Here is a 70,127-nt window from a genome sequence, read left to right as displayed (position 1 = left end):
TTATTAGCCATAAACTGTTAACGGAAGAGATTGCGTTCAAATATATTTTGCGGTTCAGTTGGCTTTTTAGTGGTTAAACAAATACCGTATTTTCCGGACTGCAAGTCGCACCTTTTTTCATAGTTTGGCTGGTCCTGCGAATTATAGTCAGGTGCGACTTATTTATCAAAATGAATTTGACATGAACAAAGAGAAATGAATCAAGGGAAAACATTACCGTCTTCAGCCGAGAGAGGACGCTCTATGCTGCTCAGTGCTCCTGTAGTCTACCCCTGAAAACATAGAGCACCCTCTCGAGGCTGTAGACGGTAATGTTTTCTCTTGGTTCTTTGTTTCTAAATAAATGCGACTTATAGTCCAGTGCGACTTATGTTTTTTCCTCGTCATGACGTATTTTTGGACTGATGCGACTTATACTTAGGTGCGACTTATAGTACGAAAAATACGGTACTTTAAAGTACCAAAAACTAAAGTACTAAAGCAATATATGTGTCCAAATAATACTCATCCCTGACACATATTTAAACTAGCCCAGATTATACTGTCAAAAAAAAGAAGCCTGCTTTAAATAGCTGTTTCCACATCATGAATATCTGTATTGTACAGAGGTGGGTGTTTGATGTAAGGGATTCATGAAATCTGACACTAAAAGGTTTCCATAAGATGCGAAGCAGCTTCCTGTAACGAATCATCAGAATTCAGGCTCTAGAGGATTCCAGTGGTAGCCCATATGTTTGCAGCAGGCCTCATTGTCTGACTGCTATCTCTCTGTGGTGTCTCTTTACCAGCTGATACCCCTCCTCCTGCCTACATGCCTCCAGATGAACAGATGGGACAGGACGGGTCTCAGTCCATGGAGACTGGCAGCAGCAGCTTGGTACCTCAGAATATGCCCAGAGGGGGTAAGAAACTATTAACGTCCTATTCAGAAGTGATCCAGGTGTGATGACAAAGAACATAAAAACTCCATCAAATCTGAGTATTTTGTCATGTAGCTTGTTCATTACAGAAGTATGCATGTCTGTCTATGGCATGTTTCATTGAAGTAATATTGACCTATATTGACAATGGCCTTGCAGAAACAAACTTGACTACAGCCATAAAGCCACCCAGTTAAACAGGGAATGAAATATAAGAGGTTAAAATTCACAACAGTCCAAAATCCAATTGCGATTTTAATTTTTAAATATAGTAATTAACACAAATTTATCTGTGGAGTGATTTTTCACAGCATATTAAAGTGTTTTGAATTTTGTGATTTTAACTAACAAAATAAATTGAAAGCTTGATATAAAAGTAAAACAATGCAAAGCTCATTGCAACTGGTGCACGACAGGCATGCTACAAATTATTAACAGAAAACAGCACGGACTAAAATATCGATCTTAAGATTTAAGAATTGATATTGGTTCATCAAAATGAGAACCCATTTAAGTCAAGAAAACAAATTTTGTCAACCCAGGCCTAAAAATCAGTGTAGTAAAATGACAAACAACAGTTCACTCTTTGTACAAATCAGATGAAATGACTCGTTTTTCATCAGAAGTTTTCATTGCAGTGTTTCCCACAGAATTAGATTCTATTTGTGATGGTGTGGTGTTTGGTGACAGGGGAAGGGGGGGGGGATTAAGTTAAATATATCATAAATATATATATATATATATGTATCTCATAAATATGTCATATATTTTTAGTGACAAGTACACATTTCCATTGCCAACACTTGGTGTCAGATACCTTAAAGGGATAATTCACCCAAAAATGAAAATTCTGTCATCGTTTACTCACCCTCAAGTTGTTCCAAACTTGTATGAGTTTCTTTGTTCTGTTGAACACAAAGGAAGATATTTGGAAGAATGACAGAATCAAACAGATCTCGGTCCCCATTGACTTCCATAGTAGGAAAAAATATATACTATGGTAGTCAATGGGGACCGAGATCTGTTTGGTTAAAAACATTCTTCCAAATATCTTCCTTTGTGTTCAGCAGAACAAAGAAACTCATACAGGTTTGGAACAACTTGAGGGTGAGTAAACGATGATAGAATTTTCATTTTTGGGTGAACTATCCCTTTAAAGACATTGCTATTGCTATGCCATTGCTACACTTTCTATGCTATGACTGCTCCACAGACTTCTTGTTGCAAATTTTGCTCAACACACACACTCAAACACAGGCTCACACACTCAAACATTCAATAAGACTCACACACACACACTCACACACACAGACTCAGACACACACACCAAACTGGACCTGGAGGTGGACACACACAGACTCTGACATACACACACACACACACACAAACCTGGAGACTGAGGTGGACAAAAACCAACACACACCAACCTGAACCTGGAGATAATAATAATATAATGTATAGTCTGGTGGCTGTGATATATATACACCTACCAACGTCCGTTGCCATGATTTTTGGAATGACTGATCGTGAGAGGAAAAAAATGACGTTTTAGTCGCATAACATTTCACAATAGTTGTTTATCGATATTTAGAAGAAAAAAAACACCAAAGTTTTGCGCGAGTCTGTAATGGAAACGCGACAGCGCTTAACATAGACTAACTTCTCAGAGTTATGTTGAGCAACAGTGTTCATTACTAACCATTCAACTCTGGATTGATTCTGGAATCTTCGCTGGGGGAATAAGCATTAAGCACCGGCAACAATCCGTCCTCTTAACTAACGCATGCGCATGTTTTGATTCAGATCGTGTTCGAAGAGCTGGGGCTAGTCGTGCATGCCTCCGTTGTCAGTTTGTGAGAGGGAGGGAGCAAGCAGCGCGCAGCTTTACAATAAAATACAATTGTACCCATATTAAATAGTTAAAAAATCTGAATCAATCCGTGGCGGTCAGCGCTGATATTGTGGCGGGCCGCCACAAATTAATGAATGTATGGGAAACCCTGCATTGTAGCAACCTGGTACTTTGAAAACACAAGTTTGTTTTTGCGGCAGACCGAAATAAAACCTGTGCATGGCAATTGGGTCAAGCCAGACAGTCCAATTAGAGGTCACAACACTGAGAAAGCTTTTTTTAAGGCAAAGTCACAGTAACACCCTCTGTAGTTAAAAACAGTGTCATCATGACTGAGCCTGAGTTTCTAACACATTGCCTGTTGTGATCTTTAAATCCTTTTGGCCAGGTAGCCCCCTCTAATCTCTCCAGAATGTTTATCTAGCTGATGTGGTGAAGCATCTGAGCAAGTTGAAACAATAGATGGCTTCGGCTCAAGGTCTTGTTTTATTTTCCTCTTTCAGATGTGCAGCCAGTGGAGTATGAGGAGCCCAGTCACTGGTGCTCTATTGTCTACTATGAGTTGAATAATCGTGTGGGAGAGGCTTACCACGCTTCCTCCACCAGCGTGCTAGTTGATGGATTCACTGACCCATCCAACAACAAGAACCGCTTCTGCCTGGGCCTGCTCTCCAACGTCAATCGTAACTCCACTATTGAAAACACTCGTCGCCACATTGGCAAAGGTATGCATGTGGTTATTATGCACGAAGATCTTGTACACACAACTGTGCTTTGTCACTCAGTCCTGAAAACCTAGTGGGAGGTGACTTTAACCTTCTGCAAAGCAGTGATCTTATCATTAAAAGGTCAGTTCATCGAAAAATTATTATTATGTCATTAATAACTCACCCTCATGTCGTTCCAAACCCGTGAGACATCCATTTATATTCGGGAAACAGTTTAAGATATTTTAGATTTAGTCCGAGAGCTCTCAGTCCCTCCATTGAAACTGCGTGTACAGTCTACTGTCCATGTCCAGAAAGGTAAGAAAAACATCATCACAGTAGTCCATGTGACATCAGAGGGTCAGTTAGAATTTTTTGAAGCATCGAAAATACATTTTGGTCCAAAAATATAAAAAAAACTACGACTTTATTCAGCATTTTCTTCTCTTCCATGTCTGTTGTGAGAGAGAGTTCAAAACAAAGCAGTTTGTGATATCCGGTTCATGAACGAATCATTCGATGTAACCGGATTTTTTGGACAAGTTCACCAAATCGAACTGAATCGTTTTAAACGATTCGGGTCTTCAATATGCATTGACTTAAGCTGTTAACTTGTTTAATGTGGCTGACACTCCCTCTGAGTTCAAACAAACCAATATCCCGGAGTAATTCATTTACTCAAACAGTACACTGACTGAACTGCTGTGAAGAGAGAACTGAAGAGAGAACTGAAGATGAACGCAGAGCCGAGCCAGATTACGAACGAACGATTGACTCATTCTCGAGTCAAGAACTGTTTCTGTCGGAGGCGTCCGATTCGAGAACCGAGGAGCTGATGATACTGCGCATGTGTGATTCAGTGTGAAGCAGACTGACACACAGAGCGTCTGAACCAAAAGATTCTTTTGGTGATTGATTCTGAACTGATTCTTTGATAGTGTTATGAGCGAAACCGAAGCCTTGAATTAAGGGCAATCATCGCCAATGATGCCATTACGTAGAGCGCAAAAAACCAGTGAACCGTTTTCTTCAACCAGTTTATTGAATCGAACTGTCCGAAAGAACATCTAAGTATAAGTCGCATCAGTCCAAAAATACGCCATTACGAGGAAAAAAAAACATATAAGTCGCACTGGACTATAAGTCGCATTTATTTAGAACCAAGAACCAAGATAAAACATTACCGTCTACAGCCGCGAGAGGGTGCTCTGTGTTTTCAGTGGTACACAACAAAAGCACTGAGCAGCACAGAGCGCCCTCTCACGGCTGTAGACGGTAATGTTTTCTCTTGGTTCATTTCTCTTGATTCATGTCAAATTAATTTTGATAGATAAGTCGCACCTGACTATAAGTCGCAGGACCAGCAAAACTATGAAAAAAGTGCGACTTATAGTCCGGAAAATACGGTACTGGTGATCCGAAAACCGATGAGTCAATCTTTTGTTCATTATCTGGCTCGGCTCGGTGTTCATCTTCAGTTCTCTCTTCACAGCAGTTCAGTCAGTGTACTGTTTGAGTAAATGAATTACTCCTGGATATTGGTTTGTTTGAACTCAGAGGGAGTTTCAGCCACATTAAAAAAGTTAACAGCTTAAGTCATTTGTGGATTAATGCGTATTGGAGACGCGAACCGTTTAAAACGATTCAGTTCGATTTGGTGAATTGGTTCAAAAGATCCGGTTACAGCGAATGATCCGTCGCGAACCGGATATCACAAACTGCTTTGTTTTGAACTCTCTCCCAACAGACACAGGAGAGAAGATAATGCTGAATAAAATCGTAGTTTTTGATATTTTTGGACCAAAATGTATTTTCGATGCTTTAAAAATTTTTTAACTGACTCTGATGTCACATGGACTACTTTGATGATGTTTTTCTTACCTTTCTGGACATGGACAGTATACCGTACACACAGTTTCAATGGAGGGACTGAGAGCTCTCGAACTAAATCTAAAATATCTTAAACTGTGTCCAGAATATAAACAGATGTCTCACGGGTTTGGAACGACATGAGGGTGAGTTATTAATGACATAATTATGAGTTTTCGATGAACTAAACCTTTAACTAAAGGTTTTGACTTTTTTTTTTTTTATTTATTATTATTTTCTTATTTAAATATAGACTATTAGGTTAAACATTAGGTGGAAAAACTAATCAAACATTAGAAATGTTGCCTTGTCAAGTAACTGAGGTTGAAGTTCTAGAATTACTAACTGATCTTATCTTAACTTGAAAAAAAATTCAAACATTTAGAAATATTTTTTACAAAATGAATTAATAATAATACAAAAAAGTAAACTAAAATGCAAGTAAAAAATAACTAAATATCTAAAAACAAGTTATTCAGAATATTATTAAAAAGTATAATAGTGTATAAATAATACTAAAATAACATAGTGGCAAAGGTTTGTCAGCACGAAAACCAATAATGTCAACCTTAACCCTGTTTAAGGCCCGTTCACACCAAAAAAACAACTGTACTGATAACTATATGGCATATGCACACCATCTGAGAATAATTGTCTAATGGTGTAATATATGCTGTTATAATTTTTTTTTTATTTTGTTTGTGTTTTTGCCAATTTAAATGCTTGTGATCTTTAAATTCGGGTGGATTCGGATTGTTTTTAGCTTTCAGATGGATAAAAAATTTTTGAAAGTTATTTGAAAGATATTGTTCCTCTGGTTATAGGTGTGATGTAGACTTCCCTATTGTCATACAATTAGATTATTACATTTTATAATAAATATTATAGTTTTTGTCCTCTGTGTACATGGGCTTTTAAAAGCAAGGCACTTTTTCCCATCAGTTTTTAGATGATTCATGTTGGCATGATCTGGTTTATTAATAGAGACAATTATGTTAATATTACAATGATTAGCAATGAATCATCTCCACACCTAAAAAGTTAAATGTGACCCTGGACCACAAAACCAGTATTAAGTGTTCATTTTTCACAATTTAGATTTATATATCATCTGAAAGCTGAATAAATAAGCTTTCCATTGATGTATGGTTTATGATCAGACGATATTTGGCCGATGTACAACAATTTAAAATACAAATACTGAGAAAATCACCCTTAAAGTTGTCCAGATGAATTCTTATGAAGGCTTGTTACTAATTAAAAATTTAGTTTTGAGTGAGTGAGTGAAGTGAAGTGACATTCAGCCAAGTATGGTGACCCATACTCAGAATTTCTGCTCTGCATTTAACCCATCCGAAGTGCACACACACAGAGCAGTGAACACACACACACACACACTGTGAGCACACACCCGGAGCAGTGGGCAGCCATTTATGCTGCGGCGCCCGGGGAGCAGTTGGGGGTTCGATGCCTTGCCCAAGGGCACCTAAGTCGTGGTATTGAAGGTGGAGAGAGAACTGTACATGCACTCCCCCCACCCACAATTCCTGCCGGCCCGGGACTCGAACTCACAACCTTTCGATTGGGAGTCCGACTCTAACCATTAGGCCACGACTTCCCTAATTAAAAATTTAGTTTTGATATATTAACAGTAGGAAATGTACTAAATATCTTCATTGAACATGATCTTAACATCCTAATGATATTTGGCATAAAAGAAAAATCTATAATTTTTACCTATACAATGGTTTTTAAGCTATTGCTAAAAATAAATATAACCCAGAGACTTAAGACTGCTTTTATGCTCCAGGGTCAAAATTTTCTCAAAGTGAACATGTTTGTTTACAATGGTGGATCACTGTTGGACTGTATTATGATTCATTATTGAAATAAATCACAGGAAGACCATCTTTTTCTAATCTTGCACAGAATGTGCAGATTTTATAAAGCCAAATGTTAATTATTTAGCATTTTACTCTATAATAGAATATTTCGGAAAAACATTTACGACGATCTCTTCTTCCTCAGGTGTCCACCTGTATTACGTTGGAGGAGAAGTGTATGCAGAGTGTCTGAGTGACACCAGCATTTTTGTCCAGAGTCGAAACTGTAATTACCATCATGGCTTCCACCCCACAACCGTCTGTAAAATCCCCAGTGGCTGCAGCCTCAAGATCTTCAACAACCAAGAATTTGCTCAGCTGCTAGCTCAGTCGGTCAACCACGGATTCGAGGCCGTCTACGAGCTCACCAAGATGTGCACCATCCGCATGAGCTTTGTAAAGGTACGAGTATCACCACTGATGAGCAGTTCACAGATGGTTATTTACCAACCTCTTACAATAATTTACTTTTGTTTTTTAGGGTTGGGGTGCGGAGTATCACAGACAAGATGTGACGAGCACCCCTTGCTGGATAGAAGTGCATCTTCACGGTCCCCTCCAATGGCTGGATAAAGTCCTAACACAAATGGGTTCTCCTCTGAACCCCATCTCTTCTGTCTCATAATGATGGGCCCTGCTGGGCTGGGAGGATCTTTTAATTTTTTATTATTATTTTTTTTTATCTTCACTTTTGAAAGAAAAGGAGATCTTAAGGGGTGAACTGTTTACACTACCTGCAGAAGGGCGACCGGATCCTGCGGCAGTCAGAACCAGAAGAATGAACTTGGGCTACAAGCACATCTAGCCGAGGAAAATTCTAGGCAGTGACACAAAATGGACTAACTACTTCTTTAGCAATTGCCTTCCTGTTTGTATGTTTATTTGTTTTTTGCATACAATTGTTTTAAAATGATGCTTGTATGAATGACTTTCTCTAACAGTAGGTAATCTAGTAGATGAAACTGACATGCTTTCATGCATCTCTACTTCACTTTACACCAGTTGATAATGGCAATTTTCTAGTTCTATGAGAATCTTTTTAATTTCTATGCTGTCTAATCCCTGTTATTCACAAGGCATATTTTCCTTTATATGTTTACTGTTAACTGACTCATTACACACGTTTCCTTTTTATAACATCTGTTGCCTTAAGGCAAATCAAAGTTACTGCTTTTAAATAAAGTTCTTTTATCTGAAAAATCGTGCTCATTTGATTTATGATGACAAACGAAACGTGTGAGCCTTATGGACTGAGACTTTTAAATCCACAGCTGTTGGCTAGCACAATATGTCCTTGCATGTGTCTCGGTTTTCTCCAACATAGAAAACACAAAAGTGCATAGTGAAGTAGATTTCATTAGTGTTGCATGATAGTACTTGTTTTATACAAACAGATTCTGAAAAGTGGAATCAGTGCTCATGGAGACTAAACATGGACATTGACGTCTGTTATTTGGTTCCCTCTACTGGTCAAGACATGGAGTATTTTTTAGTGCAACTTCCTGTGAAAATCTGTAACATTCATGTATGTTTCTGTTCACATAAAAACGATATGCGTTCTAGGATCTAAAACAGAAGTTTAGACATCAAACGTGAATTTAGACCACATTAAAGCCATTCTGTTTAGAACAGAATAGACTTTGCTTGTCAGATTTGTGACCCTGCTGTATGTCTCTGTCTGTTCATGTGAGAACGATCAGACCAAAATACTTTCTAAATACAGAAGTGAGAAGTGTAGACATCATGTGAATTTGAGGAGTGATACCAGACAGTTTATCCATAATAATAACCATTAAAATGCAATAACGCCCGGATGGACTGGTCTTTTTATTAAGGTATTTACTTTTCAATCAAAAAAGTAAAACAAAATTTAAAAAAATAAATTACATAACCTGAGCATGAGTGCTCTTGATAATGCACGCTCTCACACTAATATCTGATGAACAGTGACCTGTAGTTAAACATTTCTTGTTTCAGGTTTCATTGTATGATCACTTTTTATTCACACATCGGAAATAGTTGGTTTTTCATTTTTATAAAGACGTACAAATACTATCAACCAAGATTCATTTATATCTGTCTATCTATCTATCTGGCTATCATCCATCCATCTGTTTCTATCTATCTGTCTGTCTATCTATCACCCATCTATCTATCTATCTATCTATCTATCTATCTATCTATGTCTACATCACGACCAGCTTTCAACTGTATTTTATGACACTTAGGTCCTGTCTTAACATAAGGGGTATGAATCTGTTACTTCTATTTGCCAAGTTTAGTATAATGTAAATATGGGGGAATAAGTCTTTGTTTTAAATGCAGAAATTCACTAATAAATAAAAAGTATATTAGAAAAAAAAGAAAGCTGTAAAATGTTAATTTGGAAATTAAACTAATTTGCAATAAATAGCATTGCACATTTCTTTTTATGTAAATATAAAAAATATAATTTATATAATGGAAATTGTATATATATATATAATTTAAAGTATACTTTATTTATTAACCTACATATTTACCTATAATAAATGTACCTTTATTTATTTATTTGGTTTGATTCTCTCAATGTAAAGCTGTATATATTTAAAAACTAATTAAAAAACATTTCTTTGAAAACGAAAGGACCTATTCATGGAAACGAACAAACTAGTCTAGTCGGATTGATGTATTTGTCTTTGATTGAAGGAAGTTTCTTAAGCTTTTATTTTGAAAGCGAAACTCTGACGGTTCTGCTTCACTAAATCAACACTCACCGGAAGTGAGGTGGCCCTTCTCGAGAGCAAGCGAAAAATAAACACGTATCCGTCGAGCGGCTTCGACTACGAGGGATTAGAAGCGACACGATTGGTTTAGATGGAAGAATAGACACAAGACGCAGTTATTAGAAGCAGAACTCAACACAGGCATCTCTCTAAAGCAGAAACAGCGGATTCCTGCGACTGAAGGTGAGACACACTGCGTGTCATATCAGTCCACTCCCGACTTCATACTTTATCAACATATGTTGGGTTATTAAAACATGCTGTGACGGATTTAATTAGTGTTTACTTTCTGTATGGAAACGTTAGATTAATTACAGCTGTCATACTTTCTTTCGTATCCTTCTGGTGCGGCTTTCAAACTGTAACGTTATCTGTAGCCAACCATTTAACAGACAAAATGTATATATAATACAGTGTAACAAAAGCTTTATTTAGCTCTTAGGAATGTGTATGATAGGCCTAGTTGTTAAATGCATATGCATAGTGTAATCTTGGCCCTTACTTTCACTTCAGTTTACTGGAAATGTCTTTCCCAAACATGTAAATAAACAGGATTCATTTTTTTTCCAGCATATGAATGGTGTTATAATACTGTCCTGTCAGCATTATATTTGGGTGTCATGAAATGTTTTTGCCCTCATCATTGATTCCCTCTTAGCCGTGATAAATTCACTGTAAACAACGGCTTCACAGGGCTTATTGCTTTTATAAAACGGTTATTCCATATACGTGGTAAGCTTTAACATAATACAACAGAGCCAATAAAGTGTAATGTTATCAATAAAAAAACTAAAACAATGTAGTTCCTTAGAAACAGTTGTGGTTCCGACACAGTGGTTGAAGTGCAACACGCAGAAGTTAACAATGATGTATGTTTGTAGTGTTATTTTTCAGTGATGTCAGAATGAAGGACTGTAACTCTCTGTTTTATAATTGTTCTCTCTCTCTTCTGTAGTTGAAGATGGTTCGAGCCGCTCTGGTGACAGCCATCAGTTTGGTGCTGACTGGTGCAGTGGTGGCTCATGCATACTTCCTCAAGCACCAGTTCTACCCCACTGTGGTGTACCTCACTAAAAGCAGCCCTAGCATGGCAGTAAGTTATTACATCAGTTTATTAAATCTCAGATCTTTATGGGAAGGCACTGTAAACTTTGTGATTTTTACTTGTCTACTATTTCTCTGGCAGGTTTTATACATTCAGGCTTTCGTTTTGGTTTTCCTTTTGGGGAAATTAATGCGGAAAGTTTTTTTTGGGCAACTGAGAGCTGCTGAAATGGAGGTTGGTGACTAAATTTGCAACGTGTGTGGAAAGACAGAAGTTTTTTTGTCTCTTATTTGTATATTGTTTATGTTTTTAGCATCTGATTGAACGCTCATGGTATGCGGTGACCGAGACCTGTTTGGCCTTTACAGTCTTCAGGGATGATTTCTCTCCTCGCTTTGTGGCCCTGTTCACTTTGCTGCTTTTCCTCAAGTGCTTCCACTGGCTGGCTGAAGACAGGGTGGACTTTGTGAGTGAACACTGAGATTGTGGAAAAAAAGAAAAAATCTCTGTTAATTATTATATTTTATAGATTTATTTGATCATAAATATTTAATCTATTGTTTTTGAATACAATGTTTCATATTTTATTATTAGATAATTGAGAGGTTGCATCTCATTTGGAGAAAATTGTATTTATTACAGTTTATATCTGTATAATATATATATATATATATATTACATTTAGTCATTTAGCAGACACTTTTATCCAAAGCGACTTACAAATGAAGACAATGGAAGCAATCAAAATCAACAAAATAGCAATTATATACAAGTGCTATTATGCTATATAAAGTCTCAGTTAATTTAAAACAGCTAATTTATTATTTTGGGGAAAAATCATGTTTTGTTGTTAAATGTGAGGTTACATCTAATTTTATATATATATATATATATATATATATATATATATATATATATATATATATATATATGTTTATATATATATATATATATATATATATATATAGAGAGAGAGAGAGATGACATTTTATATCTATTTCATTAGAAATTTAATTCATTTTTTAAATATATTTCCATATTTTATTTTTATTTGTGAGCATTGAGAGGTTACGTCTAATCTGTTAAAAATGTTATTTCATTTTTTAAAGGTTTTCATTGTTTATTTTATTTTTAGATGGAAAGGAGTCCAAATATCTCATGGGTCTTCCACTTTAGAGTTCTCTGTGAGTAATTTCAGCCTGTGTTCTGCAGCACCAAATATATCTCTTACTTCCCTTTTACATATGAAACTACTTTGCTAACTAATTTTTCGGACATGCAAATTTTTGAGCTGCACCTGTATCTTTAATTTAATGCCATTTGACTTCAGACTGCACTCATCGTTGTGGTTTTTGCATCACTAATGTTCTTGTCTCTCTGCTGCAGCTCTGATGGTATTGCTGGCAGTGTTGGACTTTCTGTTTGTCAATCACGCGTGTCACACCATTATAACAAGAGGAGCTTCAGTGCAGCTGGTTTTTGGATTTGAGGTGAGCAGCATTTTTTTTTTTTTTTTTTGTGCAGTATGTCATCTGTCATGTTAGCAGTTGAGTATGCAATTCTGTCTTTCAGTATGCAATTCTGATGACTGTGGTCTTCACCACCTTCATCAAGTACACCTTACATACAGTTGATCTGCAGAGTGAGAATCCGTGGGACAATAAGGCCGTCTACATGCTCTACACAGAGCTCTTCACAGGTATATCCTATAGCGCTAGAGCTTGGATGGTTGTGTTTCCATATTGCCTATTCACAGATTGACTGATGATACATTTATCCTTCAGGTTTCATCAAGGTGCTTCTGTATATGGCATTCATGACCATAATGATAAAAGTGCACACCTTCCCTCTGTTTGCCATTCGACCCATGTATCTCGCATTGAGGTGAGTGGTAAACCATCAGGTGTTGTGTCAACAAAAAGAACAGTTTGTCTTATGCAATATGTTTGTCTTTCCAGGCAATTCAAGAAGGCAGTAACAGACGCCATCATGTCTCGACGAGCCATTCGTAATATGAATACTCTGTGAGTATCTCTCTGAAGTCGTTTTAAATATCTTTTACGTATTTTTTTTATTTTATGAATATAGTGCAGTTTAATGATTACTATTTTTTTATTAGTAATTCGTTTTTTACTTTAATATTTTCAGTATTTAATAATTAGCTTTTACAGTTAAAAAAAAAAAATACTCTATCTCTGAAATAATCTGCAATATCTTTTAATGCGCAAGTGTTATAGTTTGAATTATTATTATTATTATTTTTTTTTTTTAACAATGCAGTGTAATTTTTTTTTGTATTCATTTCTTTATTTGTATTTATCTTTTTCAATTTATATTTGTTTAGAACAAATAGTGGCTACAGTTTTTTTTAAGGTGTCCTTGTTAGTGTAATTATATTTAAGCACTGAGTAATATTAATTAACTACATGTACTTACTATATGATTAGGGTTTGTCTTAAAGATACTTCACTTGCATGTAATTATGCGTAAATGTTACTGTAATAGCAAGTACATGTAATGTGTAACAAGGACAACTTAAAATAGTGTTACCAAAATTATATTTGTTTATTTTATTGTGCATTTTTTTTATTCTTAATATAGGGCCATGATTATTATTTGTAGTCTTTTCTTTTTCAATTTTCAATTTTTTTTTTTTAGAAGAATTTCATTAAAGTTTTTTATTTATTTATTTGTATTTATTTTTTACAGTTTAATTCTTTCAACGTTTTTATCAGTTTCTATTGTACAGTCGTGGCCAAAAGTTCTGAGAATTACATAAATATTGGAAATTGGAAAAGTTGCTGCTTAAGTTTTTATAATAGCAATTTGCATATAATTGCAGAATGTTATGAAGAGTCATCTGATGAATTGCATAGTCCTTCTTTGCCATGAAAATGAACTTAATCCCAAAAAAACCTTTCCACTGCATTTCATTGCTGTCATTAAAGGACCTGCTGAGATCATTTCAGTAATCGTCTTGTTAACTCAGGTGAGAATGTTGACGAGCACAAGGCTGGAGATCATTATGTCAGGCTGATTGGGTTAGAATGGCAGACTTGACAGGAGGGTGATGCTTGAAATCATTGTTCTTCCATTGTTAACCATGGTGACCTGCAAAGAAACGCATGCAGCCATCATTGCGTTGCATAAAAATGGCTTCAGAGGCAAGGATATTGTGGCTACTAAGATTGCACCTAAATCAACAATTTATAGGATCTTCAAGAACTTCAAGGAAAGAGGTTCAATTCTTGTAAAGAAGGCTTCAGGGCGTCCAAGAAAGTCCAGCAAGCGCCAGGATGGTCTCCTAAAGAGGATTCAGCTGCGGGATCGGAGTGCCACCAGTGCAGGGCTTGCTCAGGAATGGCAGCAGGCAGGTGTGAGCGCATCTACACGCACAGTGAGGCCAAGACTTCTGGAAGATGGCCTGATGGATGATCAGAAGATGGATGGAAGATGGATGATATTCTGCAGAAAGTATAGTGAATGGACTGCTGAGGACTGGGGCAAAGTCATATTCTCCGATGAAGCCCCTTTCCGATTGTTTGGGGTATCTAGAAAAAGGCTTGTCCGGAGAAGAAAAGGTGAGCGCTACCATCAGTCCTGTGTCATGCCAACAGTAAAGCATCCTGACACCATTCATGTGTGGGGTTGCTTCTCATCCAAGGGAGTGGGCTCACTCACAATTCTGCCCAAAAACACAGCCATGAATAAAGAATGGTACCAAAACACCCTCCAACAGCAACTTCTTCCAACAATCCAACAACAGTTTGGTGAAGAACAATGCATTTTCCAGCACGATGGAGCACCGTGCCATAAGGCAAAAGTGATAACTAAGTGGCTCGGGGACCAGAATGTTGAAATTTTGGGTCCATGGCCTGGAAACTCCCCAGATCTTAATCCCATTGAGAACTTGTGGTCAATCCTCAAGAGGCAGGTGGACAAACAAAAACCCACTAATTCTGACAAACTCCAAGAAGTGATTATGAAAGAATGGGTTGCTATCAGTCAGGATTTGACCCAGAAGTTGATTGAGAGCATGTCCAGTCGAACTGCAGAGGTCCTGAAAAAGAAGGGCCAACACTGCAAATACTGACTCTTTGCATAAATGTCATGTAATTGTCGATAAAAGCCTTTGAAACGTATGAAGTGCTTGTAATTATATTTCAGTACATCACAGAAACAACTGAAACAAAGATCTAAAAGCAGTCTAGCAGCAAACTTTTTGAAAACTAATATTTATGTAATTCTCAAAACTTTTGGCCACGACTGTATATTTAATGTTTTTAATATGTTTAGTATATGTTTTAGTAATATTTTAAATTCTTTATCACTGTCTGCCATGCTTTGTTCCAGCTATCCAGATGCCACCCCTGAAGACTTGCAAGCCACTGATAATGTGTGCATCATTTGCAGAGAAGAGATGGTGACTGGAGCCAAGAAACTGCCGTGCAACCACATCTTTCACTCAAGGTTCACTCCCTCTGTTTATGGAAAAAATCAGTCTCTTTGGTTTTAGCGTCCACATACATATTCTGAATAGTTTGTTCCTCTCGTTGTAGTTGCCTTCGCTCATGGTTCCAGAGACAGCAGACGTGTCCGACGTGTCGTATGGATGTCCTCCGAGCGTCCCAGCCGAACCAGACTCCTGCCCCAGCTCCTGCACAAGCACCTGCCCCAGCCGCTCCTGCTAATGCCCCTGTACCTGCACCTGTCAATGGTAAAAACACCAAGAACAGGCCAATCAAAGTTGCTGATATTTGGCTGTTTGTGCACCGTAAACCATGCTTCCTTTTCTGTGCAGCCGCTCCAGGTATGATGCCTCAGTTTCCTCCGGGTCTGTTTCCCTTTTGGGGTCCATTCCCAGGCGCGCCTCCTCCTCCTCCTGCTGCTCCAGGTGCACAGGCAGCTACTGACGCACCACAGACCAGCTCCGCTGCAACACAGGCACAGGGAGCAGGTCAGCAGCTCTTATCTGTTCTGCCTCACTGTGAACAGCTAGAATACTCATGAATCAGATCGTAAATTTCACGTTGTGTGATGTAGAATCAGGAGCCAGCAGCTCGACCCAGCCGAATGCAGACAGCGCCTCTGCTGCTCCCGGAGCAATGCCTGGATTCCCCTTCGCCATGCCTCCACCTTTCCCATCAGCTCCGTGGCTGCCGATGCCTCCACCTCCACCCTTTAGTACGTTACAGCGGTCAGATTGCAGCATTATAATAATGTCAGAAATTAAAACTAGACAAATTAATAACACACAAAAATAGGCTATTGGAAATATATGTTTCATTTTATAATACTTGATTTTTTTTTATACCTGTAAAGATCATGATCTAAAGTCCCATCACTGTCCAACACGATTATTCACATTTGCTAAGAAATTTCTTCTGGTATTTCTGTTGAAACTGAAAATACTGCTTGTTTTAAAACTGTTTTTAATATAAGTGTTATTATATTCCATTTATTTAATTAATTACATTAATTAATAATTCTATGCAACAATAGTTGTTGTTGGGTAAAAAAAATGTTAGCCTGAATGCACTGTAAGTCGCTTTGGATAAAAGCGTCTGCTAAATGCAAAAATTATTAATTATTAAAATTATAATGCGATGAATCGCATCCAAAATAAAAAAATGTGTTTGCATAGTATATGTATGTATGCTGTGTATATTTGTTATGTATATATAAATACACACACATGCATGGATATATTTAAGAAAAATGTTATATATTAAATATATTTTTAGAAATTATATGAATATAAATGTAGATGTAAATATTTTCAAAATATATACTGTATGTGTGTGTATTTGTATAAATATACACAGAGCACACACATACATTATGCAAACAAAAACTTATCTTTTGTATGCGATTAATCGCCATGAATCGTTTGACAGCACTAAATATCATACATGATTGAAAAATGATATATTTGAGTAATCTGGGACCCCTGTGTTTTATTAGTGTCATCGATGCCGCCGCCTCCATCGACTCTGTCCACCATGTCCGAGGCCGAGCTCAGGGAACTGGAGCAGGAGGGCAGGCGAGGTTTGGAAGCCAGGTTGCAGTGCCTTCACAACATCCACACACTGCTGGATGCCGCCATGCTCAACATTCACCACTACCTCAGCACGGTGGCTACGTTAAGGTATGCAAACATGAAGTGTGATTTAAAAAGTGGCACGTCCAGTTCCCACTTCTGAAATCCCCGTATTTTCTTTCTTTTTTACTTTCTGTTTAGTCCTCCAAGATCAGATAACAATGCTGGTGAGACGAGTGCATCAGTGAATGCAGAGTCCTCTTCCTCCACGGACAACACGGAAGCTCCCAGTCAGGAGAACGAGGCTCAGAGTGGTGAGTAGATTGATGCCACAACTTCTCGAATGACTCGCCTAATATGTGTGCGTGCGTGTTTGTGTCTCTAGTGTCACATGATTGTTCAGAAATCATTCTTATATGCAGATTTGCTGGATAAGAATCTTATTATTATAAATGTTGAAAATAGTTGTGCTGCTTAATATTTCTATAGAAACCATGATACATTATCTTTCAAAAGAAAAAGATATATATATTAAACATTAATATCATCGAGTCGTCGTATTCTCTTGCTCATAGATGGATCCGTCAATGGAGCTACTGGCTTTTCTCTACCAGACTCAACCACAGGAGTGGATAAAGACAGGAAGGAGGAAGATGAAGAGGATGGGGGTGAGCCAAATGCTGCTGAGTTGAGACGACGTCGTCTGTGTAAACTGGAGACCACTAATACTCCTGACCACTGATGATGTGATGCATTTAAATCCTGAATCGACTTCTGTCAGTAGAAATGCTTTTTATGGACTCTTGGGCACTTGGCATGTTGATGTCAAATTATCTGAGGAAGGTTCAGGAATTCTTACATTTTCATTTAAATGAGGCACATCAAGCACTTCCCGCTGTGTGGAGGATTTTTCACGTGTACAGAAGATGCCATGGGAAACCATGCATGAAAGTCTGCTGTGACGTCTGACTCGAATATTGCTGAGACTTTCCTCTGAATGTTATTTCTGTCTTTCAGAGGAACACGTCTGTTGATTTCTTGTGTGCCCTTAAAATTTGATGTTTTCCCATTCTTTGTGCATTTTCATTATTTCTAGCTCTACATCATAGATTCTTTTCCTATATCAACTTTGGTTGTGGCTAAAAGATATCCATGAACCAAATATCTAAATTAACTTACTGTACATAATGTATAAAGTGTTTTAATAGGAGGATCTGTACATACTGCACAATAAATTGTTCAAAACAGACATTGTCTTGATAGTTTATCAACTATACACTTTAGGGTCAGTATGCTTTTTTTGTTATATATATATATATATATATATATATATATATATATATATATATATATATATATATATATATATATATATACATTTATTTAGCAAGATATTTTACAAAAGATTTCTTATTTCATATAAATGCTATTCTTTTGAATCCTGAACAAAAATGTTTCCATTTCCACAAAATAATAATTATTATTATTATTGTGGAAACTGATACTTTGATAATAATGTTTCTTAAGCAGTAAATCAGCATATTAGACTGATTTCTGAAGGATCATGTGACACTGAAGAGTAATGATGCTGAAAATTCAACTTTGATCACAGGAATAAATTAGAAATAGAAAATTATTCTAAATTGCAGAAATATTTCACAATATTATATATATATATATATATATATATATATGTGTGTGTGTGTGTGTGTATGTATATATGTAAATGCATGCTTGATGAGAATAAGACTTATTTTAAAAGATTTAATCATACCTACCCTAAACTGTAATGTAAAAAAAAAAAAATGTACTACTAAAACATTAACCTAAATATATATATATATTAATTGGATTAGCTTTTTATGACCACATGGTGAGTTTTTTTTTTTTTTTTTTTACAGCGAAATGCATTTTCACAAATATTAAAGAGTTTCTAAAATCTAATTTCTTTTTTTCTGAAATCCTGATATGACAAACTCTGAATGTGCCACATATATATAAATGCCAAATTACAAACTAAACTGTTTAAATTATAGTTTTTTATTAAAATACATCGTCAAATATCAGCACACGGTTAGATCAAAAATGATTGCTTTCTTATGCACCATTTACAATGGAAGGTCATCATCCCACACACAAATAACATCTGTTAATACAATTCAAGGATACTCTTATAAATGAAGAAGAGACAAATGTGGTAATAACTCCTCCCTTACTCCTTATAAAAAAAAATCATCAGCTGGTCCCTTTTTTATCACAAGCATCTAGTCTATTGTGGTCTGCTTTAAAAAGTCAAGGTGCAGCTTCAGAAGTACAGATGCTTCTGTTGAAGAATAGTGCAAATGAACCTAGTGAGCTCCTCAACAGGAAGAGGTAATGCTGTGCTATTGCCTGAGAATGTCAGAGAAGATCTCTACAGCTTTGCATAGCAGTCAGGTCTGTGGAGTGGAGTAAAGAGAGTGGTGCTGGTTGCTCTGCGGAGTCCGGTTGAAGAGGAGTGGAGTCGTTTCACCGGATCCAAACCAGCTGTTGGTGCAGAGGATTGGTTATATCATAACTGATCCCACAAGCGGTTTTAATGTTAAATATCTGAGCTGTGATAAAGCCTGACACCTGCTACTGTGACTCCAGAGAGAACCCGTGTCATCATCATTTCCACGAGGGTCGTCAAAGAAATATGAGCGTGAGCCTCGTGTGTTGCACATCGCTGGGCTGCAGTTCTGAAATAAACAAAGCAAACAGCTCCAAAAAAAATAGACCCAAACGTTTGAAACGGTAGTGTGTTAACAAACTAAAACCACATGCAACAGCCATGGAAAAATGCACAATCAGCAAACCTTTTCTTGAGGAGGCTGGCGAACTCTGAAAATGAGAATGAGTAGGCTGGTAGGAAGCAGCTCCCAAATGAAGAGAACAGCTCCGAAGATAATATATCCTCTGTCACCGAGCTCACTCTGAAGGTCAGCCTTTGAAAACAACAGCGAGCATCACAAGCCGACCGGCGACAGGAACAACCTTTTCATCAGCAACCAATGAAGTGCAACTGCCCACCTGATCAGAGATGTTGTACCAGTCAAAGTCAAAGGCCTCGACTTTATGATTCTGAGACAAAAACAGCACAGCAAGATTGTAGCATGCCCTGCTAGAGAAGAGCAAGATGACACCTGCCCCCAGCACCGCAGTCCGACAAAGCCCCTGCTAGCAGAAGATGAAATAAATAGCTGCAAATAATCTTTTTGGTACTTGGTAGAATTCGAGTCCAATAATATTCCCAGTGTCCTGGTGAGAAACTCTTTTTGTCTGAATCAGTTAGTCATTAGTTCTAAATAAGTATGTTGGTGGATTTTAATGAGAAAGGACAACAGGAGATGGACTTTTTCACTGGAGGAAGTGAAACATATGGTTTATAAACTCAGAAATACACAGCTTTTCACTTCACAAGATGATAACTGGTGGACGGGAATACTGTGGATTATTGTGACGTTTTTATCAGCTGTTTGGACTCTCTGTTCACACCCATTCACTGCAGAGCTTTAGAGGATTGGATACTACTTATTTAAGCACTTGAAAACTATGTACCTTACTACGTAGATAAGGAGTGGTAGGGTGCGAGGATCGAGTTAAGAGGAGCAGAGACGTGGCCAGACACACAGCTTCCAGAATGAACAGCAGGTCATTAACCAGCACTCGAACCAGAACCAGCCTCCAAGTATTGTCTCCAGCTCCACCGGAAGAGCCATGCTGTCCGAGGCTTGCGCAAACTATATTGACACACAGGAAGATGACGCTCATGCTGGCATACACCCACCGAGCTGCCCGTCTAGAAATCAAATTGACACACAAACACATTATGGCTTTTAAAACACACAATCATTAAGATGCTAATATTGAAATCCACTCACAGTCCTTTCCTGGGCTCAACTCTGAACAGGCTTCGAACTTTGAGCAGCTCCTGTCAAAATTAGACATTGTTATTAGGGAGGGGATTTCTCAACTACACAAAAACATGCTCTTATGAATCTTTCTTTATGAGTCGTCTTACCTGAGTGAAGTAAATGTTGAAGAGGCTCAGGGTGAAGAATTGTAAGCACACTGGGAAGCAGTAAAAAAGCCAGTAGACTGGAGCGGGCAGGAGGTTGGCTGCAAGGGCATTACGAAAATAAAAGGAGAAGAGCGTTGTGCGAAGCGCTGCCCAGAACAGGCAAAGAAAAAGAAAAATACTCTGGTAACTCCAACGCTTGTGCCGGTAAAGTAACAGCAGCCAAAGCTGAACATATACGATTAAAAACAGACCCCCATAAAGACAAGTGTAAAGAACCGTGACCCCCAGCTCTACTGAAGGGGCCACGGCTGGTTTCATAGGGGAAGGTGGAACTGGAATGTGCATTATGATGATAGATGTACAAAAAAAAAATTATATCAAAATTATAAAAACAATACATAGACCAAAGCTTTAAAATAAAATAAAACAAAACTGGTGCAATAGCCAAGATTAATAATATTAAGAAAAAGGACAAACAAATATGTTCAGGCAAGAGTGGATTATCATTGGTTTGGTGTTCTATCTTCTGTCTCTTATGACGATGCCAGGATCAAACACTTCTCAGAATTCGCCGCTTCTGTGACGTGCACCTGTGAGATAAAAATAAAAGTATTAAATGGAGCTGAAGTAAACACAGCCAAGCTTTACACAACAACATCTCAAAACATTCACAATGATATCAATAACACAATCGAAAACAAACGCATGTTTTGTCTGAAAGCAGTTTTGAAAGCTAGACTATGTTTATTCGTTAGACCTGATGTAACGTTACATCTACCGGATCGATTGTACCGCACAAACTATAATACTTTTAAACTGTTTAACTAATTCTAACAGTCAAATATTTGTATTAAACTCACTTTAGAGACTGATATAAAGTACGTTAGCTAGCTGAGTGGCTAAATTTATTAGATTAAGTTTAAGTTTACCAAGGCTTTGGTATAAATAGGCGACACACTTTTTAAAAAAACTGCTTTAAATGCTGCTAAATTAAATCCAGCCTTACCTTACAAATGACTAAAACCGTGTAATCGACGTAACAAATCCGATAGATCCTTTCCTTCATCATTAAAGTTAATGCGCTGCGCTGTCAAACGAACTCATCGCTGTTGGCGCCATCTAGCGGTGAATACTGGTAAAGCAAAAACGTAAAAAAAGGCGTCTTCCTCTTCCTGTGAGATCACGCCCCAACACGCTTCCTTCTTAAAATTTTACACGTGCAGAAGAATTTTAAAAATTACAGTGTTTTAAAATAAGTACAAAGAGGAACAGAGAGAGTCCCGCCATCTCGAAAATCAATGGTTTTATCTAGTGTGCGGGCTTTGTGGGCGTGGTTTGTCTGATACTTGGGCGTGGTTTACAACGCACCGGGCGTGGTTCGCAGTCTTGCCTATCATGAAAAAAAAACGCCCATTGCTTTACCGCGCTGTACTGAGAACAGGAAACGGCGGTTATTTCAATTTTACACCATCCATAACCGTCGGGTCAACTGTCATTTCTGTCTGTCATCATCATATAAACGTTACTTCATTACACGAACTGACGGAGAATCAACAATCTGGTTCAAATAACAACTTTATAGGTCACAAATGCACTCCACTGTAACAGATAAGCTCATCGTTTCATAACTTTATGTTATGTGTTATGTTTTTCAGCAGCGTGTACATATTGACAGGCTGTGAGTCACAAGTGGTTTGTAATGTAACCATAGACTAACTCATAGCGTGTTAGTAGGCGAGGCTCTCTCTCTCTCTGTCTCTCTCTCTTTCTTTCTTTATTATACCGCTGTAGTTCTGCAGCCACGTCGCAGTCACAGACAGCATCGCTCTTACAAATCGTATTGTCTTCAACTGCAGCCGCCCAAAACAGGACCGACAACAACCCTCTCTCCTCGTACAGTTCGTCAGACAGCGTGTTTACAAATTTCTATTTTAAAAATAGTTACTCGTCACGGATAAATCGAGAGTAGGTCTCCGCTGTGGTCATGGTGAGTATAGCCTGCTTGCTAACTTATGTCTCAAACTTGCTGACTAAGTGTTAAAAACAAGGATGCAACAGTTTTCTTTAGCGTTTAAGCATCGCAGTTTGTTGTACAGTTTGTTAGGCAAACGTTTGTTCCAGTAATTACTACTTATTTACTATCTATCTATCTATCTATCTATCTATCTATCTATCTATCTATCTATCTATCTATCTACAGTCTTTGCCCTTTAAATACAAAATAAGTGATAATAACATACATGTATTTGTTCCAAAATATAGTGTATATACAAACAACAAATTATATTTACACATACACCAATACAGTGTATATATATATATATATATATATATATACTATCTACATTACATATGTGTATATACACCCATTATATAATGTTTTTGCATTCAACTAATGCTATAGGAACCAGAGGATGTACATTTCAGGTCAGCAGAAAATTTGATAGATGAGGAAGAGAACAAAAAAGCAGCATTCGGGAGGAAGGAGGATGGAGAGAAGCACCATAAAGCAGGGAGGCCACCGTTGACCCGCATCCCTACCTTTCAAAGCTCAGTGGGCCGCAAGCGAGTCACCGTCCAGACTGCAGAGTCATCACCGAAGATGGATGGATCTATCCAGCAGGGCCAGAAAGAGAGAGCTGGCTCTACAGAGGCTGGAAGAGTGAAAATGTCAGGATCTGGAGGGAGAGAAGCAGCACTGCCCGTCCCGTCGGCTCGTTTACACACAAGCCTCGCTGATGTTCTCTCTCAAGGTGATAGCTCGGGTCACGCCTCCTCTGTTTTAGCTCAGAAAGTAAATCAATCTCTTGATCAAACACCTGAGATTACCAAAGACTCTGATCAAGTTTATATGTCACTAAAGCGACCCCCACTCAGGAATGTCAATGAAGCCTTTGATCTCGTTGTAGAGCCAAGCAGAGAAACCATCTCAGAAGATGAGCAGATGTCGGCGCAGGATGCCATCGTAGAGGATCTGAGCTCATGCTCTTCTGTTGATCAGCGTGAGGCATCTGATCAAGCTTGTGAAGATACTTTGAGAGACCATTGTGATAATGGAAGTGCAGCCCAATCATATTGGACAGAAGAAAATCGTGTCACGGGGAATGATGAGAAATGTGAGGAATGTGTTCCAGATAAGGATGATGGATCCATACTTAGTGGTCAAGATGAAGCTACTAAGATCCAGAAACCTTCAGATAGTAAAAAATGCTTTAAAGAAACACAGTACGGATGCAAAACTGCCAATACTGCTCAGACAAAACATGCCGAGACGAAAAGGTGTACACCCTCCAAGGTGAGGTGAACCATATTTCGTAACATGCAACGTACAAAATTAATGGCGTTTGCTAAAGCAAGAGTACTATTATTGTTCGCACTAAGGGTTAGGGATTTTAGCACACATCTAATTCTAAAAAGTAAACTTCATGAAGCACTGTTTTGTCGAGGAGAGACGTGTTATTACTGTTTTAAGTGAACAGAGATACAATTTTCTCCTGGTGGACAATAAAAATTATTTTTTTTAAATCACTTGCATTTGCATAAAAAAAAGAAAAGAAATCACACTGCAAAAAAAATTATAATAATAATTTTTATCATAATTTATCTTGATTTCTTGTATAAATATAATAGATACATTTACTTGAGAAACAAAATTATGAGATAAGTCTTGTTTTCTGACAAAATGTATAAAAATAAATGTTACTTTATCTTTATTTATTTATTTTTGCTTAACACAAAAAAATGAGATAAGAAAAATAATCTTGTTTTCCCTTTTAAATTAAGTACATTTTTTACCCCATCATACCTAAGGTATTGTTCTTTATTTAGCCGTAAACTTTCACAATTTTAATACATTTTTCAGAAGAAAAACATTCATCACAGTCATTGAGATAATTTTATTGGAAAAAACAAATAAGTAAGAAAGTAAAATACTGCAGTAAAAGTTATATATACAGTCCAGAATGTTTTTCTCTGCTCTGATTTGTCCTTTTTGATTTGCATACATATGCAAATTGTTTAGACTAGTTGCTTTGACAAGTATTTGTTTCGCCATCAAATCCACAACAGAAGAGGATATGTGAAATTAAACAGCCACAAGACATGCAGTATATGTTGTTGGAAAGATGTTTGCATGAGTATAAAGAAAGTCTTTAATTTATTATCACTCATTTTCTATTGTTTTAGCAGACAAAAGGAAGGAGCTTTTCCCTTTTCTGTCTCTTGCCCACCATTCTTCTCCTTTTGGGTGGATTTGCATCACATGTCTGGCAGTATGGACTCCCTAAATCTGTGTCACACCTGATGACACAACTAGAGCTGCACTGGTTGGAAAGTTTCTGGATGCCTCAAGAGACATGCATATCTGACTGTAGGTGAGGAAACAGCTCCTTTTCATATTTTTAAGTATATAAATGGCGAGTTTGAGATGTAAATGTGTTTCTAAACTCTCCTTAACAGGCTTACTCTTGTTGAAAGTGTCCCTGAGGGCCTCATCTTCCCTTATGGCTCGCCACACCTGCCGAGCATTTCAGACACTTGGATTAATCTACTAAACAAAGCAAACCACTCGGTCCACATTGGTGCTTTCTATTTCACCCTCCAAGATTCAGATTTAGGGCTTACGGAGCCTTCTTCTGTGCTGGTACGTTGTATCGTGGACATTCTACCAACTCTGAAGGCTCTAGAACATTTGTTACTTGCAGGATAATATTAATTTTGATTATATGAGGCATTCAATTTAAATCTTTTTTTTAGGGCAAAAAAGTGTTCAATCGGCTGAAGCAGCTGGAACCAAAAGGAGTGAAGTTGAAGATCGCTGTAAACGCCCCTCAGCCATACATCGCAGACACAGACGAACTGGTAGCAACAGGTACAACAGCATGCCTACTGCACACGCAGCACGTGAAAATGCATACATTGAGAATGGTGAAGGGTTTGGAATGGATGTTATGCAGCTTTTTTTCCTTTAGTTTTTTTGCTTTGTGCTTTCTCTCAGGGGCTGAGGTCAGGGGAGTTGACTTGCAGAGCATCACTGGAGGCATTTTGCACAGCAAACTATGGGTTGTGGATAAGAAACACATGTATTTAGGGAGTGCAAACATGGATTGGCGTTCCCTTACCCAGGTACGTCTAATTCAAGCAACATTGTGTCATTATCTGACTGGACAAACGTTGTCTGTTGACATGCAAATATGCATGGTCGGTGCACATGCAGGCCTTTGACATGTAAATTTGATTTTTATTATATTTTTTATTAATTATTTTTATTTTATTTTAATTAATTAATTAATTTTTTTTTCATTATGCAGTGCAATTTATTAGACTGTAATGTCAAAATGGCTATTAACCCAAATAATACATTTTTGAAAATATACATGCATATGCAGTAATATAATTTTTTATAATAGGTGAAAGAGGTTGGCGTGTCTGTGGAAGACTGCAGCTGTCTGGCACAGGACGCCTCACGGATTTTTGATGTGTACTGGGACATCGGAGCTCAGAAGAATGGATCTCTTCCTCCTTTCTGGCCGGGCCGTTTCTCCGCCCTCTCCAGTTCTAAGTACCCATTAGCTGTTAAATTCAACGGTGTCCCTGCACGTGTCTATTTGTCTGTGAGTTATGTTTCTCTCACAAGTTGACTTCATTTGTTTAGTCTGGTTTTTGTTTACCACATTCATAATATGTTTTCATTGCATGTTTTGTAATCATTTTATTAAAATTGTTCACATTTCCACTTATTCTCTGGCTCATTTTCATGTATTCCATGTGTCTATTATTTGTCATTTAATGTATTTGTCATTTAATGTATTGTTTAGATGTAGATGAATGTGTTTTTTTGTCTATTACCACCTTTTTCACTATAGAAAAAACATTGCATGGACAATATATATGTCCTATAAAACTTCTTTTTCATTTTCATTCATTTCTAAATGTGATGCATGCTGTTTTTAGTGTGTGCAGAAATGTGTTCTAAATATCACATGAAGGTTTTTGACTTGTTCTTGTAGAGTTCTCCTCCTCTTTTATCATCACATGGCCGTTCTGACGATCTCTCAAGCATCCTGTCAGTAATTGCTGATGCTGAGCGCTTCATCTATGTGTCTGTGATGGATTACCTTCCCATGTCCCAGTTCACGGAGCCCATTCGGTAATCTTTACCATTTGATATTGAGTCAGGGTTATTATAGGGTTATTATAGTTAACTAAAACTAAAAGCATAAAAAAATTTTACTTTTGTACTTTATTTGTTACTTGATGTACTAAAATAACTAAAACTTAATCAAAAATGTATTAAATTATATAGACATTTTAAAAATGGACAAAACACAAGTGTGTGTTGTCACAAAGTGCCAAAACAAATCACTGAAATTAAACTAATAATAGAAAATACAACAATAAAACCTTAATTTATTTGACAAGTTTAAACAGCATGTGAAGTATTATTGTTCATGTGTATATATGTTTTCAGTGATTTACTATGTTTTGATGTACTAAGATAACTAAAACTAAAATGGAAAAAAAAAGAATAAAAACTATATAGGCATTTAAAAAAAAAACCGAAAATGCAAGAAATATATATATATTTCAGCAATACTAAAAAACAACTAGGGGGTAATTTTGAAAATTCAGTACATTTGCAAGACCATTGTGATGTTTTCGATGAATTTGATTGACTTGTCTTTAGGTTTTGGCCTGTAATCGACTCGGCCCTCCGGGAGGCAGCTTGCACGAGAGGTGTCGAGGTGAAGCTGCTGGTCAGTTGTTGGAGTCATTCTCCTGGTGCCATGTTTGTTTTCCTCCAGTCTTTATCGGTCCTCAACAAGCCCCCTCTGAGCTGCAATATTCATGCTGTACGTTTTTGTAAGCTCTTTACATCTTCTACGTGTATTGTTTTTCATCCAGCCTTCACTGGTTGTGATTTAATGTTTAAAACATTTAATTTCACAGAAAGTTTTTGAGGTGCCCTCGACACAAGAGCAGCAGAGGATCCCGTTTGCACGTGTTAACCATGCCAAGTACATGGTGACTGATAGAGTTGTTTACATTGGTACGTTCACTGTTTCCTCTCGACATTTCACAGCATGATCTCACTTGCATGCTTCACCATATTCCAGCAACCTGACGGCAGGTTTGGCGCTGCATAGTAAAAACCCTGCCAACAGAAACAGTCGATGTTTACATTTACAATTGAAATTGAAAAAAGCGAATGTCAGTTTCGTAATCCTGCTATGACTGACTGATTGTTACATTGTGATTTACAGGAACTTCCAACTGGTCTGAGAATTACTTCACCCAGACAGCAGGGGTTGGGCTTGTCGTGAATCAGACAGGTTTTGCAGTAGGGCAGGGCCAGCAAACCATTCAGAGCCAGATGCAGGAGGTTTTCCAGAGGGATTGGCATTCAGAATATGCTCAAACCCTCACTGATGTTCACGCGGAGCACTGCAGCGGAAATAATCTTACATAATAAACCACGCTCTTTATTTGTCGTGTTACTATGCACACAATGATTCAAAAAATAAAAACATCAGATGCCAAAAACTCAAAACCCTGCGGCATTCCTGCCTACTGATAACTTATTTATGATGGATTTATTTGCCAAAAGGATGCTGTGCATTTTTAATGTTTGTTATAAAAATGGCATATACTAATTCTTCTTCTTTTTTTTTTTCAAGTGCATTTATTGTATATTTGCATTATGTGACATTTGCCAGAATAAGGACAAGGTCCTTGAGCAAGCACTGATCTCTGATGTTGAACTGGTTGAACATGCATGTAAATGAATTATCATTGTAATAGGTGTCTTGGCTTTAATGACTGTAATGTTTGTTCTCAAATTAAACTGCCTTTTCAGTAAGAAAATGCTTGTGCGCTGATGTTTTAATGTTCATTTAGATTTATTTAGTTATTTTTAGTTTACTTTTCATGGATTAAACTGTTTACTGCACCTTTTACCATATATATATATATATATATATATATATATATATGGTAAAAGGAGCAGTAAACAATTTTATATATATTTATATATATATATATAGTAAAAGGTGCAGTAAACAGTTTAATCCATGAAAAGTAAACTATGTATCCACGTTTAATACATATATAGTAAAACATATATATATATATATATATATATATATATATATATATATATATATATATAGTCAGGTGACACAGATCATTTATGACATTTTAAATAAAAAGACGAAGTTACGAAATCATATAAATTGTCTCCCATTAATGTGTACATGTGACATTTTATGATTAATCATATAAATTAACATAAAAATCCCTGTCTCAAAACCAATTGAGCTCCTGCCTTACGAAAACAAACCGTGGTTATATTAGACTAGTGACAATAAAGGGCTACTACTACTACTATTATAATAAAAGCGTAGTAAACATGGGTTTTGGCGGTTTGTTTACGGCTTGTGTAACCACTACAAATACCATGATTAAACTATGACTAGTGTAGCAAAACCATGGCTAATTTGTGTCTACCCTGGTTTAATCAACATGCTTTTTTAAGTTTTATTTGTAGTTTAACCACGGTTAATTTTCGTAAAGGCTATAATGCTCATATAATGCTGCTTATAAAGCCCTCTATGGCTGTCTAGGCAGTCAGCTCGCGAGTTTTTAAACGCAGCCCTCGTCTCCTCGCAGGAAGTGAAGGCGCGAGAAAGGAAGACGCTAAACATGGCACGAGAAAGAAGTCCAGCTTTATGGCTTCACCCTCAAACAAGTGTAACTCGCAGAATAACTTTACTCTTGCTTTTATGGCTACTCCACTTTTCTTCCGTATATTCCGATATTACGGACGGGAATGCGGAGCACTTAAAGCGGGAGCACTCGCTCATTAAGCCCTATCAGGGTGAGTAGCTTGCTAGTCGAGTGATTAGGGTTTGAAGACGTCCTGTAGCCACACACTCACTAAAGAGTTTTAGGTTTCTGTTCACTACGTAAATTAGGATGCCACTCAAGTTGTTTTGTTATGTCATGGGTCATGTATTTCATCAGGAACATGTATAAAAACAGGCTACTGTAGAGTCATAACAGTGACAACTCAATGTAAACAAAGCTAGTCAGCCTTTATTTGAACAGATGCATTTAAAGTGGAGGTTATAAAGGAATCCACCTTCACAGTCAGGGAGAGCATGCAAATTATCAGTTTACTATTTAATTAAGAGAGAGGGGAAAAACATATATTACATAGTTAAGACTTTGATGACTGTTTTGTATTGTCATATACTGGGGTCTGAAGAACTGAAAAGGAGCGAAAAATTACATTATCAGGGACACGTTTACTTCATAGATTTGTGCTAAACCTGATGATCTTGTTCTCCAGCATTATGCACTGTTAGAAAATATCTAATTACATTTACTTATATAAATTATATATTTTATTTGCAACTTAGTATAAATTACTACTAATACTACTACGCTACTATTTAATATTTTATTAAGTGATATTATGTTCATTATAAGTGTCCTGTTAATAAAAAATGGCCAATACTTTTAGGTCATACACACAGAATAACACGCATGACACTAATAATATAATGCAATAAATATTAATTAAATTGTATACTTAAAGAAAAAACCCTAATGTACATCACTGATAACAAAAATAAATGATTTAAATAATAATAAAAAAATATGGGCTTTGTCTTTTTTCGTTGTAAATTATATGCCTACAAAAAAATAAAAAATTTAATTGTTTTTGAAGGCTTTTGAACCCCAGTGTATGTGATGAGCCTCACTAATGTTTCTCATGACTTATAATAACGTGTATATAAGCTTCACTCAAAATTACCAAAACACTGTAAATTAATTCAGCAGAAATTCTATGATCATTTATGTTTCGTATGTCAGGTGTTGGAACGAGTTCGTCAAGTCAGTGGGACTTTTGGGGAAGTACTTTAGTAACCAGCCAGTATGTGCGTCTGACTCCGGATGAGAGGAGCAAACAGGGCTCCATCTGGAATACAGTGGTAAGTAAAACTGACCTAAAACCTTAACCAAGTAGTTGATGTGAACGCGGAGAAGTCATGTGACCAACTTTAACCCAGTGCAAAATCTGCATGGAGAAATCTTTCATGAAATTCCTGTAAATTGGTTAATGTGATGCACTCTATTAATGCAAAATGAGGTTGAGTTATATTAATTTTCCCTCTCTGCAGCCCTGCTATTTGAAGGATTGGGAGATGCATGTGCAGTTTAAAATTCATGGATCAGGAAAGAAGAATCTCCATGGAGATGGTTTTGCCATTTGGTACACGAAAGAGAGGCTACATCCTGGTAAGACTGAAGGTTTAGATCCCCTCGAAGTCTCATTCATTTCATGAATTTGAGTTATAATGCTATATATATATGTGTGTGTGTGTGTGTAGTCGACGTGATCCATCGGCAAGTCAGCTTTTTCTTCCCTGCAGTTTATTGTGTCATACTTTTATTTAGGCCCTGTCTTTGGAAACCAAGACCATTTTGTAGGCCTGGCTATTTTTGTGGATACCTTCCGTAATGATCTTCAAGGAATGGATGTAAGTGGGCCGGACTCACGGGTCCTTCTTTCTCTGCAGGCACCGTGTTTGGCAGTAGTGCCAACTTCCTTGGGTTGGCCATGTTTATAGACACATACCCTAACGATGAGGCTCCGGATGTGAGTTGAGAGATGTAAAATATTTGTGTCTTTGTACCTTCATTTGAACGGAAGCTTTGCTTTATCATTATGGGATCAACTTGAGATATCTGTTTCTAAAAAGCGCTAGTATTTATGGGAATACTGGATTTTTGGCATGTTTGTTCTGCTTCTGTTCATTGGATTGCTCTTCACACGGAAAATGAGGATAGTTTGAATATGATTATTATTTGACAGGTGTTTGCATTCAGATCAAACAATCCTTCGAGTAGTGAAGAATGTATTTTAATCAAACTATCCTTTCACTTTTTTTATTTACTATATGAGACTCTGGACCACAAAACCAATCTTAAGTGATAATTAAGATTTATACATCATATGGAAGCTGAATAATGATCTTTCCATTGATGTATGATTTATTAGGATCGGACAATATTTGGCCGAGATGCAACTATTTTTGAAAAATCTGGAATCTGAGGGTGCAAAAAAATGTAAATACTGAAAAAATCGCCTTTAAAATTGTCCAAATGAATTCTTAGCAATGCATATTACTAATCAAAAATTAAGTTTTGATATACTTACGGTAGGAAATGTACAAAATATCTTCAAGGAACATGATCTTTACTTAATATCCTAATGATTTTTGTCATAAAAGAAAAAACTATAATTTTGACCCATACAATGTTTTTTTTTGGGCTATTGCTAAAAATATACCTTGAGACTGGTTTTCTGCTCCAGGTTCACATATGTTCTGAATTATCAACATATAGCAACTTTATTTATATATTTTTTTCAACAATTTTGCCAAGCACTACAAATAATCATTGCTTTCTTTGTTTTGCTTGCATTATGTGGTCCCTCTTTTTTTCACCCTCATCATTCATTACTTGTTGATGAAGCATTTCTTTAAAAAAAAAATATTTACAGTGCATATTGTTTTTAGTAGAATGCAGTGACATTTTATGAATTTAGATCATTGTGTTTTACACGATCTGGTTCAGGAACAGCTGGATAAGAGTTTGCCATCCTTTAGTAATTTACATAGCTTTTTTGTGTCAGCAATTAGGCAAAAATCAATGTAATAAATCGAATTGATAATCTTTGGTCCTCCAGCGCTCATTTCCCTATATTTCTGCGATGGTGAATAACGGCTCCCTGCCGTACGACCACGGGAAAGACGGTCGCTCCACTGAATTAGGAGGCTGCTCTGTGGAAGTCAGGAACAAAGATCATGACACATACCTGGCCATTAGATACTCCAGAGGCAGACTCACGGTAACATACTGCAAACACAGTGATAAAGAGTCAGTAGGATTTTTTTTGTTTAAATCTCAAAGATACAGGAAAGTGTCTTAAATACAGTAAAAAAAAAAAAAAAAAGATATATATATATATATATATATATATATATATATATATATATATATATATAATAATAACATTTTGGTAATACTTTACATTTGGACTGCGCTGTTTTTAACGTAAGTATACTGTGATTTTATTCAGAAATGTGTTTAACTAATGTATTTTAAAAATTTATCACCTGAATGTTTTTTGTTTTGTTTTTTTGTCTAGTATTAGTATCTAGTATCTAGTATCTTATAGTTTTTTATTATTGTATGATTGTATGATTGTTGTGGTTATTCTGTTTTGGCCACGAAGATAGTCTTGCTACTGAAATTGTGTTGCAAGAGAAGTGAATTCATTAATAAAAGCTTTACGATTAGGCTCCACTTAACTTAAAATAGTTTTTATGACCCAACAAAAATATTTCAAAAAGCTTAATATTTACTAATACATTAATAAAAAGTTGCACTGTTAATATAATATAATGGACTTGAGCTAACACAAACTACGTTAGTATTTTTATTAAATAGCATTAATAAATACTGCGACAAAAGTTTTGCTAATTGTAAGTAATTGTTAGTCAATGCATTAACTGAAGTGTTTCCTTATTGTAAAGTGTTAACAATATTTCTTATTCATTCTTTTTCTTAGTAGTATTATTATTATTATCAGTATTAAAATTGGTGAGCTGCTTAATATTTTTATGGAAACAGTAATACAGGTTTATCTTTGATGGATAAAAAACAGTTCCGAAGAACAGCACTTTTGTCCCATTCTAAGTATCTTTACTGTCATTTTTGATCAATTGGATGCATCCTTACTGAACTAAAGTATTAATTTCTTTAAAAAAAATCTTACCACAAACTTAAACTGTATTATAAATTGTTTTATTTTATTGTTTCATTTTGGCACTGAAACCACCATGATGTGTTTCTCATGATAAGAGCCATTTAATACATGGAGTTAAATATATATATGAAAGTATATGACATCTGTGTTGTGTTTCCACAGATTATGGTAGATGTGGATGACAGGAACGATTGGAAAGAGTGCATTGATATCGGAGGTGTCCGCCTCCCTACAGGATACTATTTTGGGGCTTCTGCGGTCACAGGAGATCTTTCTGGTAAGTGTTACTTTTAAATCTCCCCTTGATATCCAAAGTGATCCTGATGCCTTTCGCCAGACCTCACTGATACAGTTTGCTCTGTGCAGACAATCACGACATCATCTCTATGAAGATGTACCAGCTGATGGTGGAGCACACTCCTGAGGAGGACAACCAGGACTGGACGAAGATCGAGCCGAGTGTCAGTCTCCTCAAGTCACCCAAAGGTAACACGGCTGATATGTAGTTCTAGATGGAATGAGATTTAATTCAAGATGTCGGGTTCACATCTTCTCCCCCAAAACAGATAATATCGATGATCCGACGGGAAATTTCCGGAGCACGCCCCTCACTGGCTGGAAGGTGTTTCTGCTTCTGCTGTGCGCTCTGCTGGGAATCGTGGTTTGCGCCGTTGTTGGTGCCGTGGTGTTTCAGAAGCGCCAAGAGAGGAACAAGAGGTTCTACTAAACCACAGGATTTCAAAGAACTCGGGAGATTGTAGGTGAAATAAAAAATTAAAAAAACATTAATGTGAATTTTGAACAGCTGTAAACATGTGGATATTATCGAACTGCTCCACTGGAAGGAAAAATGGTTCGAGTCTAAAGAGTGCGATTTGTGGCTTCAAAGAAACGTGTCTTTATGTTGGTCTTTATTTGGGTCTGCCGAGGTAAATTACACATTTTTAAAGCAGTCTACAGTAGATTTTAATTTTTGTGTGTGCCCTTTATATCTTCTTTTTTTCTTGTTTTAACCCTTTATCCATGTTTCCTTGCCATCTACACATTGCTTCATTCTGCTCTGAAGTTCTGATTGTTTTTATAACATGTGTGATTTACTTTAAGAGGATTTTAATGGACTGCACAAGAAATCGGACTGATGAAAAGCGTCTTCTTAAATTGTTCAAATCAATGTAAATATTTTAAGTTGCTGCCCTAGTCTCTTTGTTCTATGGCATAATGATTGAGCCTTGTTTTTTTTTAACCATAGGAATTTAGAAAATATTGAACCAAAAATACATTTTCAGTTTTATTACTGTTCAGCCTTATGTGAGTCGAGTTCTTTTTCTTTCATCTTTCTGTTAATTTTGCTATTTTTTGCGCCTCTAAGAAGTTACTGCAATGTACTGATTTACAGTTGTTTCTGAAAGAAGTTCACATTTAAATGGGCAGTGACTGTACAATGATGCTTTTGGTGAGAAAATAAAGCAGATACAACAGTTAACTAGTCAAATATTTGTCCTTTTTTTCAGTGTTGAACAGCTTTTTTCTTATTTTGCCCTTAATTATTAGGACCCAATTAATGTAATGGCATACATATATATATATATATATATATATATATATATATATATATATATATATATATATATACAGTACAGACCAAATGTTTGGAAACATTACTATTTTTAATGTTTTTGAAAGAAGTTTCTTCTGCTCATCAAGCCTGCATTTATTTGATCAAAAATACAGAAAAAACTGTAATATTGTGAAATATTATTACAACTTAAAATAATAGTTTTCTATTTGAATATACTTTAAAAAAAATAATTTATTCCTGTGATGCAAAGCTGAATTTTCAGCATCATTACTCCAGCCTTCAGTGTCACATGTAACATCCAGTCTATCACATGATCCTTTAGAAATCATTCTCATATTCTGATTTATTATGAGTGTTGGAAACAGTTCTGCTGTCTAATATATTTGATGAATAAAAGGTTAAAAAGAAAAAAATTCTAATATATATTCTAATAATATATTTTCTTTACTATCACTTTTTATCAATTTAACACATCCTTGCTGAATAAAAGTATTGATTTTATTAAAAAAAGAAAGAAAAAAAATGACTGACCCCAAATTACTGACCAGTATGTGTATCACATGTTCTGAAAAAATATTAAGCAGCAGAACTGTTTCCAACTTTGATAATGAATCATCATATTAGAATGAGTTCTAAAGGATCATGTGATAATGATCCTAAAAATACAGCTTTGCATCACAGAAATAAATGATAATTTAAAGTATAATAAATTTAAAAACAATTATTTTAAGTTGTAATAATATATCACAATATTACATTTTTTTCTGTATTTTTGATCAAATAAATGCAGGCTTGATGAGCAGAAGAAACTTCTTTCAAAAACATTAAAAATAGTAATGTTTCCAAACTTTTGGTCTGTACTGTATATATATATATATATATATATATATATATATATATATATATATATATATATATATATATATATATATATACAATGTAGTGGTGTTGAAACAGACAGAAAACATCCCTCAGCTGTAAAAATCATGGACTGTATGGATTGTATCAAGCCTTGTTTTCATCTATCTATCTATTTATTTTGCTCAAGGATAGGGTAGGTAGATTTACAGAGGCTTCTAATCACCTTGTAGGTAAACTGAATAATCACCCCTTTCTTCTTTCTTGCCTAAATGGTGATTAGATTCACTGTTTGGACTGCTGTTTATCAAAAAACATTGATAAACCTTAGTAAAAATTAATTAATATGCCTTACCGAAAAGCCTCTTACAAACATCAGTGAAATGAAAAATGCTAATTAGCCTGAATCACTATAAGCTCGTCGTATCACGAGCTTGTTTTACCATAAAGCCGATAAAAATGGGTTTGTTACAGTCATGAAAAATGATTTTGAACACATCGGAGTTCACCAGTCAATGTCACGCTTTAACGTTTCATGAAGAATGTGGAAGTTAATAATGATAATACCGAGGTATGTTCGGGTGGCAGGGGCTTTTATAACGAAATAAATAATTTTCCAAGTTGCAAAAGATTCGATTCACTCGGTTGAAACTACATTCACTCGGTAAAACTACAATGACCATGAGCCAGCCATCTGGGGAACGCGCTTTCCGCTTTGTGATTGGACGGTGGCCGGCGATGGGTTACGTGGCACTGGAGTCGCTGCGCATGCGCAGTGCGCGTCCCACCGGTAGTGTCCAGATGGCGGCAGTCAGAATGCAGTTCACACTTTACTTGGTGTTTTTGTTAAACATTTACAACAGTTTTGTGTCAGCGTTGTATTTCCATATCGGCGAGACTGAAAAGAAATGCTTCATAGAAGAAATACCGGACGAAACCATGATAATAGGCAAGTAGGATAAACAGAATAAGCCAACTTTGTAGTGCACGTAAATGCTTAGCCTAGTGCTAACTAACGTTAGCAGGTTTGTCGTTAGAGTTTATTCTTTGGCAACAAGCTTGATTTCAACTAGTTCAACTAAACAAAATATTAGTTAAAAATGAGCTTTTCTAGGTTTTACTGTAACTTAGACAACATAACATCTAAATACACACGTGTAGATGCATACTAGACCGAGAAAGCAACAGTGTTAACTAATACGCGTTTTAAAACGTTGAATGAAGGTAACTCCACAGTGATCCATCATCCTGCTGCTCTGTCTAAATAAGATGAAGAGATGAATTATGAGACAAGAATCTGATGTTGAAATATCCTGAATGCAGTGACACAACACCAAGTGAATATGACATAACTTCTCACTCGAAGATAAAAACTTACTGTTTTAGTCAGGTGTTTTTGTCAGTGGATTATTATGAAAACAGTGAAATTACTTATTTTTTCTTACAATATGTCAAACTGTTTTAACCAGGTAACTACCGGACGCAGCTCTATGACAAGCAGAGAGAAGAGTATTTGCCTGCGACTCAAGGACTGGGGATGTTTGTGGAAGTGAAGGATCCTGATGAGAAGGTTTGTCTGATTAAAGATCTTGTGAGTTATTAAAGTCAAGCATGTTTGCTTTTCTCATTTGCTTATCTTTTTTGGTGGTTTCAGGTGATCCTGTCCCGCCAGTATGGATCTGAGGGCAGGTTTATCTTCACCTCACACACACCTGGAGAGCATCAGATCTGCTTGCACTCAAATTCCTCCAAATTTGCTCTGTTTGCTGGTGGGATGCTTGTGAGTTTATTCTGCTCTCCTCAAACTATATTTATTAATATTTCGTTAAAACAAGTACAATATTGCAGAGTACACAATGCAAATATTATCCACACGAACTGACAAAGTGTTGTGAGGAAATAAAAGTTAATCCATAACATTTTTGGAATATTTTTTTTTTAATAAGTTTATATTTCAATTTAGATTTATACATTTTTACATTTAAATGTTAGCATATTAAATGCAAGGAGAGTGTCTATATTTAATGTTTGAAATAATTTTTGTGAAAACAAAATATGGGTTAAATAATGTTAAATTTTTATGCATTGAAACATTTATTCAAAAAGAAGAAAAGGTCTATTATTTAATATTTTACATTTTAAATTATTAAAAACTTCTTGCTGATAAATGGGTAAAACCTAGTGGTTTTAAGGAGTCTGTCCTAGATTGGTATTGATTTAAAATGATGATAAATTAGTTTTGGGGCTGCACTGTGATCCTTAAATACAGGTTTTTAATGTTTCTTGCTCTAAATATCCCTGACACTTTTTTGGTAAATTGTCTATTGTTGCATTGAATTACATTTTAGTAGGTGTCTTCTGTTAATCATGGTAGAAATGTATGATGGTCATTATTTTTTGCTTAGAAAGAAAATATTGCACAGGTCAAACTATGTATTAAAAAAAAATAAAATCTACATTAAACTTTTTTTTTTTTAATTAAGCACACACACAATTAGAAATTTCATTTTTTTTTTTCTTTTATATGATGACCTATTTAGTCAGCTTTTGCTTTTGAATTTTTGATTTCAGCGTGTTCACTTGGACATTCAAGTTGGTGAGCATACAAACAACTACGCAGAAATCGCAGCCAAAGACAAGCTGACGGAGCTGCAGCTGAGGGTGCGACAGCTGATGGAGCAAGTGGATCAGATCCAGAAAGAGCAGAACTATCAGCGGGTCAGTGTTCCGTGGGTTTGAGGTTATACAGAACTAGTGATAGTACAAGGCATTTCTGTCACATGTGCACAAGAATGTCCTAATCTGACTTTTCTTGTCCTAGTATCGTGAGGAGCGCTTCAGACAGACCAGTGAGAGCACCAATCAGAGAGTCCTGTGGTGGTCTATCGTCCAGACGCTGATCCTGGTGGCCATTGGGTTTTGGCAGATGAGACACCTGAAGAGCTTCTTTGAAGCCAAGAAATTAGTATAGAACTGTATTCCGATTTTTTTTTTTTAAGTTGTGATGATTGTCAGCACACACAGCATTTTGAAGACTGCCTGCTTCACGTGTGGTCAAGAGCTAGTCAACATGCTCTCAGCTCTGTAGTTCCCTACTTTAAATTGTTTTACGCTGCTTGTATCAGTGCCTCACCCCATGTAATGTGAACCTAGATTCTGTTCAGAAACGCATTACAATTTGGAGGTGATATGCACTTAACAAAGCAGTTAACTGTATTCAAAACACAAATTGCATAGTGGTTGCCTTCTCATTTATTACAGCCCCTTGATAAAATATTTGAGAAAGCTGATGAAGTCATGAACTATTAACTGGGCTGCGAGTATGATTGATGCTTTTCCTAATTGACCTTGGATTATTCGCTTAAACATTTACAAGACAAAACTAACCGAGTTTATCCTGGTGGCAGGTGTAAATGGATTCTGTTGTTTGGTTATGCAGTAAGTAGTATGATATTTAAAGGTATGCTCAGAGTGAATGTTTCTCGGTGTTTAAATTTTTATTCTTTATACAACTGGATGATGATTTCTTTTCTAGACCCCTATTTTATTTTATGACACATTGAAATAGATTATCAAAAGGTTTATATTTTTCATGAATACCCATTAGCTATCAGCTATTACTCTGACAGATCTTTTCTGTTTGCTTTGAAAACCATCTTAGACAGACATTATCATGTTTTTCACATCTATATTTTCTATTGTAAACTCCTCAGGTTGATGTAGAGATTTCAGTGGTTCATTCACTCTTAAATTGATCTGCCTAGAATACTCTCTCAAAACCGCAAATGATATTTGAGATTTGCTCGCTTTTTCAGATACTATAGCTGGTGTCATAATGTTGTGTTTTCTTTAAAAAAAAAAAAAAACAGACTGGATGTTGTTTTGAGTGTTTTGTTATGCATCGATTACTGCACACTGAAATGCTTTGCCATCACATTTGTATGGTTTAACTTTTTTGTTTTGTTTTTGGTCATTTTAGTTTGTGAACAGCCACTGGGAAATGGGTTTACTTTTTTTTAAAAGTAGGGACAGGGGAAGGAAAACTTGTTGGTGAGAAATCTACCCCATAATTGCACTCAGAAATAAAGTTTCCCACTCTCCTCAACATTGGCTCAGTTGTCTTCATAATTTTTTGGGTGAAACAACTTGTACAAGATAGTTATTTGAGGAATTAATTTACTTGAGGAGTGTTAACACACCTTGACCATATTTGGCTAATGATATGAAACAGTCATACAGTCATCAAACAAAAAAATTACATTTACGCTAAATTAACTAATGTAGTTTTTTTTTACATAGATATATTTAGTTATTTAAACTATTCCGAACTTTAAAAATGTAATTAGATACGTCCGATTCGTGATCGAATCTTTCTTTGGTTTGGATCTTTTCAATGAATCGGTTGAACCTAGTATTCACTCAGCCGATCTAAGGGGTCTGCAAAATAGTTTTATTTAAACCTGCAAAACGTATTTTGTGTCAGCTAAAAAACATTTATATTTTCTTTAGTGTAAATACATCGTTCATATCTAGGTTCTAACTAACTTTTATGAGCTAAATGAAGATTGCAACAAACTGAACGCTGAAGACGAATGACTAAAATAAACATATCAACTTGCGTAATAAACATAATAAACAGTGCTTTGTGCCTACCTTTAAGCTTTAATGGCGCGTGTAATATTCTATTGAAATGTAAAATCATGCGATAGCGTAAAATAGTCACTGAATCGTTTTAAATGAACTGTTCTAAAGTACCGATTCTTGGAAAAGAGTTGAATTCCCCAACACAATTGCTCGTTAGTTATATTTGTACTATTTTTTTTTTTTTGTATCACTGTACCACTGTCCTATGGTTACCGTTGCTTTATGCATGTAACTGTATTAAAATATTTCTTATTATGTCTCTAAATGAATTGTAACGGTCAGGTCAGAAAATCATAGGAACTTTATTCCGTACGTTGTTTCCAGAGGAACATTTCAAAGACGGAGGTTGCAGCCAGCGTGTGACTTTTTTTCTTTTATCACAGTTGTCACTCAAGTTTTTAAACGATTACCGGCAATGACTTGCCTAATAAAACAAACGGAAACCATATAGTATTTCTGAGGCTTGTAATACACGTCTAAGTAATTCAGACGAATGCGTTAACCCTAAATCATTACCACGAGCTCGTGCTGTGCGCTTGTTTTTTTTGTCGCACCGTCATGAGTGACGTGGAACTGAACTCACTCAAATGTGCTAATCAAACACAACACGCATGAAATAGGTTTATGATTGTGCTTTACGGATAGCGTGACTGTCATCGTACCTGCTATGAAAGAAATCATTTAGGAAGGAAGAATAAGAATTAACGCTGCAAGTCATTTGTGTTGTAAAGAGGCACAAGAACTAGGAATTTGATTTTAACATGTAGATGACATGATCTCGAGCTCGAGGCGGTGTCAGTGAAATATTCGTGGAGATATTACGATCTGCTCGCGTGGTAGAGATGATGTACTCTTCACGGAGGAAACCTGTGCTGTATTTCAGAGATGATAGAAGGTAAATGCATGCATATGAACGTGTGACCACTATAATCTGTGTTTTGTTTCAATATAATCTTATTCTGAAAGATAAATTGTTTTAGTCATCTGCAAATGTTGTTCTGTGGCTTGTAAGAGCTTCTGTGTAAGTGAACCCAGATCTTGCTAGTAGATGTTGTTTCATTTGTTTCATCATTTGAAGAAGTGAAAGTCAAAGGGTGCATCAACATGGAGAGGTTCAGTGAGTATATGATGAGAAGTGTGAAGATTTTTAATAACCCTGTAAAGCCTGACATATGCAATGATAGTCAGAATAAATCACAAACTTAAAATGCAATGCAAACTAATGGTGATTAAGAGCTTAACTATTAGATGTTCCTTCAAATATGATACATCAGGTTTTTGAAACTTTTTTTCTTCTCTAGATAATCATGTAAACGTACGTTCCATCAGTCCAGTAAATGCATCAAAAACAACAGGCCTCTACGTAATTCTAAAAAAAAAAAATTAAAGATTTTGTAGCAAAAAGGCCATTTATTGGCTTATGTATCAGTAACTATCAGTCAGTTAACAGAAAGGGTATACTAGTTTGTGAACTACAGGTTTTCAAGCAAAGTTTTAATCATTTTAGTACTTTAGGACTTAGAAACTCATCTATATGATGCATTAGGCTTTATAGGGTTAATTCTGATTGAGAAAGATGCATGAGGATCAACAATAGATTTGTCAACAAATGTAACTAATGCTTGCAGTTGCATATTTTAAGTTGCTTATGCTAATTCATTTTTATCAACTGGCTCACTAAAACTCTTAGTTTAACCTTTTTGTAATGTACTTCAAAGACCCTATGAAATCATAACTGGGTTTTATTACTTTTACGCCATTTCTGTTCGCTTTTAAGTCATGTGCCGACATAAACATTTAAAATTATTGTAAAAATAATAACAATTGTAAAGAGTATTTCTCTTCTTGAAAACTAACCAAAAAAGTATCGCTGACTTATCATGCACTCATTCGTTTTGTCCAATCACATGCTTTTCTAGAATGTTGCTTAAAGGTACAGTCACATTAGTTAAATTTCATTATTGTCAACTTTCTGTTGGACAGAATAATCAACATATAGCTGTTGTGAAATCTGCATGGGGAAGTCTTTTTTGTGCTCACACGAAATGACTGGTTTTTGCACTTAAAAATTGTGATAAATGTGACTCTGCATCTCACTTCTGACTTGTGTTTGAGCTCTAATTCCGGGACATACGTCAGTTTCACTCAAAAATGTTTTTTTAAAGCCTTAAACAAGTGTTGGTCACTGATGTTTTGTATGCATGGACTGCTTTGCTCCATTTATTTAGTGCTTAAACACGGTTATATTTTGTGTTCATGTTTCCAGTTTTCTGTCGAGGAAATGCACCGTCTGGAAGCTCTGTGGGCTCTGCATGTTGTTTGTCTTGGGCTCTCTTCTTTGGGTGCAGCTGACTTGTTCAGGAGACATGAGCCAGACGGTTGGGCACGGTCACCTCCCTCACCAGCCCTGTCCCACAGAGAGACATGCCTCGTCTGCTGATGACCCTTCCTGGGGCCCTCACAAAATGGCCCTCATTGTGCCATTCAGAGAGCGATTTGAAGAGCTGCTTATATTTGTCCCTTATATGCATGCATTTCTCAACAAAAAGAAAATACGACATCAAATATTTATTCTGAACCAACTAGATCACTTCCGGTGAGTAACTTTCATTGCTGGAATAGTCTAGCTATGGATGTATTTGGTCTTTTATTGAAAGCTGTATCCATTGCACAACCCTTTGTATACATGCTTTTCAGTTTCAATCGGGCCTCTCTTATTAACGTTGGGTTTCTGGAAAGCGGTAATGACACGGACTACATTGCAATGCATGATGTAGACTTGTTGCCTCAAAATGAGGATCTGGACTATGGTTTCCCAAACGAGGGTCCCTTCCATGTGGCTTCGCCAGATCTTCATCCCTTATATCATTACAAGACGTATGTTGGAGGAATCCTGCTGCTCACCAAGAAACATTATCAGCTGGTAAGAATAGTTGTGAGTATTGAATACTGCTTCGGAAGAAAATTTGTTCACAAGTTATAGTCGCTTGTCATGTGTGTCTAAAGTGCAATGGGATGTCAAATCGCTTCTGGGGATGGGGAAGAGAAGACGACGAGTTTTTTAGGAGACTAAAAACAGCTGATCTTAAGGTACTTGAATATGTTTGACAGTATCTTTAACTGTTTTTCTGTTTGCATAAATCGTTTTGTCTTTACCATTCAAATACCTGCAGCTTTTTAGGCCAGTGGGGATTACTACAGGAACTAAAACATTTCGACACATCCATGATCCAGGCTGGAGGAAGAGAGATCAGAAGCGGATCGCTGCACAAAAACAGGTCCAAAAATCTGGATTTTAAAATATGTATTCCTCATATGAAATTGGGCAGCATTGTGGTTATGCATTAATCATGTGATATATTTTCCTTCCTATCTTGTTTATTTCATATCTTTTGATGCCATTTGGCAGTAACTGATGTCTACTAAGTATATATTTGTGATCTTACAAGGGTGAATGAAGAACTGAGTCCGGTTAGACTAGTCTTAAGTTAGTCGTCTAAATGTTTGGTACTCAAGACTGGTCATAACTTTTTTAAATCAGTTTTGAAAAGGTAGATTGGTCTTATTTATATTGGAAAAATCTGACTGATTTTCCCTTGGCAGCTGCTAGTTGGTCAAACTAGTTCTGGTGGCTGGTTTATGCATCTGGCCCTTGGTTGTTTCAGTAAGTTTTGTATATTTTACTCTCCACTTCAAAAACTGTCTAAAAAGGGTGATATTTTATGCATCTGAGTGGGAATGGAGAAGAGAGAGAGGCAAATATTTTGCATTTCAGGTCAGCATTTCCAGCTAATCAGCCAATATTGTCTTAAATAGCCTGCATAACACTTTATCTTTTATAGCATGAGATTTTGACCAAATATATTCAGTCTTGATTTTTGTAAAATGTTGCAACAAAAGTTTTTTTTTTTTTTTTTGAGAAAAAGTCAATTTTTGGACATACAAGGTAACGTAAAATATTAAAAAAATACCTTAAAGTAACTACTAATGAGCATGCAAAGCAAATATCTTTCAAAGGAACTCCATGTGGAGCATGCACCAGATCCGTGCAATCTTCTCACCTTTTATTCCCCATGTACCTGTGTGCATCTCTGCTCTCTCATGACTCATTGTCGTCGTGCTGACCCCTGTCCTAATGTTCAGATTCGTGTCTGTCTGTGTTTTCAGGAGCAGTTTAAGGTGGACCCAGAGGGCGGCCTGACTAACCTCCGTTACAAGGTGGAGTCCAGACAGGAAGTGACCATCAGCGGAGCGCCGTGTACTGTCATCAACACCTTTCTAGAGTGTGACATCAGCCTGACCCCATGGTGCCAGCCGAGCTAACACACTTGAGCAGGACACATTCTCCCTCTGTGTACTGAACGCTTTCACAGATTCAGTCACACTTGAAAAATCACCCTGATCTGCTAACCCAGAGGACTTGAATATGTGACTGAGGGAAAAGAACTTTCTCTAAGTTTTTATTTTTATAGGACAGTGTTGTGGGCTTCATCCATGATGAAGCGCTGCCTCATTTTTGAACTGAACTGTGGACCAGGTTCTGCGTGAGTTTGCATCATCTGCATTTCAAATACGAGCATCCAAATGTCCAGTTTTTAAAGATGAGTTTTATAATATTTTAGCTAGCAGTGGTCTGTTTTGGACTGTTTCTCTTTGTGCAATTGTGAGTATTTTGCTCAGCCGTGTCTTGACAGAATTGTTTCTTTTCGCATTAATTCAAAATCATGTCTTGGAAAAAATATATATATATATATGAAAGGGTTTCGAGGGTACTTGGATTGTATTTGCACATTGTTCAGTATTTCTCTATAGCAAAGGCTTCCTAGTTTCAGTCTTTGTACTTTTCTCCCATGTTTCAGATGCATGGAATGCTGTTACGACTTACACTCACAGGATTGTATCTGGATCTTATCCAGGGCTGAGAACCAGAAGGGCGTAAGTGACATTTCACCAACTTTACACGAGGGCCAAAAGAAAAATTAACAGTAGTAAAATTTACATAGTTTAATAAGAGAAAAAAAATTAATAATTCACTAGAAAGTGCACTATCCAAACTTAAATTATTATAATTCATGAACGCTTTTGAATACAGACCTAAGGTTGGTCTGTTTTTAATGAAGACAATTAGCAGAGTATTACACAAGTGAAATCATTTAATAAATTGAAAGTATTCAAAAATTATAACGTTTAAATTTACTGTAAAGATGCGTTGTACTATTTGTCTTTTGTATAAAAATTTTGCAAGATATCTAAAGTGTATACTGTATACTTGCAATAATTCCACTTATACGTCAGTATAATACGGTAAGTATATTTTAATTTGGGCAGCACAATTAAAGTGCATTAAGCACAAAATGTATAGCAGATTAATATGCTAAAAGTACAATTGCATGTTGTTTTTAGAAAGCACATAAATATGTAAATGTATTTGTAGCTTAATTAGCATGTAATGTATTTCAAATGCATTTTAGTATATTTATTTTTCACTAGGGACATACCAAAATAATGTAAGTTGCTGGTTTCTGCTAGTTAGATAGCTACACCTCACTGACAATGAATTCTGGATATTTCATTTTCTCCCTTATCATCTGGCTCTTTGTCACAAACTAAGATTAATATTACATCTTCAGCAGTAAAAACTGTTTCTTCTCATGGTTCATTTGATATATATATATATATATATATATATTTCCATTTTGCCCGAAATGTCACTTATGCCCTACTGTTTCTTACCCCTCATTATGAACTGAAGGCATAAAGTTATATCCAAAAAACATCTTGATGCGCAAATGTTAATAAAATTCGGACTCTACACACTTAAATGTCTGAAATGAAACTGTGAATCAGTTCTCTGTCCAAACTAAAGTGTTACAATCTGCTGCAGAGCTGCACAGAACACATTTGCCAAAAAATAAAGAGAATATGACTCCATGGCATTGTACTGTCAATGAAGTTTACGGTGCTGGGTTTTAATGAGCTGTTGTGTAATTGTTTGTTAAGCAAATGAATGGCTATTGATTGCCGTTTTAATGGGTGTTTAAGACAGGTAAGTTGACCAAAGGATCAAATGTTTGGAACACTTTGCTAATTTTGTGAAGTTAAATTCCTCATTAGCTTACAAGCCTTCTAAAGCTCTATGTTCAAATGTTTGAAATAATAATAATTTTAATTAAACATATTTAAAAAAAATTGCCTTGTACGAATTTCTTCACCTTTTTTTATTTTATTTAATTAATTAAATAATTTATTTTTGATAAGAAGAAGAGCTGGAGTCCAGAAGCTTAAATAGAATTAGTTAGGATTTTGAACTTGTTTTTTTTTACCCATAGTTTTTAAATGACTTTAACTCTAAAATGGTGAAACAATTTTAATAAGAAGTTCTTAAATTCATTTAAACGTGTTAACTAAATGGTCACTTTAAGAATAAGACAATTTGTCCTCCTTTGTCACTAGCATATAATATGTTAAAGTATTGATCACATGTATTTTAGTGTGAATCTGGAGTGTCAGCATCCAGTTAAGAAACAGTATCTTTTAATCCATCGATTTCTAACAACATGTCTCAACCAGTCACTATTGGGTTAACTGAACGTGTTCTGTGTCTTTAACAGATTGGTCCACTAGAGGGCGTTATTGTATAGGATGAGGCTCACCACGCATCTACCTGTGCTCTGGAAACCTGGAGACTAACTAACAAAAGCCTGAATCAGATAAAATTGAGACATGTAATACATTTATTTTGTTTAGTGAAAAACGGACTGCATGCGCAGTTACTAGTGCCACATTAAACAACGATTGTGCTTAAACCACTGCATCCTTATAGCTTCTTACATATTTAGCTGTAGCCTAAATCATGCAAACGTTGAATTTAATTTTCAGTCATACTGTTTCCTAATAATAAACTTGTTTTACTGTGAGAACTTATCCTGTTTTACAAATTGTTATAATTCTTGCTTTCTTTGTCATCATGCAATATTTATTTGTCATTAGGCTACTACTTCTTTTTAATCCAAACCTTATTGCATCAAAAGTTATTACATTATTCTATATTATAGCTTATGAAAAATTATTAATTGTTCTGTTCAAAAAGAATACTTTGCACATTTCTGCAAATGCTGAATTCAGCACTTAGTAGCCTAAAGAGTTTACTGTGGCTGTCTATTAACATTAACTAATAGATCTGAGTTCTATACATAATTTAAGAAGTTTTAGTTTAATTCAACCTTTTTCTAATGCATCTTTGTCCTGTAAATTTTTCATCATGAATAGCTGAATTCATGAACGTGCTAGCTAATTCTTATCCTGTTCCTATTGATGGTTGTCCATTTAATTTAGGCTCAGCTAATGACTGGTAAAATAACCAATCTTGGCTTCTCCGTGTTCAAAGAGGGTTTAACACCAGTTAGTTCCAGACAGGGGAACAATAATCACATTTTAACTCGCCTTCACACCCAGAGTGCTTATAAAAACTCCCACTGTTACAGCCTTTCAGCTCTGCACAATCTGCAATCAATTGCCAGAGGCGAAATTAATGGATGTTAATGGCCATTTGTATTTGAGGCAAAGGGGGCAAAATTGGCTAGAGAAAGCTATTAATTATATGCAGAGGGACTGAGAAACGAGGGACAAGAGGGCTGGAGACGGGCTTCTTTTGGGCTTAAAGGGGTCTGTGCCCTTCACATGGGTTTCCGCCGGGTGGGTTGAGAAAGGCCTGAGCAGAGGGGCTTTTGTATGGCTCCCGGGCCACAATTGTTCCTTCTCAAAGGGTGACATCTGTCCAGGGTTTCCGAGACTCTGATCCACCCCATCCTCTCTCAACAACTTATTGCATTTGTAACTGACAAATGACAAGGAGAGGGACTCGAGACACGTCAAGCCACGAGATCAGTGCCCTCTTCCCTTGATCTGTGTCTGCTTCATCAAGACACCTTCAGAAACTCCCAAACCCAGAATCCTCTTTCTATCCATAAAATAGACATGAGTGATGGGGGTGTCAATTTAAGATTGCACTGACAAGTGACAGCTCTTTATGATCACAACATTTCAATTTCTTTTTCTTTATTATTATCTTCACTTTTATTAGGAACACCCTTTAAGAAGCTAATTAAAAGATATTACTGGATAATATTATAATCATTTGATGCAACAACAGCAACAATTAGGGTTAATAATAAAACCATTAATGGTGCTAATGATAGTAATAATGACATTTATGATTATTAGTTGCTTACTAAAGCGAATTTCGTCATTTGTAGTCTTTAATTCTAGTATTTTAATAGGCTACACCACAAAATAAATAAAACGTCATTCGAATGTGCATTATCATATAAACACTTTCGGAATATTTTAAATTATAGAATAAAATTAGGGCTAATATAATAAAATAATTTGGGATTTTAAACAAAACATTTTATAGTGTGTGAATAATTATGAACGCAACAAACGAGGCCTATTTCTGTTAAAGAAGAAATAGGCCTCGTTTGTTGCGTTCATAATTATTTGGGGTAATATGGTAGTCTACGTTTCAGGCTATAAGACAACAAAAATTAATATTTAGAGCCAATCATTTACAGTAGCCTAAATGTGTTTTCTTTTACACTAGCCTATAGACCTACAGTGCATCATATAAAAGAACGCATTTTATGAAATCCTTTCACTTGAAAAAGCAAGAAAAAAAATAGTAATCATAATGCAATAAAATGAAATAAATTGAAGCCTAATGCACCACATAACCACATGATCATGCCATCAGAAAGATTCAGATCTGAGGTTTCTCCTGTCTCATGTTCAATTTAGTTGTGATGTTGAACTCTTTCTGGTCAAATCCTGAATTTCTTTACACAACACAAAATGGCTGTAATTGAGTGCAAGTGCGTCGCTCTCCGGTCTGCGCGTGCGCACCGCACCTCTCCACCGGAGCTCCGCGCGCAGGTATTGAAGTTGGCTCGTGACAATCCTCAGCGCACAATCTGACGGATCATCGATCATCAGAGCTCGCAGGGATCCGCATCGGAGGAGCTGATGCCTGCTTCAGATAACACAGCTGACTCTGCGCGAGCTCTGCTCTGACAAGGACATGAATGAGAGGAGATCTGAATTCATTTGAACATAGCTGCGTCTGTTTGCAGCTATTGGAAGTGTATTGCAATCCACGAAATTGAAGGAACCAAAGGAAACGTATGAAGTTATGGATTGTAGATGGACTTTATAAATATTATCTTTTTGACTTTTTTTTTTTTAAACGTGGGTTCACCCCAACATCGGTTTCAGAGTGACATACTTGTTGACTGACTTTTTAAAAATTATTATTTAATTAATTTCTACAACCCCTCACAATGTTCCAGTACAATAAGAAGTGCTTCACCATTGAATCTCTCGTTGGTAAAGACTCCAGTTCCTCCAGTTCTGCCGCGGAGGAGCCCATCAGACCCACTGCTCTGAGGTTTACTGAATCCATCCATCCTTCTCCCTTTGGGAGCTGCTTCCAGAACTCAGGCAGGACATTGTACAGCAGCAGCCCAGAGATGATGTTCACAGACCCGGCCACTCACTCCAGCAACCCCGGCCTGTCTCTGAGGCACCTCCAGATCCCCACACAGCCCTTCTTCAGTCCCCACCAGAGAGAAACCTTGAACTTCTACCCGTGGGTGCTGAGGAACAGATATCTGGGACATCGATTCCAAGGTGAGGATACGTGTTCAGTTATGCTGATGGCGAGGGTGCAGAGAAAAAAATCGAAATTTTGAAAACAGTGCAGGCCTATGAAGTTAAAAACAGATTGGCCTTATCTTCTTCATGCATAAAAAAAGCAACAAAAAATATTTTAAGTAGTCTATAAAGTAGTCGGTGTTTTCAGCACTTCAAGGCCTGTATTGATTTCAATGTTTTATTTAAATAGGCCTATTATATATATATATATATATATATATATATATATATATATATATATATATATATATATATATATATATATATAGGCTATAGGCTATATATATATATATATATAGTGATGCGCACGGGAAAAGGCATAAATACCCTAACATTGTACTTTATTAACGTTCTACTGAATATTATTATTTTTATGTTAGGTACATTTTTTTCGATAAAAGCGTCTGCTAAATGCGTACATTTAATTAAATTTAATTTTTAACGATTTTAACGAAAATATTCAAAATCATGAGAAAACCACGCCTTGCAATATATATTTATGTATTTTTTTAAATGACTGTAAATAGTTTGACGCGCTTTTTTTATTACCCCTTTAACCAATAAACACGATTTGCAAAATAATAATTGTTAAATTACGAAAGACCGATGCTTTATTTTGATTACGTAGCCTATTTAGGAAATATTATAAAATAACAGAATTGCTTGATACAAATCGTTTGTGTTCTGTTTGAATTATTCTCAGTCCTCAGTGTACAATATTATTATAATACATAATTGATTATTAAAATATTATCGCAGTTGTAATTATTTTTAAGCATAAAATGTAGCTACCTAAATGTACCGCCTTTAATTAATTGAACGTAGATCAGCCTTTAAGGATTATTTTAGTTAAAAATGTGTTACATTTAACAGAATCATATAAACATCTGATCTAATTTTTATATGTAAAAGCTAACCAAAGACCCAAATTGTACTGTTATGCAGTGTATTTCTACATCTTTTTAAAAAGTTGTATATACATAAACTATTATGACACTTTATTTATTTATTTATTTATTTATTTAAGGGGACGAAAGTTATTACCATTAGCCTACGTTTAAATTGTTATGAGGTGAATTTGCTGCATGCAGCTACTCTCTTTTTATGTTTGTTATTATGTCGTCTTGTTATTATAAGGCTCATAAACATGTGCAACTCTTAAAATGACACTATGATAAAATGCAAACATTTATAATACTGTTAAAGACATATGTTAGCTTTTTTACCAATTATATGCGCAAGCACTTTTATGGATTTATTAGGTAACCGTAGAAACATCTCACTGAGATTATTGTTTGAGGTGAGATTGTTTCTTCAAACTTCTTTAAAACATTTTGTATTGTTAAAAATGAAGTTGTAGTCTATAATATGATATTCCTCTTTATAGAGTGCTTAAAAAGTGTAATTGATACTGTGAGGTCCTATTTACCAGGCAATTTGTTAAGGCAGCTATCAGTAGCTCTGGCCGGTTTGTGAGGGTCCTGAGCTGCTCCACAGTCCTCGAGGGCATTGCTCAGGTAATTGGTCAGAGGTTGTTGTCACTATTACTCAGATCCGGGGTTCAGATAGAGCCTCTTTGTTTACACTCAGAGCCGATCCACTCACTGATGGTGTCCAATAACCTAGAAAACTACTGTTTAGACAAGACTAAATGCAGCCGTGGGGAATGGCTGGGAAAGGATGGCCTAATGTGTCCATGGAGTTTAACTCTGCCACTTCCTGAATGGGAAGAGAGATGTGTCCATGTCTTGGGGTCCTTCAAGCGGGACAAGGTAAACAGGATCTCAGAGCGGCCTGCTGTTGTACAGTGCCACACTGATGCACTTTTCTGAGATTTGTGTGCGATCAGGTTACAATACAAACCTTCCAGAGGTATAAACACCGTCATCAGCAGACTCTTAACACTGCTGATTTTCATTTTTAGAGGCTTCATTCCAACGCATAATGTAACAATGTAATAATATAAAAGCACATCATATCAGTTAAGAAATATACAGTATATATGTTCTATATATAATTATATAGCCCTGATAATAACTGTATTTTGAAAAAATGAAAAAGTATAGAAAAAAGATTATTGACTGAGATTAATTTGTTTCTTCAAATTTGTAGAAATCTAAAAAAATCTAATTTGATAGGTTTGATAATCATGTTAAATTATTTAAGAAGAGTAATCGAACTTGGTGTATATATATATATATATATATATATATATATATATATATATATATATATATGTATGTGTGTGTGTGTGTGTGTGTGTATATGTATGTATATATATATATATATGTTTGTATGTAAAGTGTGTGTATATGTGTGTTGTAATAGACATATAGGCTATAGATGTATTAACAGTGTTAAGTAAGTAGTAACTAAGTTTTTCTATACAATTTTACGTAATTCTTCAAAAGTTTGAAAAATAAAAAGAATATTTTTTTACTGAGTTTGTTAAAAAAAAGAGGCTTCATACCGTAGCAAAATGTACTAATAAATAATTTGTATATAGTAATAATATATACACACACACACATATATATATATATATATATGTGATTTATTCAAACATTTTATTGGAAATTAAAGATATGCAAGGACAGAGAGAGAGAGAGGGAGTGAGTGAGAGACATTAATAAACAGTGTCATCAAAAGACTTTTAAGCAGTCTTTATTTGGAGGTCTTGTGCAAAAGTATAATGTAATAAAATAATATAACAATGTAATAATCTAAAAGTCATAATAGCATTAAAGTCATATACATGTGTGTGTTTTATTTGATCAAGCCTGAAGAACTGGAGTGAGGCAGCGTCACAGGGAACACACAGTCTGTAGGAAAGACCAAAGGGTCCAGTCTCTTTCTTTCGCTCTATAGGCCGCCCTTCTCCCTGCCTCTAATGAGAACAGCACTGACAAGACCAAGCTTGTTTGTGCCAAGGGAATGATAGTCAAGCTGATCTGGGTGCCATCTGGTTCCCTTTTCCTCATGTTGGGGGCTCTCTTGCCATGGATAGGCCAGTGTGTTTTTAGTCCAAAGCCCCGGAGGGTCTCCCAGCTCTTCAGGAGACTCGAGTCTCAGTCAGTGTTCTGGCCTGTGAGTCTGATCCACGCCGAGGTGATGCCACACATGCTGACGATGCTAGACCGAGCACTCACTTTGTTCCGAAAGTTTCGAAAAGTTGCCACCGAGCTCGGTTTCGGTTGGTTGGCGCTCATCGCACCTTGAGGAAGGTTTAAGGAGAGCTTTTCAACACCTTCAAACCGCGGAGAACTCATTATTTACATTCTTGCACCCGGCTCCCCTCATTTTTGCACGGAGGTGTCTCCATTGTTTTTGCCTGTGGTGTTCAAAGCATTTTCAGCATGCCAGCTGAAAGCAGTCGTCAATGACAGTGCAGTGACAGAAAATATGCACCTTTTAGTAAAATAGAAGTAAAGGTCCTACATTATTAGGACCTTTGGGAAGCCTCTGCTAATGAAGGCTTGTGTCGTTCTGTGCGTGGAAACAAACACCCTATATGTTGCAAATGGGCAAAAATGTGTTTTTGTGTGCTTTGGGATGTGTGTAGATGACATATTATTTTTAAGCAGGAGCTGCTGTGTTTGAGACTTGGGTTGAAGTTGCTTCTGTGGGATGGCTTAGCGCTCCTCTGAAAGGAGTCAGTTCAAAGCTATTGTCTGCAGATGAAGGGTTGGTTTCGGAGTTTTTAAAGAGACTTTTTTGTGCTCAGAATTGGTACATGACTGTGCATTCTTTGATGATCGGTCTTAAAATTGAATTGCTTCTGTGTAAACTTAACTCTTATGGCTTACTGTTTGGATTTGGGTTAAATTAAAATCAAATCAATCTAAATTTGTGGTTAGAGGATTTAGTCACCCTTTGGAATTGCGAAAGTATTTCTGGATGACTGCATATATTTCAAAACTTCCATTTGATATGTTAATATACTTCTAGCAATTGCAGTTGACGGCCTTTGTGGCCTACCAACCGCATTCATGACTGCAGCCGATGCTCAAAAGCAGTCGTTATTGGAGCAAACATCTTTTTGAGGCGTTTGCATGTTACCGATGTACATTTGCGGTTGCACACCTGATGCGAACGTTGAAACATTTTGGTTATTTTTTCATTGACAAAAGATCATGGTCTGTCACTTCTGCGCGCTTCACAATCCTCCCAGTAACCGCTCCGCGAGAATATTTTGTTTGTACGTGATTGCGGTCATCATCTTTCTGAAGATTCTTTCAAGCATAGCTCTCCAAACACTAAAGTGGTCACGTAAATTACACATCCATTTGTTTATGAAAAATGTTTTTCTCTCTTTGTGTGTTTGCAATAAACGGCATTGGGACTCTGCCCTCCAGATGTTGTCTGGGGTCGCGCGAACATCACGTTTGCCCTGACGCTGATGGAGACTAAATTTTACTATTCCCACATGTTGAATATAATCAACCCAAATGTAAAGGATTTAGATTTGCTTAACTGACAATTAACATATTCATCACTATTGCTTTACATCTTTTCAGCCACGCATGTCTATTTATATTTTAGCAGCAATATTTCAAAGCCTTGCATTTGTATGAAAATCAGGATAATGCCACATTATTAGGGCCGAAGGTTAAAGTCTGGTCTCTGAATGCACGGAGACGTTGGGTTGGTATAAATGATGCGGTGTGAACACACTTTCCATCAGCCGTGTCTGGAACAGACCTGGAATTATTCAAATCGACTCATGTGGCTCAATTAAGACATGCAATCCTGCGCCTAATGTCTGCATCACTGTGCCTATGTAAAGCACTCATTTTGTATAAAAGTATACAGGGTCTTTAGATAATATATCTGCTAAATGAACACATGTCAATGTAATGGTTGCCGTAAGACAGATATTTCAATATTCTAATTAACTCTAAAAGAATTTTATGAATGCACATGTAATGCCATACACGTGTGGAATTTAAATAGTTACTTTCCAAAAGCAATACAATGAATGACTGACATCCAGCAGTAGGTTACTAAAAACGAAACACACAAAAAAAACGTTTTACACTTAATTCACTAATAATTGTTTTTAAAAAATGTATACAGTACATGTATAAATGTCCTTATTTTTTGTAGATTTAAAAAAAAAAGTTTTTAATTTTTTCAAAAGCCCACTACCTGTCCACTTACTAATTATTCCATATAATTGATTTCTCTATTTCTCTATTTTGTTTAGAGTTGTTTTATATTATGTTTTCAGTTTTAAGTATTTTTTTGTTAAGTACATTTTAAATTATTATTATTATTTTTTTAAATCCCACTATAAAATTATAATGTTGTTTTTAATTTTTTAAAGAACATTTTATTTATTTAAAATTCATTTAAAATTGTACACATCCCAATTAATGCATACTCTTTATTTCTCTTTTTTTTTAAAGAACACCTTACATTTTTATTTATTTATTCACAATCGCTCTAAATTTGTCTAATTCGTAATTAGCACGCTCTCTTTATTTTTAGATTTAGACTTTATTTATTTCATATATAGACTTTATTTTTTATATATTTATTTAAAAACACTCTGTTAAATATTTCAATGCCTAATTAACTTGTACTCTTTAATTCTTTCTATTACTAATATTTTTTGCTATTTTTTAAGGTTTTCTTTAGATTATTTTAAAAGAAAGTTTTATAATTTTATGTATTTTTTATAAAATGCAACTATCAAACTGTCGACTTCCTAATTAACATGTACTCTTTATTTCTTGTCTCCAGGTGACGACAGTAGTCCGGAAAACCTGCTGCTACACGGACCTTTCTCTCGCAAGCCCAAGCGCATCCGCACGGCCTTCTCCCCCTCGCAGCTGCTCCGGCTGGAACGTGCCTTTGAGAAGAACCATTACGTGGTGGGAGCCGAGCGGAAGCAGTTAGCCAACGGGCTGTGCCTGACAGAGACACAGGTGAGCAGGCAGAGGCATCAGGGTCCATCCCTCCGGCGAACACAGCTGCATTACACCACACACACGGGACGTGAACACACATTTACTCATCTAGTTTCCTCACAGGACGGAAGTAATTAATCATTCCTTGCCTTGGGATAGGCCATATAAATTCCAAAGCATGTATACAACACTCAATAACTGGTTATTTTCACAATCGTCTGTACATACATATTTGTGTAGGTTTGTTAGGCTTGAGCAATACCTGCTGTCCAAAAGTCTGAGGCACTTTTGAAAACCTGGGATTTCAAATCTGAACCTGGAAATAAATGGAAAAATGTCATTAAAAATAACTAAATACATTTTATGACATTTAGCGTTTTGGATTCTGGTAGTGAATCTTTTAAATCAAAACTTATTAACAATTAAATTAATTAATTAAATGTAACATTTTCATGTGTCAATGTAACATGATAATTAGGAAGTGGGCAATTTTTAAGTGGGTTTAAAAAAAAAATCTTTCTTTAAAGAAATCTAACAACATCTACTTTTATTTTGGATGTGTTTTTTTTTTTTTTTTTTTTAATCTATATTTTGCTACATTTGTAAATTAAACATTTTAAAAATGATTTTACATTAAAATCAACTGATAATATAATCTGTCATTATATTTATTTAAATGAGTAACATTTTAATTTTATTTCAATTAAATTACAAAACTGTCTAGAATCTTCACTAGTAGTTTCAGACTTTGCTGTGAATCTTTTAAATTAGTTATTTTGTTTTAAATCTACTTATTCTAACAGTTTTATCTGTATTCTTATCCATTTTTAAATTAAGAATGTTAATTTCTAATAAAACTTTTATTTTGAATGCTTTTTAACATACTATTTTAAAAGCTCACATACTATATATATATATATATATATATATATATATATATGTGTGTGTGTGTGTGTGTGTGTGTGTTTTCACATATATTGCAAAAGAGATGCAATCCTGCAAACTTTCTATACTTAATACTAAATATTAAAGTTTAACATCACAAGCAATGTTTCGGTCCACTGACCTTCATCAGGCATAGGCCTAGGACAGGATTGCATTGTTTTATAATTAAAAAAAGACAAAAAACATGCATTTAAATAAATATTCCTAAGTAATTGTTTTAAGCTGATATATTAACATGGCCTCTCTTTGTCATTCTTGTTAAGGTGAAAGTCTGGTTCCAGAACAGAAGGACCAAACACAAGAGACAGAAGCTGGAGGAAGAGTCACCGGACTCGCAGCAGAAGAGGAAAGGTACTCAGCATGTGAGCCGCTGGAGGGTGGCCACCCAGCAGGGCAGCCCCGAGGACATTGACGTCATTTCAGACGACTGATATCACACGGCTAATAAACATCAGTCATGCTAATGGATCAGACTTTGTCATGAGTTGAACAGTCGGCTGATCGTGCACAGCTGAACAGAGACTCGACTGGAAGATTTCTGTATGCAATACACATGGACCTCTTGGTTTTGGATGGCGTTCCATCTCAGAGCAATGAAGACTTTTTGTATGCTTTCTTTTGTTACACTTCTCTCTTGCTCTTTTGTTATCAGTCAGAACATTTCCATTAGAAAGTAGTATATCGGACGGGCAAAACCACCTTAATGAATAGATTGATAAATGTTTGTAGTGTTAAATTGCTTTAGACATTAAACGGCCACAGTCTAACGACAATAGGTCGATCCATTGTGTGAATCGAATATCTCTCGTAGATGTACTTCTGAAAAACTGGATGTTTGTAATCGACAAAATGTCATTATTTTATAAATGGTGAAATACCCTCACGGTCTTTCTAGAAAATTACTAGTGCAGTTTCACATCTGAAATGGTTCTATTTATTCTGAATGAGTGGACTTTTCTATGCATTTGAGCTCCAAACTCAATATTTTATTTAGCGTTTTACATCGGGGTTAAATCTTACAAAAGATTTGACTTGTTATGCGTGAGGATGATTTTTCTTTCCTTTTTTTTTTAATGGCTCTTGAACTGATGTCAGATATCAGTGAATTAGAGGCTTAGAAAATGCTTGAATTTCTTTCTTTGCTTAATTAAAATAGAAAATAAATCAAATACATCTCAGTCTAACCTCCATGACCCAGAATGGTTTGTAGCACTTCCTTGCAGATTGTTTCTTTATTGGGTGAAAAGCACTGTAATTCCCATCCGTTTGTCTTCATTGTTCAGGCTTTTTTTTTTAATTTGTTTAACTTTTTTTCTGCAGACTATTAGATAATAAAACTTTAACTTAACGTCTGTTTGGAAATGATTTATTCCTTTGTTCCACTATTGTTTTTATTACTATTATGTTACATTGAATGGATTTGATAATTGCGTGAACTTTAGTGTTTTTGTTTTAATATAAGTTGCTTTTGCATTCCTGAGCAACCACAGCTTAATAAGTTCAGTTACATAAAGCAGATGTGGATCGTTACTCAGAAATACTCCCAATAATAATGTATTTACATGATCACACAACTTATAAGTGCTTGAACGTGAACACAAACATCTCCACCTTTTGATTTCCATGTGCAAATAGTCAGCATCACCTTCACTTCTGAATACGTTTCAGAAGTTTTTTGATTTAATATGCATTATTTGGAGAATTAAACTGTTCACTTATGTGCATCTGATCATGTAACTTCTCTGCTTGCTCATTTAAATGTACATACATATATATATATATATATATATATATATATATATATACACATTCATATATTTCAGTCAGCTGGAAATGCATCCATATCACCTTTATGTGCTGTAATTTACACCTGCTAATCCTTAAGGCCCAGAGTGACAGAAATGAATTACATTTGCTTCTCTGCTTCACCTCAGATGCTAATACAAGCCTCATTATCAATCACAATGCCTATAAACTGTGAAGATAATATAAGAACAATCTATTCATATTCTCTTTAATTAATGGAAAAGTCCCCAGGAAACAACGCTTCTGAAAGACACAGGGTAAAAAAAAAACATATGCCGCAACACCTCAAACAGATATAATACGCTTAATTTAAACTCAAACACCCGCTGCATGGAAAACATCACTCACTTGAAGATTCAAGTGTAAACAAAGGCTGTTTCTGTCATACCCATTATGTTTCAGACAGCCAGGTATTTGTTTTATGTGTTTTATTTAGTTATGTGTACCGAAATGAAATGAAATTACAAAACATGAATGATTGTGAATGACCACCGTGATAAATCCTGTGTGGGTATAGTCAAACTTCACTAATGCAGCATAACCAGCAAAGTCACAGTGTTTTTGTGTATGCAAAATCTGTGCCACTCTCTGTCTGCATGAGTAATGATTGCATAGACAGGACGTTATCGCTGTAAAACACATGATGATAAATAGTAGCTTGAGATAACTCAATGATATGGTTGAGATAGGATGCAACATATGGCCTAATAGTGCAAGAAGAAGTGTGTAAAATAGTTTAGACTGACTAATTTGCTGGAGACACTGTATATTATATTGTGATTCTGTCTCAGAATATTCCTCTGTGTCAAAGCACACAAACGCTCATTAATCTTAAGAGGGCTATACTTACAAATATTTCCGACTAGCTACCTGCCCCTATGTTGTTGCCATGGATATGAAGAGGTGTAAACAAAAGAACAGATGGTGGAAAGCATGTAGGTGTAGCGAGCAGTCTGTGATGTTTCCCAACTATGTTAAGTGAAATAATTCATCTAACTTACAGTAATTTGATCTGGACCGATGCCAAGCTTGGAGTGGGCCACCGTTTTGGCTTCATTTAGATAACCAAAACTGCTTATTACTGCAGCAAACCGAGTCTGTCTATGATAGAGATAACGCAGTTCTTTTCGCATAATTGGTCTTTGTCTTCTAGAAACAATTTTCATTCAGAAATTGCTTGCAAATTTTTAATGTTAGAAAGAAATAGCAAGTAATGCATTGAATCAAACATGAAATTTCGAAGTACGAAGACTGAAATAGTCATTTCTTTTAAAACATAATCCTATATTTGTATTTATTTATTTACAACTTTGAAAAAACGTGCATTGTTGAAACTTTGGCCATTGTGTTTAATTCCCTTTCCTATTAATTCTGAACACAAAAATGCAGTTACTAAAATAATACATTTGAGGAATATATATACAGCAGGTATATTTTATGAATTTGCAGTGCGTCCATTAATTTTGATAACTTTTATCATTCATATACTGTAAAGAATATATATTTTTTTTAATAAATAAAAAATTTAACTAAGATTATTGTATTTTACAACAACACCAACAACAAAAATACTATTCCAATATTAATACTTCAAAATTTCACATATAATTCAGTATGTTACTTGGTGTTTCTATGTATTTCTTTGGGAAATGTATTAGCAATTTCTTAGTGAAAACTGTTTCTAAACAAATCTGTTTCATTTTTATTCCAGTTTGGTGCTACTTATTTAAATTACTAAATAAATTAAATAAATATATAATTTAAAAGAAAAAATATTGACATTAAATAATAGGCTAAATAATTATTTTTTATTTTTTAAACATATTTATAACAATAGTTTTCAAAGTTGTGAATGAAACAAAGATTACTGGAGTATGTTTTGTCTTTCTGCTTTAAAATGTATTATTTGATTCGGTGTGTTATTTGATGTTTCTTTGTTTTGATAGTCTTTTACTTAATATGTTATTGATTTTAAAACAATTTCTTTATAAGTCGGTGTTTTATATAAATCTCCATTGGTTAAAAAACGAAAAAACCTTATCTAGTTGCTTATCTATACTGTAAAAAATAAAAAGTTGAGAAAAACGTTTAAGGCCACCAGCCTCAGCAGATTTTTTTTTATTTTCTCAACTTGTTGTTTTCAGTATATACAGTACAACAAAAGTTGAGAAAACTAAAAAAAAATCTGCTTAAAGTAGTTGCCTTAAACTTTTAAGTCTTCTCAAACTTTTTTATTTTTTACAGGAGTGACTAATTTGTGGCTGTTTCGACTGCAACAGAGCAATTAGCATGTGTTTAGAGGGTGAGAACATACAGTACCTCAGCGAGGCTATAAACAGTGTCACTGTTCAGTGCTGTATGTGTTTTAATTACAATTATTCATAAAATTATCCAACAACTGCGCAAATGACTAAACTAAACAACATGCTGCTATTACCGGTAGTCTATGGGTTGTCATGATTATAACAGCCAATGGAAAACAAAAACCAGATGGGAGGTTTAGTACTTTTCCAAAGCAGAATTATGTGGGATATGATGGACAAAAGGCATTATAAAAATGTTGTACATCCTTGTTTCTAGATGACAGGATAATAATTTGGTATGTGGGTGGGTAAACTGGGGATGTTTGGATTTGAGAACGAGGAAGTACATGCTAGATGCATTTGTATCTAATGTGCAGCGTACAGTAAGGAGGGACAAATGTCACACATATGTATGATTTATCAACAGTTTTCACAGGTATATTTGTGATGGAACGTTCAATCGAACTACTTTTTGAAAATGGCTTTTACTCTTTTTGTCTTGTGATTTTTTTCCCAAAACTTTTTTGGGTGGAAGGGGGTTATATGTGCTGCATGTGATGAAACATTGACAAGACGCAGTGTGATTTACAACACAAATGATATGATAATTGCAGGCTGGCAACTTTCAGGAGCTAGTTAGCCAGTTTTATGGACTGGAAGAGCTTGTTTCCTCTGCTGCCACCTGTTTGGTCTGCACCGATTGGCTGCGGGGCACTTGAGAAAAGGAAAGCAGCCACCCAATTACAGGGTCCTGCCAGTCAAGTCTAGAAGTGTAATTGATTGGTTTTTGTGAATCAGAGTTAGGAGCTCTAATTAATGCACAATGACCGTTGTCGATCCAAAATCCATGAGTTAAACCGAAGACGCTCATCAGCGGTTCCATCGATCTCTCGAAAGTAAATTGCTTTTGACATTGTGCTTTCGCAACAATATTTTGATTGGCGAGGCTTTTTTGTGTACCCAAAACAGTCAGTGAGAGTTTTCTGTTTTGATTACAAATATTTAAATTATTGCAGACATGCCGCTTAGCTTCTTTGAAAACATACCAGCCTCTTTTGTGAGTCTCTGTGTGTGTTGGTAAAACACACAGACAGGGTAATTACACAGAAACATCCGTTAATAGCGTGTTGAGTGGACAAAGACAGCGAGGGAGTTAAAGAATCATAACAATCATTCATGTGCAATACTTCTTTGCAGATAGAAATCTACCTTGTCTTTCACATGTCAGAGCGGATGAAACATCTAGCACCTTTGTTCATCATTCAAAGCTCTTGTTTGTGTGTTATTTAACATTTAATATTAACGTCTAATATTAACTATTGTATATTAAAGATTGTATAAAAGTAATATTAAATCAAGACATAGTTTAAAGGAACAGCTAAACCAAAATATGCTGAAATCGTACTCACCCTCAGGGCATCCAAGATGAGTATGTAGATGAGTTTGTTTCTTCAGCAGAACAGATTTGGAGAAATACAGCATTCCATCACTTGTTCACTAATGGATCCACTGCAGTGAATGGGTGCTGTCAGAATTAGAGTCCAAACAGCTGACAAGGGGTTTCTATCTTAAAATGATTGCTTCCAGCTCAAATACGGCTAAAAGTCCTAGTCATCTCATCTGAATCAGGAGAGAAATATGCACAAATTAAGCTAGTGAAAACAATCCAAATCAGTTCTAAACAAATATGTTGGTGGATTTTCATGTGAGAGGAAAACAAGGGATGGACTTTTTCTTAACTGGAGAAAGCTTTGTTAGGGATATGAACAATATGAATAATATTTTGACTATGTGATGGTTTAATGTTAAAACATCTTCATTATGGATGGTTGTTAAACATGGAGATTTTCGCTTTACAAGATGTATACTGATTGACAGGAGTGGTGTGGATTACTGTGATGTTTTTATCAGCTGTTTGGACTCTCATTCTGATGGCACCCATTCACTGCAGAGCATCCATTGATGATCAAGTTATTCATAACGCTGCATCTTTTTCCTGGCCCCATCACTCTCATCTTGCATTCATTGTCCTTTTCATAGATACACTGTGGGTTTTCTGATGTGTAAGCTGTTGTTCCTTTGTTTCATACGGTTCATGTAGAACATTTGTCGCTTGATTCCTTGCAAACAGCTTGAGACCCTCCGACGTGTGAGTTAAAATCAGAAAAAGCAGTCCCAGCAGATGACTTTGACTGACAGCTGATAGAATGACACTTACGGCCTTTTGCTTATACCAGAAACAGTTTTGCATGGCTTTCACACAGACCTGTGACTAATTAAGTTAATCGACTTGTAGCCAAAGACGATTGTGCATGCTCAGTGTGTGTAAAAATATCGCAATTCTACAGTATTAGGCTGTATCACGCTGATGATTAATAATAATAACATTGATGAGCACATTTCTTTCCCTGCCAACGCCTCTCCTCCCGGCTCAGCTATAAAACTGACGCGCGTCCCCATTGGCACTCACCAGACAGCGCGAATCAACACCCGACAGCAGGTTTTCTCCAATGTGATCACGCATCCCCTATTTGTGTTCTAGCACATTACTATTTAAGGGGCCCAGTCTGGTTCGGGGTGCAGAATTATGATGAAAAGCGGTGCATCAGCATCACGGGCATCCGGCTGCTGTGACTATATTTACTAATCCTACATTTACAGATGACAGTAAAGAGACTGACCACTGACAGTCACATCAGACCGAGTGAGATGAGAAATTTACACTGCATCAGCAGCTTAAACTTCTCTCTGAAGGTCATCACAAGCTGAAAAGTTTTGTGAGATAAAAAATAAGTTCCTTATGTGCTGTGTGCCCCCACAGGGCCATCAGTAAAGCCCTGAAAACATCCCTACTGTAAATTGCTTTTAACTCTTTAACTGAAATAATAATAATGATGATTATTATTATCATAACTGTATTATCATAAATGTAATTTTTTCTTCTTTTTGACTTAATAAAGCATAAAAATACCATAATATTTTTGCAAATATTTAGAAAACATTCTCAGTTTACATACTTGTTCTTTAAAAAACATTGTTACAGCAATTAATTCTACTTTAAAATGTGCATTCTATGTTGGAAGATCTGTTTTTGTTTTTGTTTTTGTTGTGTGCTTCCGCCCACTTCCAGTTTACCCAATAGTATTTCAATACTCCCGGTTGCCAGTCGGTGGAAAACACAGCAAATTGCAGCCATGAAATCCAGCAAACTACCTTATATTCTACTCGACTCAAAAAAAGCTTATATCTAAAAAGGCTTTATGACCGGATAAGGCAGATAAATAATCATCCTTTTGTCAATTGGGGTTGTTCCAGTTGCTTGTTCTCAATCCAGTTGCTCAATCTGGCAACCCGCGTAAACGTCCACCCTGAGGAGGAGGAGGCGGGAAACAACACTCTCCAAAATTTGAATTTGAAATGCAGCACTCATTTTAACCGTTGGTTGTCAATATTACCCGCTGCACCTTTGATATTGTTGGATATCTTTAGCATTATAGCCTACTTAAACTTCGGCCTCTTTCACCATCTGTGGTTGAAACATAAAATTACGTTATTTTATTACCGTCAATTGTGCTTCTGCGATAGTTTCCGGTGTCTACATAGTAACCGGTAATCGCCATTATCAGCACAGATCTGTCATGCTGCATCAAGACCACCAGACTGTGCGAACATTTTCCAAAATATCGTATAAAACAAAAAGATCTCATCTGAGCTAGTAAGTTGGCTGTCATATCTGTAGTTGTGGTTCAGGTTTAGTTTTCCATTTTTTTGTAATACAGGCTTTCCGCAGTTCGCGGTTTGTTTTGAAAGGGTGATTCTCAAGAGGTCATCAGTGAGAGTTACCGTTAAGGACTGTCCGTCTTAATGGTTATCCTGTTGACTATTTCAAACAACTGTTTATTGTGGCAACAGTCTAGTCGCCAAACTTCTGTCTTTATGGATGTAGGGTGACCACCTGCTAATAAGCCCATGGGGGGACAAGGGGTATGTTTCTGAGGGACAATGTGGGAGTCGGACACCTTGCGCGGCGGTGCCCCCACCCCATGGCCAGATAGAGGTTTACCCATTTCTAGCACATACCACCTTACATGGTATGTGCATTGCATGTTAGTAAAGGCAGGCGCATGAAGAAAAAAAAACAGTTTGAAACAGGAAACACCTTTTCTTTTTTAATTTATGATGGCGGTGCCTCAGAGTCTCTTTCTCCATTGTTCGTATTGGAAAGCGTGCATCTAAAAGTTCCTTCCCAGTGTGTCTGTTATGCACGTGCGTGCGCTGTCATGACAACAACGAAAACGTTGACAACAACCTAGTCCAGGGATTAATTTGTGCCGGAACAAGCCGCATTTTGGCGGATCCCCCTCCTCCAGGGGTGGCGTTTCCATATGGCAGACAGATATGTGCCGTGAAAAATTTACCAAAATTCATATCTCTATTATAATTCGTTATTATTATTTTAAATCAGAGAGTTTTACAAATATTTAACCAATGATAAGTATTTAAAAGAGCATGTCAGTAAAACTTCATTACGCCATTGGATCCTCAAGCTCTCGCGAAACCTGGTCACTTCACGCGCCTTCACTCAGATTGACGCGTGCGCACAGCCTGGAGGAGACAGATCTCCGCTTATTCGCAAAGCAAGGGTAAACAAATAACTGTTTGAATAGTAGCTACAGCATTTTCTTTACTCAAACACGATGTCTGTAAAGGCTAATGTCTTTGTGTATTTGAAGACTGGAGAAGTAAGTTTTTTGCCAACTAGCCAATATACTTATGTATGTTTTGAATATCCTGTGCATAAGCGCTTTATCGTTTATATCATGAGACATTGGACAAGTTTACTAAACAACAAGAAAAACTAAGCGCCCATATAGCAACAATAAACGTTATATAGCCTGTAAAAGGTGATGATAGCATATAATGCGCTGCACTTGCCTCAGATGCAGACAAAACACAGATCTCCTCATTCGCCGGCCAAGGACCTTGTTAACTTCATTTGAGCTTGTTTTTTATATAGCTTGATGTTAATTGCACGTGTCCGATACAACACAAACACTGATGACGCAGTGTTGTTTAATTATAGACCCCCCCCCCCCCCTGTATTTAAGTAGAGTGTGCCATGAAACTGTTTTATTTGTCAACAACCATCAGACATCATATTGTGTGTATTTGGTTGCTTAAACTCAACAAACTACGAAAATAACTCTTATATAATACTCGCGAGTCCGCTTTTACGCGCGAGCTTTGGATGTGACTGAGGGCACATAGCCTATACACCATGTGGAGCGCGCGAGTACCAAATGGCTTAAAATACTTAAAAAGTGTGCAAATTATACATTTTCGTGACAATGCAAACAATTTACCCGATTAGTCAAGTCAAGTGACAGTTCTGTCAGCTGTCCCGATCGAAATGCGAGTGAGTCTTGTATCGCAGCTTGCAGCAGGTCGCTCAAGTGCAGACAAGATGCGCTGATGTGAAGCGCGCTCCGAGAGAGTTTATGGTTTCGAATGACTGATTGAATCTTGTTTGTGTGGATTTATTTTATTATTTAAACCTACAAGCTATGTTGAATAAATGCAGGGATTTACCTCATTATAAACTTGAAAGCTGCGAGAACTATTAAAACTACAGAAATGTAGGACCTGATTAAATATAACTATTACACAGAGATTTGAAAAATAAAATTCCACAACTTTTTCAAAACGTTTTTAGGCCTGGAAATTGTTGTTTTAAAATCGCATGGCATTTTCATGACCTTACAGACCCTAAATGCAACTGGTGCACGCTCTTAAAATCACTTAAACTTGTCCAGCAATGTGATTGCGCGAATGTTCCGTAACCTCTCCCGCCTGTAATCACATTATTCAGTGTTCCTGGATGAACAGACAGTAGTGCAAGTAATAACAAGTTACTGTTTTTTTTGCTTGTTGTAAATAATTAAATAAATCAGTCAGATGTAGTGTTGAAGAGGGGGAGGAGTCTGTTTGTGGGTGTGGGGGGTGTTGAGGGATGTCAGAGGGCAGAGTTCAGCAAGGAGACAGCTTTAGGGAAAAAGCTGTTCCTGAGTCTTGTAAATATATTATATATTATACTATATATATAATATATTAACTATATTATAGTCACTAGGCTACTATTAATCAGTTAATTTTATTTAAAACATTTTTTTTCTATACATTTAAATCAATATCACTTGTCACAAAATGCACTCTGTGACAAGTGGTATTGGTTTAAATGTATAGAAAAATGTGTTTCACAGTTGACATTACATTTTCAGTCTGAATAGGTCTACATATATTTCCATATGATAAAGTATGCAAAAAGAATGATGTCAGTTGAGTAAGCTGTCCAAAGACCTAGTATTCATGATATAACCTTTGTCCTATCCCATTATGTCACAGGATCTGAAAGCTAAAAATCTGTAATATATATGTATGTATGTATGTATAAATAGGTATGCATGTATATGGTCTGCATTATATATATATATATATATACAGTATATATATATTACAGATTTTTAGCTTTCATTATTCACGTTTTTCCATTTATAAATATTTATATTGGAAGTGCTATAAGTACCAAGAAGATTGCTCCATTAAGTTTAAATTGTACTTAACAATAACCAATTATAATTATTATTGCAGTTGGTTTTAGTATGAGAAATATCAATACCATTATTCATGCTACATGGCAAATGTAGAATAGAATGTACTTCATCAAGGGTTCAGAGGTAAATTCAGCAAATTCTGTTCATACTCATGAAAGTTTTTTGCACATAGTAATTATTTCCCCCCCGTTTCTTAAAGATGAGTTGAAAAAATATAATCTAATATATGATCTAATATAAAAAAATATTATATTTATTTATTTACAATGTGTTATATTTTTAATTACTTCATGTTTATCACAGCAAAAATTTAAATCTTTGCAAGATAAACAACAACCAGGAGGATCATGAAAAAGCATATGGCTGACTGCTGGTCTGTGTTGCTAAAAAGCACGGAAAGGCCCAGTCACTGATTTATTTCAAGTTGTGCAGGATGATATCCATTTAGCTGGAGGCTAAAGTCCGCTCTATGTAAAGCTTTAGATTTATAGCCATAGTTTTCAGTAGATGTGGAAAATGTGTGGTCCCATCAAGATAGAGCGGATGAAACAGCAACTATGAAAAGCATTAGCCTCAAGTGGGTTTTCAAAGTGTTAAACTCAGAGGTATCGTGTGAGAGACTTTTGAGTATCTAACACTTGTTTCACAATGCTCCTTAATTGCTGCTTTAAGCGCAGAATAACGTTTTAATATCAGGCCTTGGGTAAAGACTACGTTCCTCTACACTTCATGAAAAGGCATGGTATTTCCCTGTTATCTGCTCCGTCTTGAATATTCCTGTAAAAATCCACCTCATACTATTTAATAAGCTGCAGTTAGCTTGTCTTGTCTGCTGAAAATAAGGCTTAAACATGGTAATCCAAGAAGGGAAATTGAGACGTGCATCACGTAAATTTAACCTCAAATGGAGACTACTCACTCTTGTGACTATTAGCGCAATTCAGCCCCACAGTTAGAAATGTCTGAAGTAACTAACCTCTCTAATTTAGACAATAAAACGGTGATTAATGCTGATTAACAAACTTTTTCTAAATTGATATAATAAGGCAGGAGCACTCGTTTGCATTATGGTATAATTTCACCATCTCTGTTCAAAGGTGTCAGCGTTTACTCCAGTCTTGCTAATTAATTTTCTCCCAAACAGGATGGTTTTATTCAAATGAGCCAATCCCTTCATTAGCACACCTGTGCTCTGCTCCCTCATTAAAATTGGAATCCTGTACATTTTTACATCCGCAGACGGTGGCTCTGTTACCAAATATTGAGCAAGGTAGCACTGTGTTAATTAATGTTATAACGAGTCGGTGAGTCAACGAGGACTGATTTGCATAACCTGTGCAAAAACAAAACCTGCCGATGAGTATTCGCTCGGTGTGATTGTCTGAGGTCTTTTCATAAAATACATTGCATTGTGTTATTTTCTACCCTCCGGCCCACTAACGCGTTTACCGATGCCCTGTGGAGGAAAACCTATAGCAGGAAATATCAAAGAAACAATGGTTCATTAAAATGTGCTTCATAAGTCACATGTTGTCAGAGAGGAAATTGATATGATTAACTGTTTTTTTTTTTTTTTTTTTTTGAGCACTGTCAGTGATCCATTGCATTATGTATGGAGGTACTTAATAACCACACAACAAGCCGTTAATCTGTTATTGCCACATGCATGTTACCAGTGAATCACAGAAATCTGAATGACTCCATCTTGTAATCTGAATAACATGTTTTATGTAGGCTAAAAACATTACATAAAAGTTACAGGGTTCACAACTTTATATAAAAAAATATTTTTGTCTTTAT

General features: G+C 35.9%; 8 protein-coding genes across 15 annotated transcripts in view; 7 read left to right on the top strand and 1 right to left on the bottom strand.

Annotated features, from left to right (window-relative positions):
- Positions 1–8,431, top strand: part of LOC132109439 (mothers against decapentaplegic homolog 5-like) — a 12,887-nt gene extending 4,456 nt beyond the window's left edge. The window contains exons 3-6 of the mRNA XM_059515502.1: positions 789–902; positions 3,276–3,497; positions 7,377–7,633; positions 7,713–8,431. Coding sequence (XP_059371485.1) covers positions 789–902; positions 3,276–3,497; positions 7,377–7,633; positions 7,713–7,856 — 737 coding nt within the window. The 3' untranslated portion in view covers positions 7,857–8,431. The remainder of the gene's footprint in view (positions 1–788; positions 903–3,275; positions 3,498–7,376; positions 7,634–7,712) is intronic.
- A 1,542-nt stretch (positions 8,432–9,973) lies between these two features.
- On the top strand, positions 9,974–18,330 carry LOC132109438 (E3 ubiquitin-protein ligase synoviolin-like). Its single transcript, XM_059515501.1, has 16 exons — positions 9,974–10,179; positions 10,952–11,089; positions 11,183–11,275; positions 11,355–11,507; positions 12,177–12,225; positions 12,428–12,531; positions 12,614–12,740; positions 12,826–12,925; positions 13,000–13,065; positions 15,395–15,511; positions 15,601–15,758; positions 15,843–15,998; positions 16,085–16,225; positions 17,006–17,189; positions 17,283–17,395; positions 17,657–18,330. The coding sequence occupies exons 2-16, from the start codon at positions 10,958–10,960 to the stop codon at positions 17,821–17,823; spliced, it is 1,860 nt and encodes a 619-aa protein (XP_059371484.1). The 5' UTR covers positions 9,974–10,179; positions 10,952–10,957; the 3' UTR covers positions 17,824–18,330.
- Positions 18,331–19,114: 784 nt separating this feature from the next.
- LOC132109437 (integral membrane protein GPR137-like) lies at positions 19,115–23,798 on the bottom strand. 4 transcript variants are annotated; one of them, XM_059515498.1, is made up of 8 exons: positions 23,665–23,798; positions 21,124–21,713; positions 20,984–21,033; positions 20,661–20,901; positions 20,133–20,276; positions 19,919–20,047; positions 19,695–19,801; positions 19,115–19,607 (listed from the first exon to the last, which is right to left on the bottom strand). In XM_059515498.1, the coding sequence occupies exons 2-8, from the start codon at positions 21,466–21,468 to the stop codon at positions 19,514–19,516; spliced, it is 1,110 nt and encodes a 369-aa protein (XP_059371481.1). In that variant the 5' UTR covers positions 21,469–21,713; positions 23,665–23,798; the 3' UTR covers positions 19,115–19,513. The 4 variants fall into 4 exon arrangements, with proteins under 4 accessions (XP_059371481.1, XP_059371480.1, XP_059371482.1 ...); XM_059515497.1 differs by lacking the exon at positions 23,665–23,798 and adding an exon at positions 22,130–22,308; XM_059515499.1 differs by lacking the exon at positions 23,665–23,798 and adding an exon at positions 22,135–22,308.
- Positions 22,545–28,986, top strand: LOC132109436 (5'-3' exonuclease PLD3-like). 3 transcript variants are annotated; one of them, XR_009424501.1, is made up of 11 exons: positions 22,545–23,110; positions 23,528–24,418; positions 25,309–25,496; positions 25,582–25,765; positions 25,879–25,993; positions 26,120–26,247; positions 26,532–26,735; positions 27,132–27,271; positions 27,809–27,984; positions 28,072–28,171; positions 28,386–28,403. XR_009424501.1 is itself a non-coding variant. In XM_059515496.1 (11 exons), the coding sequence occupies exons 1-11, from the start codon at positions 23,108–23,110 to the stop codon at positions 28,589–28,591; spliced, it is 2,322 nt and encodes a 773-aa protein (XP_059371479.1). In that variant the 5' UTR covers positions 22,545–23,107; the 3' UTR covers positions 28,592–28,986. The 3 variants fall into 3 exon arrangements, 2 of the variants coding, with proteins under 2 accessions (XP_059371479.1, XP_059371478.1); XM_059515496.1 differs by having other exon boundaries at positions 25,312–25,496; positions 27,809–27,974; positions 28,386–28,986; XM_059515495.1 differs by having other exon boundaries at positions 22,546–23,110; positions 27,809–27,974; positions 28,386–28,986.
- A 783-nt stretch (positions 28,987–29,769) lies between these two features.
- Positions 29,770–35,444, top strand: LOC132109435 (vesicular integral-membrane protein VIP36-like). 2 transcript variants are annotated; one of them, XM_059515494.1, is made up of 8 exons: positions 29,770–29,998; positions 31,000–31,118; positions 31,308–31,425; positions 31,707–31,786; positions 32,879–33,040; positions 34,124–34,238; positions 34,328–34,447; positions 34,528–35,444. In XM_059515494.1, the coding sequence occupies exons 1-8, from the start codon at positions 29,824–29,826 to the stop codon at positions 34,686–34,688; spliced, it is 1,050 nt and encodes a 349-aa protein (XP_059371477.1). In that variant the 5' UTR covers positions 29,770–29,823; the 3' UTR covers positions 34,689–35,444. The 2 variants fall into 2 exon arrangements, with proteins under 2 accessions (XP_059371477.1, XP_059371476.1); XM_059515493.1 differs by lacking the exon at positions 31,707–31,786 and adding an exon at positions 31,585–31,667 and having other exon boundaries at positions 29,772–29,998.
- Positions 35,445–37,072: 1,628 nt separating this feature from the next.
- On the top strand, positions 37,073–40,503 carry LOC132109434 (transmembrane emp24 domain-containing protein 9-like). Its single transcript, XM_059515492.1, has 5 exons — positions 37,073–37,347; positions 37,868–37,968; positions 38,053–38,178; positions 38,970–39,116; positions 39,220–40,503. Exons 1-5 carry the CDS (start codon positions 37,074–37,076, stop codon positions 39,367–39,369), a joined length of 798 nt encoding a protein of 265 aa, XP_059371475.1. The 5' UTR covers position 37,073; the 3' UTR covers positions 39,370–40,503.
- An 865-nt stretch (positions 40,504–41,368) lies between these two features.
- On the top strand, positions 41,369–46,012 carry LOC132109433 (beta-1,4-galactosyltransferase 7-like). The gene is made up of 6 exons (XM_059515491.1): positions 41,369–41,937; positions 43,309–43,638; positions 43,740–43,965; positions 44,049–44,132; positions 44,216–44,320; positions 45,210–46,012. Exons 1-6 carry the CDS (start codon positions 41,885–41,887, stop codon positions 45,363–45,365), a joined length of 954 nt encoding a protein of 317 aa, XP_059371474.1. The 5' UTR covers positions 41,369–41,884; the 3' UTR covers positions 45,366–46,012.
- A 3,976-nt stretch (positions 46,013–49,988) lies between these two features.
- On the top strand, positions 49,989–58,950 carry LOC132110069 (homeobox protein EMX1-like). Of its 2 annotated transcripts, none has more exons than XM_059516658.1 (3): positions 49,989–50,736; positions 56,506–56,680; positions 57,871–58,950. In XM_059516658.1, the coding sequence occupies exons 1-3, from the start codon at positions 50,378–50,380 to the stop codon at positions 58,036–58,038; spliced, it is 702 nt and encodes a 233-aa protein (XP_059372641.1). In that variant the 5' UTR covers positions 49,989–50,377; the 3' UTR covers positions 58,039–58,950. The 2 variants fall into 2 exon arrangements, with proteins under 2 accessions (XP_059372641.1, XP_059372640.1); XM_059516657.1 differs by having other exon boundaries at positions 49,990–50,726; positions 56,496–56,680; positions 57,871–58,943.
- The last annotated feature ends 11,177 nt before the right edge of the window (positions 58,951–70,127 follow it).

The sequence above is a fragment of the Carassius carassius genome, chromosome 29, assembly GCF_963082965.1.
Source record: "Carassius carassius chromosome 29, fCarCar2.1, whole genome shotgun sequence".
Lineage (NCBI taxonomy): Eukaryota > Metazoa > Chordata > Actinopteri > Cypriniformes > Cyprinidae > Carassius > Carassius carassius.
Note: the sequence above shows the minus strand (reverse complement) of the source record. Positions and strands in the feature narration are given on the sequence as shown.

Coding starts and splice junctions, on each gene's coding strand:
- LOC132109438 (XM_059515501.1), top strand. CDS start 10,958: ATGGTTCGAGCCGCTCTGGTGACAGCCATCAGTTTGGTGCTGACTGGT. Junction 11,508..12,176: donor CTGAAGACAGGGTGGACTTT/GTGAGTGAACAC, acceptor TTTTATTTTTAG/ATGGAAAGGAGTCCAAATAT. Junction 15,999..16,084: donor AACACAGGCACAGGGAGCAG/GTCAGCAGCTCT, acceptor TGTGTGATGTAG/AATCAGGAGCCAGCAGCTCG.
- LOC132109437 (XM_059515498.1), bottom strand. CDS start 21,468: ATGCACATTCCAGTTCCACCTTCCCCTATGAAACCAGCCGTGGCCCCT. Junction 21,034..21,123: donor TCAACATTTACTTCACTCAG/GTAAGACGACTC, acceptor TAATTTTGACAG/GAGCTGCTCAAAGTTCGAAG. Junction 20,048..20,132: donor GGTACAACATCTCTGATCAG/GTGGGCAGTTGC, acceptor TTGTTTTCAAAG/GCTGACCTTCAGAGTGAGCT.
- LOC132109436 (XM_059515495.1), top strand. Junction 26,736..27,131: donor CTGCACGTGTCTATTTGTCT/GTGAGTTATGTT, acceptor TTGTTCTTGTAG/AGTTCTCCTCCTCTTTTATC. Junction 27,975..28,071: donor TGAGCTGCAATATTCATGCT/GTACGTTTTTGT, acceptor TTAATTTCACAG/AAAGTTTTTGAGGTGCCCTC.
- LOC132109435 (XM_059515493.1), top strand. CDS start 29,824: ATGGCACGAGAAAGAAGTCCAGCTTTATGGCTTCACCCTCAAACAAGT. Junction 31,426..31,584: donor GAAAGAGAGGCTACATCCTG/GTAAGACTGAAG, acceptor ACTTTTATTTAG/GCCCTGTCTTTGGAAACCAA. Junction 34,448..34,527: donor TCTCCTCAAGTCACCCAAAG/GTAACACGGCTG, acceptor CCCCCAAAACAG/ATAATATCGATGATCCGACG.
- LOC132109434 (XM_059515492.1), top strand. CDS start 37,074: ATGACCATGAGCCAGCCATCTGGGGAACGCGCTTTCCGCTTTGTGATT. Junction 37,969..38,052: donor TGAAGGATCCTGATGAGAAG/GTTTGTCTGATT, acceptor TGGTGGTTTCAG/GTGATCCTGTCCCGCCAGTA. Junction 38,179..38,969: donor TGTTTGCTGGTGGGATGCTT/GTGAGTTTATTC, acceptor TTTTGATTTCAG/CGTGTTCACTTGGACATTCA.
- LOC132109433 (XM_059515491.1), top strand. CDS start 41,885: ATGATGTACTCTTCACGGAGGAAACCTGTGCTGTATTTCAGAGATGAT. Junction 43,639..43,739: donor AACCAACTAGATCACTTCCG/GTGAGTAACTTT, acceptor CATGCTTTTCAG/TTTCAATCGGGCCTCTCTTA. Junction 44,133..44,215: donor TAAAAACAGCTGATCTTAAG/GTACTTGAATAT, acceptor AAATACCTGCAG/CTTTTTAGGCCAGTGGGGAT.
- LOC132110069 (XM_059516658.1), top strand. CDS start 50,378: ATGTTCCAGTACAATAAGAAGTGCTTCACCATTGAATCTCTCGTTGGT. Junction 50,737..56,505: donor CGATTCCAAGGTGAGGATAC/GTGTTCAGTTAT, acceptor AGGTGACGACAG/TAGTCCGGAAAACCTGCTGC. Junction 56,681..57,870: donor TGTGCCTGACAGAGACACAG/GTGAGCAGGCAG, acceptor ATTCTTGTTAAG/GTGAAAGTCTGGTTCCAGAA.